This window comes from Triticum urartu, chromosome 2A (genome assembly GCF_056163025.1).
Source record: "Triticum urartu cultivar PI428250 chromosome 2A, HENAU_Tu73, whole genome shotgun sequence".
Taxonomy (NCBI): domain Eukaryota; kingdom Viridiplantae; phylum Streptophyta; class Magnoliopsida; order Poales; family Poaceae; genus Triticum; species Triticum urartu.
Genome location: NC_141874.1, coordinates 753,609,175 through 753,681,263, shown reverse-complemented (window position 1 = coordinate 753,681,263; position 72,089 = coordinate 753,609,175).

Below are 72,089 nucleotides of genomic sequence, written 5' to 3'. Positions count from 1 at the left end.
ACCTTTGACTTCAATGTCTTCATACATTTTTAGGGGTCATCTCTGGTAGTAAAACCGAATCAATGAGGGACTTCTACCTGTGTTATCCTGCAATTCTCACAAACACATTAGTCCCTCAACTAGGTTTGTCGTCAATACTCCAAAACCAACTAGGGGTGGCACTAGATGCACTTACAATCTCCCCCTTTTTGGTGATTGATGAAAAACTAGTTGAAGTTTTCAATGGGGAATATAATCTGTGAAATTGTAAAGGATAAGGAATTGTCTTCATAAGTTGCAAGCGCTCCCCTGAAGATGTGCATATAAGTTAATTTGCTTTTGGAATGCAAATGCACATGGCAAGTTGTACTTGTGGAGATCCACTTCAACTTATGATGACAATCCACTATGCATGTGAAAGTATATGAAGATAATGACATGCATAATGGAAAATGGACGTCTGCAGAATGAGCTAAGTGTGGAATTTATCGTCGCACATGCGGAATTTATCTTCGCAAAACAAGGTGGCAAATAAGTAGCAGACGACCATCTAGTTTAAGTGTTACAACTCATAAGAACCAAATGTAGCAAAAACGAGAGTTGTAAGAACGAAGCAAAATATAAAGCACCCGCCCATATGGACCCGCTTGAAGACTATCAATCTCATATGCTTCTCCCCCTTTTGTCAGTAATGACCAAAAAGGTTTGAAGACATAGAGCCTCTACTTGTTCCCACGAGGAGTAGGTGAAGTAGCAGGGTTGTTGGTGTTGTTTGGCGGTGCAGAAGAGCTTGGAGGTGCTGAAGGAGGTGGCAGTGAAGTAGCATCGTCTTCTTCCTCAATAATTCTGGCAGTCACTTTGGCAGCAGAGGAAGAGAACTCAGAGTCTTCAAGGGATGGAGTTCCTAGCAGCACAGCCCTTCGAGGAGGTGTGGAGTCAAACTTGAATCTCTCAGTGAAGCCATCCTCTTGACGATCAGCTTCAGAACACATCATAGTGAGCCCTTTCCATGTGCGGCGACAGGTTTCATGGGCAACGAAAGCATTCTTGGTGGCAAGATTTCGAGTGCGATTAACATCCACCAAGAGGCTTTTCATCTGACGCTTCAGCCAGTCATGATGCCTATCCTGCTTCTGATGTAGAGCCATAAGAAGCTCTCGGTCGTTGAGAACACGAGTGCGCTTCTTGGGTCTTGGAGCAGTGGCACTATCAATGGCTTCAGTGGAAGCAGGGTGTGGTGCACGTGTAGTGCCAGCCAAAGGATACACCCGAGAAACTGCTTCAACTCCTTCAACGTTCTGAGTAAAACTCTGATGTTCTGCATTCTGAAGACTTAGAGGTTGCTTGGCAGACTCAGAATATATGGCTTCAGTAGACATGTCCATGTCAGGCAAGAAGATCCGATGGTTGCGGGCTGAGGGCTGATACGAGATGGCAGAGTGTAGCTTGATCAGCCACATGACCCAAGGAGCGTAGAACTTCAAACCAAAAAGATCAATGCCTGATGCAGCAAGTTGACGTATGAAGAAGTCATGTGCATTGAAGCATTTGCCATGAAGTATATAGAAGACCAAAGTCTTCATTGCACCCTAAAGCTTGGCATTTGGAGAGTGCCCTTTGATAGGCCAGAGAGTTCGCTTGATGATGTGATAGATGGTTCTTGGCAGATACTCAAGGTCTTCAACGAAGAACTCTGTGGGATAAGCAGCATCTTGGGGCAATAGCTTCATCATGCTGAGCATCTGACTCATATCAGGTTCTGGCCGCAGAAAGATGCTCTCAATAGCTTCAGTATGCAGCTGACAGCCTTGCTCGAAGAGATCGCCAGGAGTGGGCAAGCCAGTGAGCTCAATGATGTCAAATGCATTGGCTTCGTGATGAACGTTGCCAGTCATCCACTCCAGGACCCAAGTCTTCGGATCTCTGTTGTACCCTCTGATGTGAAGTGTGGCATAGAATTGAAGCAGCAGTTCTTCATTCCAATGCTCTTCGTCAGTAATGAACGGCAGCAGTCCAACTTCCTTGAAGCAATCTAAAGCTTCTTCCAGACAGGGCAGACCAGCTATAGCTTCAACGTCAAGGCGCTTGTGTGGGAAGATGCGACCTTGATTGTACAGAATGCAAGAGTAATAGCTTCGCTGAGGATAGCTCCAGAACCGATCAGATGATATCCTTTCCCTTGAGTAGGGGTTCCTGGAGCTATTGAAGAACGTGTTGTCTGCCCTCAAGCCATTGATGTTGAAGGAGCCAGGTGCTGATGCAGGACCTGGAAACCTTGGCAGTCTTGGGATTGGCTTCTGGACCTGAGGCCTGTGCTCAACATGATAGTTGAATTGGGGACCGGCAGCAGACTCAGGAACAGAAGTGGCGGGATCAGTGGCTTCACTGTCTTCTGAAGCTTTTGCTGGGGAGGGCTCCACATTAGCTTCATTGGTGGTTGTGGCAGCCTCACGATTTTCATCCTCCACTTGACTAGCTGGAGGGTTGGTCACAAGCACATTCTCCTGGAGAACTGCTTCTTGGTGGGACAGGGGAGTGGGATCTTGTGGGACTCCTTCTTCTGCGGCTGATGCAGCCGAAATGTCTTCAGCAGAGACTTGAGGCCTTGGACCTTTGCGAAGCCTGCGGAGCGTAGACGATGCCTGTGGAGTTGGAGTGGGCTGGGCCTCATAGTCTTCTTCCTCTTGTGGGCGATCCGCCCATGAAGCATCCTGTGCAATTGGCGTCAGTGGACGACCAATGCTGATGAGTTTGCTGTTTTCAAACTAAGGAAGGACTGCACCATCGACTACATTGTCATGATGACCAATGTCTTCAGCAGGGAAGGGATCAGCTGCTGGAATGTCTTCAGCTTCATGAGCCTCTGTGGAAGCAGGCTCATGAATTGTCAGTTGTCGTTCAGCTTCAGGATAGACCATAGAAATGGGTTCAACTACCAAGGGCTCTGTGGAAGCAGCCCGAGCTTTCTTGGTCTTCCTCTTCTTCTTAGAGGGGGCAGTAGGAGAGGCTTCAGAGTGTTTCCTCTTCCTGGCTTCAGCCTCAGCAGTCCTTATCTTCTTGAATAGGATGTCTCCCCACCTAGCTTTTTGGCTTCGAGCCAGTCAGTCTAGTTGGGAAGACAATCGGAACCGCTTCTTGCCTTGGTGCATCAGTTTCAGCCGTAGTAGGCTTCTTCTTCTTCTTTGCGGCTATCCTGGGGTTGATGCCAGGACGCCCAAGTGCCTTGCGCTTCTCAGCCTCATTATAGGCTTGCACACATCTGTCAGCCTGAGTCTTCATGCGCTCACGCGAACCCTGAGCTTCTGCACGCTTCATCACAAAGGCTTCCTTGAGCTCGTGCATCATTGTCTTGAAGTTGTTCACTTCTTGCATGCTGAGCTTGGCCATATGCTTCTTGAACTGAGCCTTTTCATAGTCAATCTTCTGCTTCAGTTCAACAATGCGCTGGGCAATAGCAAGTTCTAAAGCAATGGCGCCTTGGAAGGCGACACTGAGGCCAATGGGTAGCTGCAGATCTTCAAAGCTGATGTTTGGCGTGTCAAACCACTCGTCAATGAAATTGTGGATGATGGTGACATCAAAGAGAGGCAGATCATTGAAGATTTCTGCTTCTTCTTTGCTCTTGATGAGTTGCTCAAGAGCGTCATCTGCAAGATCTTCATCACTTGACAGATCAATGTCGTCGTTGCGCAGAATGGCAGCAGCTGTTAGCTCTTTGCCAGTGTGAGACAGAGGCATCTTGGCCTTCTGGGGCTTGGAGACGCATGATAAGTCTTCAGACTGCACACTGTCTTCAGGAGGTGCAGTTGCCAGTGGCTTCGCCCTTGAGACTTTTGGTGAAGGGGCAGGTTTTGAAGCTTTAGGCTTCTTTAGCTTCTTTGTCAGAGCTGCAGGAGCTTCTTCTGATTCAGTGTCAGCTGCAGGCTCATTCACTGTAGTCCCTTGAACTAAGATGTAGGTGATGAGGCCTTCAAGGTTGGCGAAAGGACCGATGACATTGGGTTCAGCATCTCGTGTGCCATCTGCCCTTGTTGCTGAGGGACCAGGGTTGAAGTCTAACCCAAAAGTCTTCTGGTTCTGCTTCGCTGAGTTCTGAGCAAACTAGAAGTTGCGCTTGAACAGATTGTCGTCACGACACCATAGCAGTGACGATGAGTGTGCATCAGCAGGTTGTGGTCCACGGACCATGCATGGATAGAAGCCTTGAGCAATGGCTTCATCTCTGGACCTGGGTAGAAGATTCTTGAATAGGATGTGTCCCCATGGTCTCTTGATGGTGTTTTTCTCAGCATACTCCTGGGTCACAAATCTGTATTTGAACCATTGTTCTGCCCAATATCTTCGAATCCATTGGATTTGGGTCTTGCGCTGACTGTAATCCTGTTCAGGATCTGTCTTGTACATTTCTGAGAGTTCATCTGGCAGATCTCTGGAGGTCTCACCACGACACTTTCTGCCACCCTTCCTTGCTGCTTTCTCTGAAGCCATAAACTTTAACCTGAAAGGCTTCAAGATGTTCAAAGCCTTCAAAGGTTTTCGTTTGCTGGACCAACAGGAACTGGCTTCGGGAGAATTTATGTGATGCTGTATGAATTCTGCAAATGAATGCAGACTATGAGAACCGAAGGATTCTCCCACGGACATGTACCTGTGACAGCATTAAGGTGCGAGGGAAGGGGAAGAGGTCATATGCATTCTCAGAAGATTTTGAAGATAAATCAGTTTAGAAGACATTGACCTCATCGTGCGAAGACATTCACTCACAGATAAGAAGTTGGTTCCAGATTTGTACGAATCCACAGATCAGTACAAGTGAGGAATCTAACTACTTTGTGAAGCACAAGTGAATATACTAGGCATGTTATGAGATGCAGTATGAGAGAGATCTAGCTTGTGTGAACAGAAACTGCTTGTGGTAGAAAGTGACAGATCCATAGGATCAATGGTGCTGTAAAAGAGGAAGTTTTATTTATCACACTAAGAACTGCTAGACGGAGTGTAAGATGAGGCCGAGCAGTTTGATCTTCCGTGCCCTAACTTGGCGACGGAGGACACCTACGGCGACGGCGGAGAGGACGATGTCCGCGGTCAGCGTGAAGACGGCGTCGGAGAGGTTGCGACAGCGAAGCGCTTCGTCGCCGCCGTCGTCGAGGGCTAGCGGTGGCGCTAGGGTTCGTGTGAGGGTGGAAGAAGAGATAATGACCGCTGTGAGTGTGTATTTATAGGCACAGGGGCGGCACTGTGCTATTACACAGGTGCGCCTGGCGATTCACATCTGAGGAACACATGGCTATTATGCAGAATTTTGGGGTTTGTTCCACGTCCCATGCACGCCTGGATTGTCGGGTGGTCGTTCCTACTTCTCCGGATTTCATGTGGAGGAATGAGCATTGAAAACGGACTTAATGGTTGTCTCTGTATCTTCTGCTGACAAGGACGCAGAAAAGACATTCGACAGTTTCAATAGAATGCATATGACTTGGGGAGATAGAGTTTGAGATAGAAAGCATAGAGAGGTTAGGGTCCGATCACATTCACTTAGTTCAAAAGATTCAACACGAAGACATAGCTATAAGTGAATGCTGTAGAGGACAGAACACTAGTATATATATATATATATAATCAACATAGTGAAGATAATCATGAATATATGTTGAGATTGAAGCCAAACCAAATGTGAAGACATTGCAAGGTAACGCCATGAGTGAAACACTTCAAAATAGAACGTTTGGTGGTGGCGTTACCCACTATAGGAAGTATTAGAACCAGACACGGCGCACAATTATCGTGGCGCTCCGAAGTAAAATTCCACATTAGTGTATTCACACTTAGAATGTATGTCTTCATTGATTGAATATATACTCTACTTCGTGTGTTGCACATCTAAGTCATCAATATGCATAAGGGTTAGGATGTGTGCCTGATCACAGGACATTTGAGGATTCCAGGATATTTAGCTCACACCGTAACTTGCAAAACCTCTTCTCATCCAAGGGCTTGGTGAAGATATCTGCCAATTGCTCTTCAGTGTTGACGTGTATGATATCAATGTCTTCCTTTACAACATGATCTCTGAGAAAGTGATGATGAATTTCAATGTGCTTTGTCTTCGAGTGCTGAACTGGGTTGTTGGCAATCTTGATGGCGCTTTCGTTGTCGCAGTAAAGTGGCACTTGCTTCAGATGAATGCCATAGTCCTTGAGTGTTTGCTTCATCCACAAAAGCTGAGCGCAGCAAGATCCAGCAGCAATGTATTTAGATTTAGCAGTGAAGAGAGATACACAGTTCTGCTTCTTTAAAGACCAACATACAAGTGATCGTCCCAGAAAGTGACATGTGCGTGATGTAGACTTGCGATCAACTTTGTCACCAGCATAATCAGCATCTAAGAATCCAACCAGATCAAACTCTGAGCCCTTTGGATACCATAATCCTAGAGTTGGGGTGTGAGCCAAATATCGAAGAATTCACTTCACAGCTAAGTGATGCGACTCCTTTGGTGCCGCTTGAAATCGAGCACACATGCAAACACTAAGCATAATATCTGGCTAGATGCACATAGATAAAGTAAAGAACCAATCATGGAGCGGTATACCTTTTGATCGAACTCTTTACCATTGTCGTCAGGACCCAGATGATGTTTGGCTGGCATTGGTGTTGTGAAGCCTTTGCAGTCTTGCATACCGAACTTCTTCAGGCAATCTTTGAGATACTTCTCTTGAGATAGGAAGATGCCATTGCATTGTTGTCATATTTGAAGACCGAGGAAGAACTTCAGCTCCCCCATCATGGACATCTAATATTGCTCTTGCATCATATATCCAAACTCTTCATTGTACTTCTGATTGGTGCATCCGAAGATAATGTCATCCACATATATTTGGCACACAAAAAGTTCACCATCATATGTCTTCGTGAAAAGAGTGGGATCTAGGGAACCAGGTATGAAGCCTTTGCTCTTCAGGAAGTATTTGAGTGTGTCATACCAGGCCCGAGGGGCTTGTTTGAGGCCATACAGTGCCTTGTTGAGCTTGTATACCATGTCAGGATGTTTTGGATCTTCAAAGCCAGGTGGTTGTGCAACATACACTTCTTCTTCAATCTTGCCATTGAGAAAGGCACTCTTCACATCCATTTGATATAGAAGTATGTTATGATGATTTTCATAGGCCAGCAGTATGCGTATGGCTTGAAGTCTAGCCACAGGAGCAAATGTTTCATCGAAGTCAATGCCTTCCACTTGAGTATATCCTTGAGCAACGAGACGAGCTTTGTTTCTGACAACTTGACCATGCTCATCTTGCTTGTTGCGGTATATCCATTTGGTGCCTATTATATTGTGCTTCCGTGGATCAGGACGCTTAACCAGTTCCCATACATTATTCAGCTCAAGTTGTTGAAGCTCTTCTTGCATAGCTTGAATCCATTCAGGTTCCATGAAGGCTTCTTCAACTTTCTTGGGTTCTTCTATTGAGATGAATGCGAAGTGCCCACAGAAATTTGCTAGCTGAGTTGCCCTTGAACGAGTGAGTGGACCAGGTGCATTGATGCTATCAATTATTCTTTCAATCTGCACTTCATTGGCAACGCGAGGATGTACAGGGCGAAGACTTAGATCTTGCTTTTCATTGTCGTTGTTGGAAGGAATGTCTTCAGGCTGAGCATTGTCTTCATGTTAATCAGGTGCTGAAATGATAAGTTCTTCTTCAGGATGAGCTTTAGAAGGTATAATTTCTCCAGTTCCCATTAGCTTGATTGATTCACTGGATGGAACTTTATCTAGCACATTTGGCAGCTGCTCTCTTTGTGAACCGTTGGTCTCATCGAACCGCACATCCACTGTTTCAACCACTTTGTAATGAAAGAGATTGAAGACTCTGTAGGAGTGCGAATCCTTTCCATATCCAAGCATAAAACCCTCATGTGCTTTTGGTGCAAATTTTGAGGTGTGATGTGGGTCCTTGATCCAGCACCTTGCGCCAAATGCTCTGAAGTAACTGACATTTGGCTTCTTGCCAGTAAGGATCTCATAAGATGTCTTGTTTAGTAGCTTGTGAAGATAAACACGATTGATTGTATGGCATGCAGTATCAATGGCTTCGGGCCAGAATTTTCTTGGAGTCTTGTATTCATCTAGCATCGTTCTGGCCATCTCAATTAGTGTTCTGTTCTTGCGTTCGACGACGCCATTCTGCTGTGGCGTGTACGGGGCTGAGAATTCATGTGTGATGCCCAAGGTATCAAGATATGTATCAAGGCCAGTGTTCTTGAATTCAGTGCCATTGTCACTTCTGATGTGCTTTATCTTAGCGCCAAAATTGTTCATAGCTCGATTGGCGAAGTGTCTGAAGACATCCTGCACTTCAGTCTTGTAAAGGATTATGTGCACCCAAGTATATCTAGAATAATCATCAACAATAACGAAGCCATAGAGGCAAGCAGTAGTAGTTAGAGTTGAGTAATGAGTGGGACCGAAAAGATCCATGTGAAGCAGTTCAAAGGGTCGAGTAGTGTTCATGATTGTCTTCGAGGGATGTTTGGCCCTCGTCATCTTCCCTGCTTCACAGGCACCGCATAAGTGGTCTTTCTTGAACTTGACGCCCTCGATGCCTATGACATGCTTCTTCTTCGCAAGGGTGTGGAGGTTCCTCATGCCAGCATGTCCAAGCCTCTGATGCCAGAGCCAGCATTCTGAAGCCTTTGCTAGAAGACATACTGCAAGCATTGGCCCTGCTAAGAAATCTACCACGTACAAATCATCTTTTCGATAACCTTCAAACACTAGAGACTTGTCAGATTCCATTAGTACAAGGCAGCGATATTTTCCAAACATTACGATCATGTTCAAATCACAAAGCATTGAGACAGACATTAAGTTGAAGCCAAGGGATTCAACAAGCATGACTTTATCCATGTGTTGATCCCTTGAGATTGCAACTCTACCTAGACCTAATACCTTACTTTTACCAGTGTCAGCAAATGTGATGTGGCTCTTGTCGGATGGACGTAAGGTTGAGTCCATAAGAAGACTTCTTTTGCCAGTCATGTGATTTGTACACCCACTGTCAATAATCCATTCTGAAGACGCTGGTGTCGTACCCTACAGTGCAGTTAGGGGGATAGGCTTCAGCAAGAGCATTGTGAAGCAAAAACATTTGACGAACCAGTGGGTTATGAAAGCTTAGATCCAGGTTAGGACTAATAGGGAGAGTAGCAAGCGATTCAGGTACGAAGTACATAGTAAGACCATTTGGGCATTTGATCTTGCGCCCTACAAGATGTTTAAGGTCCCCAACAATAGCGTCAGACGATTTTGGTTTTCTGCTGGAGACCTTTCCCTGCAAAAGAGAGTTAAGCTTTCTTAGCCACCCACATCAAGGGCGGCTTAGAAGCAATAATTCTAAGTGCAGCATCTGAGAATTTTGGCTTTGAAGCCTTAGCAAACAGTCTTGCAGGCGGACAATAGTACTCATAAGAATAAGCAGAATAGTTCTTGGTCTTATGAACATGGCGGTTTGATGAACCACTCTCATATTCATATGCCTGAGTATGGTTTCCCTGCAAAACATTTGCGTTAGTGCGACTCAGGTGAGTCCTTTGTCTGTATGAAGCCTTTGGACCATATGAAGTCTTTGGTCTGAGGTTTGTCTTCTTCACGTGAGGTGTCATGATGACATTCACAGGAAGACTCTCCAGACACCTTTTCGGAACCCAGATCTTCTTCATAGGCGGTCCATTCCTGCAGTTAGTACCAATGTACCTGGCAAATACTTCACCATTCTGATTCTTAAACAGTATATAGTTTGCGTCAAAGGATTCATCAATGATAATGGGGTTAGCACAAGTGAAGCCATATAGATTGGATGGATCTGCTGAAGGTTCCTTTGCAGCAACCCACATGGTTTTGGGGTACTGCTCAGGTTTCCAGTAAGAGCCATCTGCATTCATTTTCCTTACGAACCCTACACCCTCTTTCCTAGGGTTTCGGTTCAGAATCTGCTTTTTCAGGACATCACATAGCGTCTGATGCCCTTTAAGACTTTTGTACATCCCTGTTTCAAGCAATGTCTTCAATCTAGCATTCTCATCAGCAATAGCGGTGGTATCCTCAGCAGAGGGGTTAGTTACCACATCAACAGTTGAAGATATTGCAACAGCAGTAGCAGTAGAACATTCAGCAACAGAAATAGCATTATCATGCTCAATGCATTTAAGACATGGTGGCTCAAATCCTTCCTGAGCGGGACTGATCTGTTTGGTGCGAAGTGACTCGTTTTCCATTTGAAGATCTTCATGAACCGCTCTCAATTTCTCAAGATCTTGCTTCCTTTGAAGATAATCATAGGAAAGCTTTTCATGAGTTGTTGAGAGAGTTTCATGACGACTTTCAAGTTGCTGATACTTAACGTGAAGATTTTTTATGTCTTCAATTAAGGATTCAGATTGAGTCATTTTAGCACCTAACAGATCATCGCTTCTGTCTAACAGTTTTTGAATATGTTCCATAGCTTTCTGTTGTTCAGTTGCAATTTTAGCAAGTGTTTTGTAGCTAGGTTTTGAACCACAATCAGAGTCATCGTCACTAGATGCTTGATAGTGAGTAGTGCGTGTGTTTACCTTGGCACCGCGTGCCATGAAGCAGTAGGTAGAAGCGGAGTAGTCCTTGTCATTTGCATCAGTGTCGGTGATGAAGTCATTGTCTTCAGTGTTGAAGATGGACTTGGCAACGTATGCTGTAGCCAGACTTGCGACGCCTGAGTCAGATTCCTCCTCAGACTCCGCCTCCTCAGAAGTAGACTCCTCCTCTGAATCCATTTCCATGCCAACAAACGCACGTGCCTTGCCAGATGAGGTCTTCTTGTGTGATGAAGACTTTGAGGAAGACTTGGAAGAAGACTTTGAGTATTTCTTATTCTTCTTCTTGTCGTCAGAGTCATATTCCTTGCTCTTCTTCTTCTTTTTGTTCTCATTGTCCCACTGTGGACACTCAGAGATGAAGTGGCCAAGTTTCTTGCACTTGTGACATGTTTTCTTCTTGTAGTCATGAGCAGGAGCTTCATCATTCCTTGAACTTGATCGGGAAGACTTTGTGAAGCCTTTCTTCTTGGTGAATTTTTGGAACTTCTTGACAAGCATAGCAAGTTCCCTTCCAATGTCTTCAGGATCATCAGAACTGCTGTCAGATTCTTCTTCAGATGAGGAGACAGCTTTTGCCTTCAAGGCACGAGTTCGCCCATAGTTTGGACCGTAGATATCTCTTTTCTCCGAAAGCTGAAACTCATGTGTGTTGAGCCTCTCAAGTATGTCAGACGGATCGAGTGTCTTGAAATCAGGACGTTCTTGAATCATCAGGGCCAGGATGTCAAACGAACTATCAAGTGATCTCAGCAGCGTCTTGACAACTTCTTGTTTGGTAATCTCAATGGCGCCTAGGGCTTGAAGCTCATTTGTGATGTCAGTGAGTCGGTCAAATGTGTGCTCAACATTCTCATTGTCATTTCGCTTGAAGCGGTTGAAGAGGTTGCGAAGGACACTGATTCTCTGATCTCTCTGGGTTGAGATGCCCTCATTAACCTTGGAGACCAGCTTGGATGTCTTCAAAGCACTCACACGGCCATACTGTCCTTTGGTCAGATGACCACAGATGATATTCTTGGCAGTAGAGTCCAGTTGAACGAATTTCTTGACAGCAGCAGTGAGACCTTCTCCAGCCTTGGGAACGCCGTTCTCGACGACATACCATAGGTCTACGTCAATGGCTTCAAGATGCATGCGCATCTTATTCTTCCAGTAGGGATATTCAGTTCCATCGAAGACGGGGCACGCAGCGGAGACTTTAATTATCACTGCAGTCGACATAGCTAAAACTCCAGGTGGTTAAACCGAATCACACAGAACAAGGAAGCGCCTTGCTCTGATACCAATTGAAAGTGCGTTATATCGACTAGAGGGGGGGGGGGGTGAATAGGCGATTTTTATGAAAGTCTTCAGAACATAGAAGTTTTGAAGAGAAACGATAAAATTAAACCTATTACCATGCAGCGGAAGGTAGACTACACTAGGAAAACCATAGTCAAGTATTCAATGAAGTGAAAGCACAAAGACTAATAGCAGCTAGGTAGTAAGTATCAGGTAGGAAGTTATTGTGAAGCCAAACAGAACACGCAGTCACTCAGTGAAGACAAATGATAGTGCAAACATACAATGACTTCACAATGAGTAACAGTAAGTAAAGTGAAGTGAAGATGAAACCAGTGACTCGTTGAAGACAATGATTTGTTGGGCCAGTTCTAGTTGCTATGACAACTGTACATATGGTTGGAGCGTCTAGGTATTTAAACCTTATGACACACAGTCCCGGACACCCAGTGCTGAACAAGCAGCTCAGGACACCCAGTCCTCACCGTATTCTCCTTGAGCTATGGTCACATAGACCTCGCCCAATCACTCTGGTAAGTCTTCAAGGTAGACTCCCAACCTTCACAGACTTCGTTCACCGGCAATCCACAATGTCTCTTGGATGCTCAGAACGCGACGCCTAACCGGCTGGAGGATGCACAGTCCTCAAGTGTAATAAGTCTTCAGATCAAACAGACAAGAAGACTTAAGTGATGCCCAATTCTCTCTGGCTCTGGTGGTTAGGGCTTTATCCTCGCAAGGAATTCTCTCTCAAAGGCTTCGAGGTGGGTTGCTCTCAAACGACAAAAGCCGTACTATCAATCTGAGCAGCCAACCATTTATGGTTGTAGGGGGTGGGCTATTTATAGCCACTTGGCAACCCGACCTGATTTGTCTGAAATGACCCTGGGTCACTAAGGAACTGACACGTGTTCCAACGGTCAGATTTCAAACTCACACGGCAACTTTACTTGGGCTATAAGCAAAGCTGACTTGTCCGACTCTGGACAAGATTCGCTCTCATAGACTTCACTCGAAGACATAGGTTTTTGGTTTAGGCATCACTTCAGTCATTCTGACTGGTTCTCTTGGACCCCACTTAACAGTACGGTGGTTCCTATGACTCAACACAAAAAGAAAAAGAACTATGAAAGATCTAAGTCTTCGAGCTCCATAGGCTTCATATAGTGTCTTCTCTTGTCATAGTCTTCAATGTGAATATCTTCATATACCACCTTTGACTTCAATGTCTTCATACATTTTTAGGGGTCATCTCTGGTAGTAAAACCAAATCAATGAGGGACTTCTACCAGTGTTATCCTGCAATTCTCACAAACACATTAGTCCCTCAACTAGGTTTGTCGTCAATACTCCAAAACCAACTAGGGGTGGCACTAGATGCACTTACAATGAGTTTCTCGATGCGGCTAAGGCAAACAAGCAGAATGGTTTTATGTGTTGTCCATGCACTGAATGTGGGAATACGAGGTCTTACTCTAACAAGAAAATCCTTCACTCCCACCTGATTTACAAGGGCTTCATGCCACACTATAATGTTTGGACGAGGCACGGAGAAATAGGGGTTATGATGGAAGACGACGAAGAAGAAGAGTACGATGACAACTATGTGCCCCCTGAATACGGTGATGCTGCAACGGGGGGAGCTGGTGAAGATCAAGAGGAACCAGACGATGTGCCCAATGATGCTGCAACGGGTGAAGCTGCTGAAGATCAAGAAGAACCAGACGATGTGCCCGATGATGATGATCTCCGCCGGATCATTGTCGATGCAAGGACGCAATGCGAAAGTCAAAAGGAGAAGCTAAAGTTCGATCGCATGTTAGAGGATCACAAAAAAGGGTTATACCCCAATTGCGAAGATGGCAACACAAAGCTCAGTACCGTACTGGAATTGCTACACTGTAAGGCAGAGAATGCTGTGGCTGACAAAGGATTTGAGAAGCTACTGAAAATATTGAAGAAGAAGCTTCCAAAGGATAACGAATTGCCCGACAGTACATACGCAGCAAAGAAGGTCGTATGCCCTCTAGGATTGGAGGTGGAGAAGATACATGCATGCCCTAATGACTGCATCCTCTACCATGGTGCATACAAGGATCTGAACGCATGCCCGGTATGCGGTGCATTGCGGTATAAGATCAGACGAGATGACCCTGGTGATGTTGATGGCGAGCTCCTCAGGAAGAGGGTTCCTGCGAAGGTGATGTGGTATGCTCCTATAATACCACGGTTGAAGCGTCTATTCAGAAATGAAGAGCATGCTAAGTTGATGCGATGGCACAGTGAGAACTGAAAGAAAGATGGGAAGTTGAGAGCACCCGCTGACGGGTTGCAGTGGAGAAAAATCGAGAGAAAGTACTGGGATGAGTTTGCAAAGGACCCAAGGAATGTATGGTTTGCTTTAAGCGTGGATGGCATTAATCCTTTCGGGGAGCAGAGCAGCAATCACAGCACCTGGCCCGTGACTCTATGTATGTATAACCTTCCTCCTTGGATGTGCATGAAGCGGAAGTTCATTATGATGTCAGTTCTCATCCAAGGCCCTAAGCAACCCGGCAACGAAATTGATGTGTACCTAAGGCCATTAGTTGAAGACCTTTTACAGTTGTGGAATGGAAACGGTGTACGTACGTGGGATGAGCACAGACAGGAGGAATTTAACCTTAAGGCGTTGCTGTTTGTGACCATCAACGATTGGCCCGCTCTCAGTAACCTTTCAGGACAGACAAACAAAGGATACCACGCATGCACGCACTGTTTAGATGACACTGAAAGTATATACCTGGACAAATGCAGGAAGAATGTATACCTGGGCCATCATCGATTTCTTCCGACCAACCATCAATGTCGAAAGAAAGGCAAGCATTTCAAAGCCGAGGCAGATCACCGGAAGAAGCCCGCCATGCGCACCGGTGATCACGTGCTTGCTATGGTCAATGATTTACACTACGTAATCTTTGGAAAGGGTCCCGGTGGACTAGCTGTTCCGAATGACGCTGAGGGACACGCACCCATGTGGAAGAAGAAATCTATATTTTGGGACCTACCCTACTGGAAAGACCTGGAGGTCCGCTCCTCAATCGACGTGATGCACGTGAGAAAGAACCTTTGCGTGAACCTTCTGGGCTTCTTGGGCGTGTATGGGAAGACAAAAGATACACCTGAGGCATGGGAGGACCTGCAACGTTTGCACGAAAAAGACGGCATGCCTCCGAAGCAGTATAAAGGTCCTGCCAGCTACGCTCTTACTAAAGAAGAGAAAGAAATCTTCTATGAATGCCTGCTCAGTATGAAGGTCATGACTGGCTTCTCGTCGAATATAAAGGGAATAATAAATTTGCTAGAGAAAAAGTTTCAGAACCTAAAGTCTCATGACTGCCACGTGATTATGACGCAACTGCTTCCGGTTGCATTGAGGGGGCTTCTACCGGAAAATGTCCGATTAGCCATTGTGAAGCTATGTGCATTCCTCAATGCAATCTCTCAGAAGGTGATCGATCCAGAAATCGTACCAAGGCTAAGGAGTGATGTGGCGCAATGTCTTGTCAGTTTCGAGCTAGTGTTCCCACCATCCTTCTTCAATATCATGACGCACGTCCTAGTTCATCTAGTCGACGAGATTGTCATCCTGGGGCCCGTATTTCTACACAATATGTTCCCTTTGAGAGGTTCATGGGAGTCCTAAAGAAATATGTCTGTAACCGCGCTAGGCCAGAAGGAAGCATCTCCATGGGTGATCAAACAGAGGATGTTATCGGGTTTTGTGCTGACTTCATTCCTGGCCTTAAGAAGATAGGTCTCCCTAAATCGCGGTATGAGGGGAGACTGACTGGAAAAGGCACTCTAGGAAGAGACTCAATAATATGCAGGGACAGATATTCTTGGTCTCAAGCAAACTACATAGTTCTACAGAACTCTGCCTTGGTGACCCCGTATGTCGATGAACACAAGAACAGTCTGCGCTCCAAACACCCGGAGCAGTGCGACGACTGGATTACATGTGAACACATCAGGACTTTCAACAGTTGGTTGGAAACACGTCTCAGAGGTGACAACACTGTTTGTGATGAGTTGTACTTGTTGTCCAGGGGACCATCTTTGATTGTATTGACTTACAAAGGATACGAGATAAATGGGAATACATTTTACCCGATCGCCCAAGATCAAAAGAGCACCAACCAAAACAGCGGTGTCCGCTTTGATGCAGCAACCGAGAGCAGAAAGGACACATATTATGGTTACATAGTGGACATATGGGAACTTGACTACGGACCTGATTTTAAGGTCCCTTTGTTGAAGTGCAAATGGGTCAATCTGTTAGGCGAGGGGGTACAGGTAGACCCACAGTACAGAATGACAACAGTGCATCTGAAAAATCTTGGGTACACTGACGAACCGTTCGTCCTAGCCAATGATGTGGCACAGGTTATCTATGTGAAGGACATGTCTACCAAACCGAGAAAAAGAAAATATAAGGAAGCGAATACATCATACGATGAGCCAAAGCGCCACATAGTTCTTTCAGGAAAAAGGGACATCCTGGGAGTGGACGGCAAGACAGACAGGTCTGAATATTATGAAAAGTTTCATGAAATTCCTCCCTTCAATGTCAAGGCTAACCCAAGCATCCTAATAAACAATGAAGATTATCCATGGTTACGGCGCAATAAGCAAATGACACAAGCGAAGAAAAAGTGAAGACTTCCTCCCGCAACTATTATGATGATACCATGCCAACTGTGTAACACACGAACATGCTACCATTGTCCGTTTTGTACATGCACATGCTATGTGGGTGAAATTATGATACCATGCCAACTTTCAACTTTTTCAGAGTTCATTTGAAATGCTTTCATGTCTTATGGTTCGGCCCTCGTAATACCATGACCATTAATCCCTGGCCCATGCCAACTTTCAACTTTCAACTTTCTAAAACTAATGGCACTAACAGAAAGTTTATAATTTTGCTCCTCGCCCCTGGCCCATGACCATTAGTCCCGGTTTATGCCACAAACCGGGACTAAAGGGTTGGTCCTCGTTGCGGGCAGAGTTTAGTCCCACTTCGCCAACCGAAGGGGGCTCACACCGGTTTATAGGCCCTTTCCTCTCTGCCTTGTTGAGCTCCTCTCGAAGTGAAAGTAGATGCCCTAATAGAGAAAAGTTTAACCTAAATTCATAGTGAATTTCTATAAAATTCATAGAAAATTACTAGGAATTTAGGTTGAATTTTCTCTATAAGCGCATCTATTCTCATTTTTTAGTAAGTTAATCACAAACTTGTGATTCAAACAATTTTCAAAGAATTCAAATTTTAACTATTCAAATTTGAAAACTAATGGCACTAACAGAAAGTTTATAATTTTTCTAAAACTAATGGCACTAACAGAAAGTTTATAATTTTGCTAACCTAAAAGCAAACAGAATTAAAAATTAAAGAAAAAAAAGAAAATAAATAATGCAAAAAACAAATCAAAAAAAACAGGAAAAAAACTATTTTTATAGTAAAGTTAATCACAAAATAAAATAAATAAAGCAACAAAGAAAACAAAAAAACTAAAAAAGTGTTTTCAAATTTGAAAACTAATGGCACTAACAGAAAGTTTATAATTTTTCTAAAACTAATGGCACTAACAGAAAGTTTATAATTTTGCTAACCTAAAAGCAAACAGAATTAAAAATTAAAGCAAAAAACAAAAGAAACTAAATAATGCAAAAAACAAATCAAAAAAACAGGAAAAAAACTATTTTTATAGTAAAGTTAATCACAACATAAAATAAATAAAGCAACAAAGAAAACAAAACAACTAAAAAAGTGTTTTCAAATTTGAAAACTAATGGCATTAACAAAAAGTTTATAATTTTTTTAAAACTAAAAGCATAAAGAATTAAAAAATAAAGCAAAAAACAAAAGAAAATAAATAAAGCAACAAAAAAATGCCACCTACTGGGCCACCACGGCCTGAATACGACTAGAAACCCAACCATGGGCCAGGATTCAGTCCCGCAGCAGGCCCAGTAGGCCCACTGGCATCGCAGTGACAAATTAGGCCCGAAAGCCTGCAGTTGAGAGGAGCTCGAGAGGGTGGGCGCAGCAGCGCTTATAAACCACTCCCGAGCCCTCTCAACTAGCGAGGTGGGACTAAACTTTTGGGCGCGGGGCAGCACAAGGCCATTGGTCCCGGTTGGTAGCACCAACCGGGACTAAAGGGGGGCATTGGTCACGGTTCGTGGCACCAACCGTGACCAATGCCCCCTTTAGTCCCGGTTGGTGCCACCAACCGAGACCAAAGGCCGCCGCTTCCCGCCCTTTGGGCTGCTGAAAAGAGGCCTTTGGTCTCGGTTGGTGGCACCAACCGGGACTAAAGGGGGGCATTGGTCACGGTTTGTGCCACGAACAGTGATCAATGCCTTTGCTATATAAGCCAGCACTTAGAAAAATTTCACATTTCCCTCGCAGTTGCCCCCGACGACGCCGAGCACATCGACGCCGCCAGGCTGCCCCAACGCCGCCCGCTGCCCCGGCCGTCGCCGTCGCCCGCGCCCTCGCCCGACGCCGTCGCCCGTGCCCTCCCCCGACGCCGTCGCCCGCGCCCTCGGCCGACACCGTCGCCGCGCGCCGCCGTCCCCTGCCCCGACGTGCGCCGCCCCTGCCCCGTCGCCGTCGCCGTGCCGCCGTCCCCTGCCCCGACGCGTCGCCGCCTCTGTGAGCATGCACCGCACGTCTGCCGCCGCCGTGCATTTTTTATTATATATGCTATTTTTTACATGTTTTTAGATTTTCATATATATGTGTATGTATGTATTTTTTAGATATACGTATTTTTTGATGTATGTTCATATATGTATGTATGTATTTTTTACATGTTTTTTCTATGTATGTATGTATTTTTTCAATTGTAATGATGTTTAAAAAAAGATTAGGTTAGTTTCATTTTATCTATATATGTTCTCTGATTTAGTACATTTTAGGTTAGTTTCATTTTAAAAAAAGTTTTATATATTTAGGAAGAAGTAATAGAAGGAAGAAAATGTTTTATATATGAGGGTCGAGAGGGGGTCGAGAGGGGGTCGTCGAACATGAGAGGAAGAAAAGGATAAAAAAAAGAAGAGGAAGAAGAAAAAAAAGAGGAGAAGAAAGAATAGAGGAGATCTTCTCCTCTATTCTTTTTTCTCCTCTTTTTTTCTTCTTCTTCTTCTTCCTCTTTTTTTTATCGGGAACGAGGGTCGTCGAGGGTCGCCGAGGGGTCGAGGGTCGAGAGGGGGTCGACGGTCTCCGAGGGGTCGAGGGTCGAGAGGGGGTCTAGGGTCGCCGAGGGGTCGAGGGTTGTCGAACATGAGAGGAAGAAGAGGATAAAAAAAGACGAGGAATAAGAAAAAAAAAGAGGCAAAGAAAGAATAGAGGAGAAGATCTCCTCTATTCTTTCTTCTCCTCTTTTTTTTCTTATTCTTCCTCTTTTTTTATCGGGAACGAGGGTCGTCGAGGGTCGCCGAGCGTTAGAGGAAGAAGAGGATAAAAAAGAAGAGGAAGAAAAAAAAGAGGGGTCGACGGTCGCCTAGGGGTCGAGGGTCGACAGGGCGTCTAGGGTCGCCGAGAGGGGAGAGGAAGACGAGGAGAAATAAATAAGAAGAAGAAAAAAGATGAAAAAGAAGAGGAGAAGAAGAAAGGAATAGAGGAGAAGAAGAGAAAAATAGAATATATATTCTATTTTCTCTTTTCTCCACTACTCCTTTCTTCTTGTCCTATTTTTTTTCTTCGACACGTGTGGGGGGGGGTCGAGAACGTCGGACATTCATGAGAGAGGCGAGGAAGAAGGGGAAGAAGAGGGAGAAGAAGAGGAGAGGAAGAAGAGGAAGTCTTCTCCTCTATTCTTTCTTCTCTTCTTTTTTCTTCTTCTTCCTATATGTATTAGTTTTTTTACTTAGGTTGTTAATTAGTAGATATTAATTTTGTTCATATATGTATGGATGCATGTGATATGTATGTATGCATGTATTGGGTATGTCGTTGTCGATATACCCCCTACCCGATAACTTCGACATGAGGGGGTCGAGAGGGGGTCTAGGGTCGTCGAGGGTTCGAGGGGTCGAGGGGTCCAGGGTCGTCGAGGGTTTGAGGGGTCGAGGATCGCCGAGGGGTCGAGAGAGGTTTCCTAGTGTCAAAGTATTGAAGAAATCCATGGCTTCATCATTAGCCGGAAGTAACCAGGGCATGACGAAGTCCTCCAAAGTTATTTTGGAATGGTGTCCCGGATAGGATAATTTGCCTTTTTGTATGAATTTCAGCAAAGGCCTTCCAAATAACGATATTTGGAAGGTTCTTGCTGAACTTTGTACCAAAAAGCGAATTATCGTATTCGGGACTCCGTTCAAAAATAATTTGGAGAGCTTCGTACCATCATGCACCTGTTACTTTCGCCTAATGATGAAGACATGGTTTTGTTGAATCCTTTGACACTAGGCAACCTCCCGACCCCTCGGCGATCCTCTCAAACTTGAGAGTAAGAAGAGGATCGCCGAGGGGTCGAGGGTTCCAGGGTCGTCGAGGGTTCGAGAGAGGTTTCCTAGTGTCAAAGTATTAAAGAAATCCATGGCTTCATCATTAGCCGGAAGTAACCAGGGCATGACGAAGTCCTCCAAAGTTATTTTGGAATGGTGTCCCGGATAGGATAATTTTCCTTTTTGTATGAATTTCAGCAAAGGCCTTCCAAAGAACGATATTTGGAAGGTTCTTGCTGAACTTTGTATCAAAAAGCGAATTATCCTATCTAGGACTCCGTTCCAAAATAACTTTGGAGAGCTTCGTACCATCATGCACCTGTTACTTTCGCCTAATGATGAAGACATGGTTTTGTTGAATCCTTTGACACTAGGCAACCTCCCGACCCCTCGGCGATCCTCTCGAACATGAGAGGAAGAAGAGGATAAAAAAAGAAGAGGAAGAAGAAAAAAAAGAGGAGAAGAAATAATAGAGGAGTTCTTCTCCTCTATTCTTTCTTCTCCTCTTTTTTTTTCTTCTTCGTCCTCTTTTTTTTATCGGGAATGAGGGTCGTCGAGGGACATAGATGTAGTGTCGTCGTTGTCGATATACCCCCTCCCGATAGCTTCAACACGTGGGGGGGTCGATATTACCCCCTCCTTGAAGCGTTCTCGAGGCCACCCCAAACCCTTGAAGCGTTGTCGAGGCCACCCCAAACCCTACAGAAGTGGCGTCGCGCCACTAATTAATATATATGATTCCTTACTATGATTAGGTAGCTAGTTCTATGTTTGCCACTAATATATCCATCTGTCATGTTTGAATAATAATTGCCATGTTGTAAATATTTGTAGAAACTATGGACACCGCCCGAGACGAAGCAAAAGAAGCGTTGTTGAGGGACATAATCGCAGAAGGAAGTGATGCCGTCTCGTTGTTTCTCAACGACACCGATGGTCTAGAAGGAGAGGGTGAAGAAGCTGGCTACGGTGACCTAATGCCGGTGCAAGAAGAAGAACATGAGGACGGCTTCGGTGACCCATTGCCGATGCAAGAAGGAGACCGTGATGACGGCTCCGGTGACCGAACCGAGTCCGGCCAGGTATATATATTAGTTAAGCCTGTGCTGACTAGCTAATTGATGCATTCATTGTTTTGGTATGTACACATATTAATTAAGTCTTTGTTCTTTTTTCTAGCCCTCCGGATCGAGCACAACTTCGGTAAAGAGACGAGGCCCGAAGAAAAATTTGAGCTCGGATGAAAGGTTTGAGATCATAGCAATCGCGCCCGACGGCCAACCGATTGAACCCATCCGAACAAAGAACGCATTTGTTGCTCAGTGCGGGGTTCTGGTTAGGGACAAGATCCCGATCAGCATCCAGCAATGGTTTAAGCCGGCTACAGAAGACCCTGAGGTGTCTTATGTCAATGATATGAAGAAAAATGATCTTTGGACTGAGCTGAAGTCAAATTTCACCCTACCGCCAGAGGATAATCCAGAGAAGCCAGTTAAAGAGAAATTAATCAAGTCTTTTGCTCTTAAGAGGATGGCAGAACTATTCAGGAGGTGGAAGAAAGAGCTGAATAAGTTTGTCGAAAATAATGAGACACCAGAATTCAAGAGCAGATATGAGAAGATCAGAGATCACTGGCCCGCATTTGTGGCCCACAAGACATCGTAAAAGAGTAAGAAGATGTCGGCGACAAACAAGCAAAATGCTGCGAAGAAGAAGCATCACCATCGCACGGGGTCAGGTGGCTACCTCGTAGCCCGACCTAAGTGGGCCAAGACTGAGAATGATCTGGTTGATAAAGGGATCGAACCAGAGACAATTAACTGGCCAGACCATTGCCGGACTTGGTTCTTCGGGGCTGGCGGAACCTTGGACCCTGTAACAGGGAAGTGCATTTGGACGAACGATCAAATGGACATACCAGTCAGGAAGCTTAAGCAGTATATCGAAGCAGCGCAGCAAGGGACGTTCTTTCCAGACAGAGAGAACGACGAGCTCACAATGGCCCTCGGGAATCCTGAGCACCCTAGACGGACACGAGGCACGCCAGGCCCCATTCCGTGGAAGGTTGGGTTTCCGGACGCAGGCGGTTACAAATCCCATGAGAGGAGGAAAAATGTGCAGCAGACCCAAGTGCAGGCGCTGCAAGCAAGGGTACAAGCGATAGAGGAACGAGAAGCAAATCACAGCAAACGTACTGCCGAAGCTACCCCGCCATCTCAGCGGAGAAGCAGCATGGCTTCCACCGAGCTGCTTCAGCCGGAGCATGCCTTGACGGCTCCTGCCAGCTATCCCGTGGATGCTATCACGGAGTCTCAAAATTGCCACCTTATGACGCAATGGATGAATTTGAAGGTCAAGGCGGCTGTTGGCTCTGTTTATCCTACTGAACCCGGCGCAACTTTTCACTGCCGGCCGATTCCAGAAGGATATGCCAGGGTGATGGTGGATGAAATAACGAAGGGATTTGAGGACCTCCAGCTTGACCACCCTACCGGTGAAGGGGAGACTAGGCTGGGGTCTGCTCTGAAGACTCAATGCCTATGGCGCAAGGAGCTCATCAACCTTCTGAACTGGACGCCTCCGCCTCCTCCGGCAAGTCAGGGCACTCCGCCTCCTCCACCGCCTCCTCCTCCGGGGAGTCAGGGCACTCCACCTCCTCCACCGCCTCCTCCTCCGGCGAGTGACGATCAGGGCACTCGATCGGCTCCTTCTCCAGCGCATGGCGGCACTCCGTCTCCTTCTCCGCCTGCCCCGACGCGCCCGAGCAGCCAGCCTCCTCCTTCTCTGCCTCGTCAGCAAGGGCGGAAGAGACCTGCCGCCGCTCCGGCTGCTCCGACGCGTCGTAGTCCTTCTCCTCCGCCTCGTAAGCAAGTAAAGAAGACAACCGCTCCGTCTGCTCGGCCGGCGTCTAGCAGTACAGCCAGAGGCGGGAGGACATACAGATTTGGTCCTTCTCTGAAGACTCCAGAGAAGTTACCATACGAGAGGACCCCGGAGGAGAACGCCGAGATCGCACGAACCGAAGTGGATGACTGGTTTCAAGGGTTGAAAGCAAAGAGACAACCACTTCCGGAGGAGAAGGTAGATCTGGTGAAAGCGAAGCGCACTTTGGCTGCCCTGACAAAACAACCCAAGTTGCCGAAGGAGAAGGTAGATCCGGTGAAAGGAAACTATGAGCGCATTATTGGAAAGGAATTTGCCGAAGCGGAGCGGTCGGGAAGTACTGTCAGTGATCAAAGGCTGAAAGAACGACGATCTGGGAAACAAATTGCCCAGCTCGGCGAACAAGCGAAGCAATCGTGCCCCCCGCTCAAGGTGCCTAGCCACAACGTCGCTAATGATCCGAGGATGGTGCCCGGTTATAGCAATCTTGCAGATTACCTGCCCGACGATGTACATTATGAACCCATGGAGGTGCAGATACAAAGATACGAGTACGGGAAGCCTCTCGTCAAAGATCAAAGATCTCATTCAACGATGATGCGAAGATTGCATGATTGGTACTTGAAAATCTGCAGAGACTCTGGGGGGAGGAGTACTTTGTATGTGAAAGTTAAAAAGGAGCATGACCTTGTTGGAATTGAACTGTTGTCTGTTCCATTTGAGGAGTTCTATCAGTTTTTCAATCAATTGGCCCTCGATAAAACAAGGTCGCCTTCTACTGTCTGTAAGTAGTACTACTTCTGTCATTAAGTCTCTCTATATAGCTCAGCTCTTTCATTGCATGTATTTATAATCATCCTCACTATATTATGCAGATTGAAGATCGCCGAATTGAAGAAAAGACAAGTCGGTGATATTGGGTTCATTAACAAATATCTCATAGATGCAACTCAGGTTAAATTTCATGCCACAGCTACCGAGGCCAACTTGCTACGATCGTTGGTAATAAATGAAAACAAAGATATACTACTCTTTCCTTACAACTTCAAGTGAGTGTTACTGTCTTGTGCGTATTCGGTTTCCCTTATATATTAGTCAAGGTTATAGTAATGTAATTGATGAGTTATGCATGCGTGTGCAGTTACCACTATATTCTCCTAGAGATTAAGCTTGAGCAGGGACTAGTAGCCGTCTTAGACTCAAGACAAAAAGATCCCCAGGACTATGCAGACATGACTCAAATACTCGAGAAGTAAGTTAAATCGATCATTATCCACCATATCAACAACTTTGTTCATTTCCTGATATATCAAGTAATTGTTTTCTTTGTCCGGCAGGGTTTGGAGAAAATTCACCAGAAAAGCTCCGGGACTGCCGAAGGAGCTACAATTTAGACACCCGAATGTAAGTACTATAGTAGCATGTTCCGCGCATCTACTAGTCATTCAAGCGCTAGTTTCATCAATACCATTTGGCATTCTTGCCTATAAGTTTGATTGACCTCTATTTCTTGTAAAGTGGTTTTGGCAGGAACAAGGGAATGATTTCTGTGGATACTACGTTTGCGAGTCCATCCGCCACACGACCTGTGAGCGGGGCTACACTGATGAACAATATGAAGTAGGTAAATAACAACATTCACAATTTTATTTTATTACCATCATTTGTAGTGAGTTTCATTCATTCATATATATATATGTATTGACCTCCTTCTTTAAATTAGATGTTTCAGAAGCGGGATGAACTCCTAGCACCATCTCGCATGCGAGCAATTCAAGAGGAATTGGCGGCATTCTTTCTTGACCACGTGATCCTTGAAGACGGAGAATTCTATGTGGACCCTGAGTCCGTATGATTATATTTGTAAGAGATAATTATTGTATATATGTAGCCGGTAGTGTCGGATAGATATACGAGAACTTGTTGTTCGACCAATCTCTCGGAGAAGGAGAGGTGGTCGATATCACTTCTCTCTGTATGCATATATGTTCATGACGATCTTCTGTTTCCTTCGTTTGCTTACTAGCTAGCTAGCGTGTCTAGTCCTCTCTATACGTATGTATAGTATGTAGGGTTGACCAAGCACGGACATAAGAGAGGACACTTCTCTCTATTAATTATAGCTAGCTAACACAATATATGAAACACCTAAATTAACCCCCCAAAAACCCCAAACCCCCCCCTTTCAAAAAAAACAGAAACCCCAACCACAGAAATGCTGACGCGTGGATGCCTATTGGTCCCGGTTGGTGCCACCAACCGGGACCAAAGGGTCTCCTGCTTGGGCTCCGCGCACAGGCCACGTGGAGGCCCATCTGTCCCAGTTCTGGATTGAACCGGGACTAAAGGGACAGGGCATTTGTACCGACCCTTTGGTCCCGGTTCCAGAACCGGGACAAAAGGCCCTTACGAACCGGGATAACATGCCCTTTTTCTACCAGTGTGGACAACTTCGAGGGTGAAGAGCGCCGCCTGATGACGGAGCGAGTCCAGCGGCTCCTCGACGCGGCTGCCGCGCAGAACGAGGCTGACTGCCGCACAGAGGTGCCGCAGCGACAAAACGACGACCCGCCTCCACGCCGAGACCAAGGCGTGATGTCTTGGACGCCGACTGGCGGCGCCCGCAAAAGAAAAGACGAGGATCCGGCTATCAGCCGCAGTCGGACTCGCGTTACCATAGAGCGCGACCAAGACGGCCTCCCAAGAGCAGTGGAACGACAGGACGAATGTCCGCCTCCTCCTCCTCGCAAGGAAAGGTGAGTCTCCCCGCCGCCTGCTGACCATCCGACTCTCAGCGACCGCCTTGGCCGCCGAGAGGGAGTCGGAAAAAACGACGACCGCCACCGGATCAACCGACTTCACCGATCCCTGGCACTGGAAGAAGAAGGCGAGTTGGGTCCGCCTTGTTTCGGGCCCCGCATTCGAGACGAGCCCTTTCCCAAAGGGTTCACGCTCCCAAGAGACACGCCCAAGTACACCGGCTCCGTGAAGTCGGAGGACTGGCTGGTTGACTACTCCACGGCCGTCAACATAGCAAACGGCAACAAGCGTGTTGCCGAAAAATACGTTCAGCTCATGCTCCAGGGCACGGCCTGGACGTGGCTGAATAGCCTGAAGCCCCGCAGCATCAACAGCTGGGTCGACTTCACCGATGCATTCGTCCGCAACTTCACAAGCACGTACAAGCGTCCTCCCAAGCCTCGCCAGCTTTCCTTGTGCGTGCAAGTCCCCAACGAGTCGACTTGCGACTACCTCACGCGTTGGGCCGAGCTTTGGAACTCCTGCGAGGGCGTGCACGAGGTGCAGGCTATCGAGTACTTCACCGCCGGGTGCAGAGAAGGCACCCTCCTCAAGCACAAGCTCCACTGCGACGAGCCAGAAACCCTCGATGAACTGCTGATCATAGCAGACAAGTATGCCATGGCCGACTCCTCCATGAAGGCGGAGATTCAAGTTAGTGCGACTGGCAAAGTGGCCCCTCAGGCTCCTAGAACTCCGGCTGGAGACGCAGTCGGCAACAACAGCAGAGCGACCACAAGCGCAAGGCCCGACAGCCGACTTCCAGCAGCCGGCAGGTGGCGACAGTCGAAGACCAGCAGCCGGAAGGCCAGCCTCCACCCAAGCGACAGAAAGGCGCCAAGCCCAACTGGTTGCCGGCTTTCTCATACGAGCAGACTCTGGATGGTCCTTGCAAGTTCCACAGCGACGCGAAGCCGTCGAACCACACCACCCGGAAGTGCCACTGGCTCACCAGGATCGCCAAAGGAGACGGCCTCCTGCCTCCCCCGCCTGCTGGGTAGCCGCCTCCGCCTCCGCCCCAGCAGCCTGCTCTCAGGCCAGTCGGCACAGTACAAGATGAGTACCCCGAAGGGCACGGAGCCTACGTGGTATTTACCAGCGTGGCTGATGATCGATGCAACAGGCGCCTACAGCCGCAAGAGGTGAATGCAGTAGCATCAGAGACACCAGAATTCATGCACTGGTCCGAGAAGCCTATCAGCTGGAGCAGAGCTGATCACCCAGAGGTGATGCCGAGTCCGGGCTCCTATGCCTTGGTCTTGGATGCCACCTTTGCCACGGATAGACGAGCTGCTCGTTTCTCGCGAGTTCTGATAGACGGAGGCAGCAGCATCAACAACCTATACAAGGACACCATGGAGAAGTTAGGAATCAAGCAAAGACAGCTTCAGAACAATCAGACCGTATTCCACGGCATTGTTCCTGGCCTTTCCTGCTCACCAATCGGCAAGATCCTGATGGAAGTCCTCTTTGGAGACAAACATCACTTCCGCCGAGAGTCAGTTTGGTTTGAGGTGGTGGATCTCAAGAGCCCATACCATGCATTACTTGGCCGACCTGCCCTGGCCATGTTCATGGCGGTCCCCCTCTACGCCTACCTCAAGATGAAGATGCCTAGTTCCAAGGGGATTCTGACCGTAGCCGGCGACTATCGGAAGTCGTCTGCCTGTGTGGATGAAAGTAGTCAGTTGGCCGAGTCCCTGGTGATCGCGGCCGAGAAGCGACTCCTTGACCGGGTTGTCGCGATGGCCGGCAGGCAGCCAGAGGTGTCGCCTAACCCCAAGGAGTCTGAGGCTGAGGGTTCGTTCAAGCCGGCCAAAGAGACGAAGAAGATACCCTTGGACCCAGAGCACCCAGAGAGGTACGTTGTCGTAGGCGCAAACCTCGACAGCAAATAGGAAGGCGAGCTCGTCGATTTCCTCCATGAGAATCGGGACATCTTCGCATGGTCCCCCAAAGACATGCCAGGTGTACCGACGGAATTCGTCGAGCACAAGTTACATGTCCGATCTGATGCGAAGCTAGTCAGGCAGCCCTTGCGCCGCCTATCATAAGAAAAGAGAAGAGTTGTCGAAGAAGAGATAGCCCAACTCCTAGCATCCGGCTTCATCATGGAAGTATTCTTCCCAGAGTGGCTAGCCAACCCGGTCCTGGTACTGAAGAAGAACAAGCAGTGGCGAATGTGTATTGACTACACAAGCCTCAACAAGGCTTGCCCCAAGGACCCATTTGCTTTGCCAAGAATTGATCAGGTGATAGACTCCACGGCCGGATGCGAGCTGTTGAGCTTCTTAGATGCATATTCAAGATATCACCAGATCAAGCTGAACCCGGCTGACAGACTGAAGACCGCCTTCATCACACCGTTTGGAGCCTTCTGCTACCTGACCATGACGTTTGGCTTGAGGAATGCCGGCGCCACCTTTCAGCGTTGCATGCAGAAGTGCCTCCTCAAGCAACTCGGTAGGAACGCCCATGTTTACGTGGCCGATGTGGTGGTGAAGACGGAGAAACGTGGAACATTGCTGGAAGACCTCAAGGAGACCTTTGAGAACCCGCGCCGATTCCAGATCAAGCTCAACCCTGAGAAGTGCGTCTTCGGAGTACCAGCCGGCTAGCTCCTTGGGTTCCTAGTTTGTGAACGCGGCATAGAGTGCAACCCTGTAAAGATCAAGGCCATTGAGAAGATGGAGGTACCCAGACGACTGCTGGACGTGCAAAAGTTCACTGGCTGCTTGGCGTCCATCAGCCGATTCATCAGTCGGCTGGGCAAGAAAGCTCTCCCCTTATACCAGCTCATGAAGAAGACCACTTTTTTCAAGTGGAACCACAAGGCGGACGAAGCCTTTCTCCAGTTGAAGAAGATGTTGACTACTCCACCCGTTCTGGCGGTTCCGACTTCTAAGGAGCCCATGCTCCTGTACATCGCCGCCAGCAGCCGGGTAGTCAGCACAGTCATTGTAGTGGAACGCAAGGAGGAAGGCAAGGCACTATATGTCCAGAGACCGGTATATTACCTGAGCGAAGTGCTGTCGACCTCCAAGCAGAACTACCCCCACTACCAGAAGTTGTGCTATGGTGTGCACTTTGCCGCCAAGAAGTTGAAGCCTTACTTTCAAGAGCATCCAATCACTATGGTCTGCACGGCCCCACTTGCCGAGATCACCGGAAGCCGAGATGCTTCTGGCTAAGTGGCCAAATGGGCCATAGAGCTGGCTCCCTACACCATCTACTACCATCCCCACACCACCATCAAGTCACAAGCACTGTCCGACTTCCTCGTCGACTGGGCCGAGACCCAGTACCTACCACCAGCGCCCGACTCCACCCATTGGCGGATGCATTTCCACGGCTCCAAGATGCGCACCGGCTTGGGAGTCGGTGTTGTCCTCACTTCTCCTAAAGGCGACAAGCTCAAATACGCACTGCAAATCCACTTTTCCGCCTCCAACAACGTCGCCGAATACAAGGCGCTCATTCACGGGCTCCGGCTTGCCAAAGAACTTGGCATTCGCCGGATCCTGTGTTATGGCGACTCTGACTTAGTGGTCCAGCAGTCGTCTGGCGACTGGGATGCCAAGGATGCAAACATGGTGAGCTACCGTTTCCTCGTGCAGCAACTCAGTGGATATTTTGAGGGGTGCGAGTTACTCCATGTGCCAAGAAACGACAAGGACCAAGCAGACACCCTGGCACGAATCGGCTCCACCCGCGAAGCAATACCATCCGGCGTCGCCCTTCAGCGCCTCCTCAAGCCGTCAGTCAAGCCTTCACCAGAATCAGACTCCATCTTTGTGTCGGCTCCTCCAGAAGAAGTCGGATCCGACTCCAGAGCTCCAATTGACGGTACGAGGATTTTGGCAGATGGCTCCAGAACCGCCATAGTCGAAGCCGGCCCAGGGACTGCAGAACCCGGCCCGGGGACTACGACGGCCATCCCGAAGACTCCAGAGCTCGGCCCGAGGGCTGCACCAGTCGGCCTGGGGACTTCATTAATCCAGCAAGCGGTTGCTGATTCCAGCCCGCCGCCTCCTAGCCTAGCCGCCCTCGTCCAAGTCGCAGTTCTGGCAGTCGAAGAAATAGTAGCACCCTCATGGGCCCAGCCCATCCTCAAATTCCTGGTGAGCAAAGAGCTGCCGACTGACGCGATCTTAGCTCGGCAAGTACAACGCCGAGCGGCAGCCGACACCATAGTCAACAGAGAGCTGGTCAGGCGCAGCGTCACTGGTGTCTACCAGCGCTGCGTAGAGCCAGAGCAAGGCCAAGAAATTCTCAAAGACATCCATCAAGGCAAGTGCGGCCACCATGCGCCTTCAAGAGCACTCGTCGCCAAAGCCTTCCGACATGGTTTCTTCTGGCCAACGGCCGAAGAGGCCAAGGAATTGGTCCAAAAATGCAAAGGGTGCCAGAAGTTCCGCTCCAAGCCGCATTAGCCGGCTTCTGCAGTCAAGACCATCCCCATTGCCTGGCCCTTCGCAATTTGGGGCCTAGACATGGTGGGACCATTCAAGACGGCATGAGGTGGCCTAACTCACTTACTTGTCGCGGTGGACAAGTTCACCAAGTGGATAGAAGCGAAGCCAATCAAGAAGCTGAATGGTCCGACTGCCGTCACTTTCATCTCCGACATCACAATTCGGTACGGCGTACCACACAGCATCATCACCAACAACGACATGGATTTTGCCAAAGGCGCCTTGGCCCGTTTTTGCGCGACACAAGGCATCCGACTGGACCTAGCGTCCGTCACCCATCCACAGTCAAACGGCCATGTGGAACGAGCAAACGGCCTCATCCTGTCCGGCATCAAGCCCCGACTGGTAGAGCCTCTGGAGCGCTCGGCTGGCTGCTGGCTCGATGAGTTTCCAGCCGTCCTCTGGAGTCTGTGCACGACTCCAAACAAGTCAACCGGCTTCACGCCTTTCTTCCTCGTCTACGGTGCTAAAGCCGTCATCCCAACGGACATAGAGTTTGACTCCCCGCGAGTCACCATGTACACCGAGGAAGAAGCAGAAGAAGCACCTCAAGATGGCGTCGATCTGCTGGAAGAGGGCCGGCTGTTGGCACTCAGCCGGTCTAGCATCTACCAGCAGAGCCTGCGCAGATACTACAACAGGAAGGTCAGGCCAAGATCTTTCCAAGAGGGCGACCTTGTGCTCCGACTGATCCAGCGAACAGCCGGCCAGCACAAGCTGTCGGCGCCTTGGGAAGGCCCTTTCATCATCAGCAAAGTGCTGGGCAACGACTCCTACTACCTGATCGACACTCAGAAGCCCCGAGCACGCAAGAGGGACGACTCCGGCAAAGAGACAGAGCGGCCATGGAATGCAAATCTCCTCCGAAAATTTTACAGTTAAACGCAGTATGTACCATGCTACCTTTTGTATTAAAAGTACCAAGACTTCGGGCCCCCCAAGAAGAGCTCGGGGACTGCCCTCTTTTATCTACATGATAAGAATTATGCCTTCGAGTAGGTTACTCTTTGTTATGCCGCTTGGCACCGGGTTCGACTAGTCGGCCCGGGGACTTGCCGCCTTGCGCTATGAAATGCTTCCTGCAGCCGGACAAGTAGTGTGTGGCACCTAAGCCGTCTCCTGTCAGAAGCCGCAGCTCGCAAAGCGACTGTCTGGTGGGCAGGAGTAAGGAAGAATGGGTGTCCACATGAAAAATGGCTAAGGACTCAAAGCATAAACATAGCTTAAAGTCGGCTTCCAGCCTTTTTTCGCAAACCGACTCTTGAACAGTCGGGTTGCCGCCTTCTATCCGACTTGCTAAACAACTCTAAAACGGCTAAGTACTTGCCTTCCCAAAGTGACCAAGAATTTGATCCAGTAGCAGTCCGCAGAGCGGCTGTCCGACTGACAAAGACGACAACTGAGGGAAGGCGGCAAAGGAAAAAGCCAAAGGAGCAATGAGCAAGAAAAGATAGAAGTCGCATGAATATTTACATAATAAAGGCTCTTGGCCGAATCTTCGAGCAGAAGTTCAAAATACACCCCGCGGGTGGAATTGTGCGAATTAACAAGTTCTTCAAAGACTATTAAAGCATATAAAACAAAGATAAGGTGGTAGCCTAGGAGGCGGCAGACGGGTTCGGAGGATCAGAGGAGACGGCGGTATCAGATGTTGGGGCGGCCGGCTGGGCGGTCTCGGCTTGATCACCTCCGGCGGCAGTCGGCTCGGGCGGGCACGGCTCGTTGCTGGAGGCGCGGTCGAACTGAGGTTGGCCGTCCGCTCCGTCTTCCGATGCCTCCGTCTTGCCTCCGTCATCCGCCTCGTCTTCCTCCTCGACGCTGGAGCCGATCACCTCCGCCGAGTCCTCATTGTAGTCTGGGTTCATCCCAAACCACTCCGGCGGTACCTCCCCACCGTCTTCAGCCCGCTCGAGGACAAATATGCTGGTGTCGGTGTACTCGGCGATCGCCGCCGCGCACTTGACAAGGGCATCTTCCGTGGCTGCCAGTTCCGGCTGGGCCTCTGACCGGAGTGTGGCCCGCCGGTCTAGGTCCAGCCCCGGATACCACGCCTTGACAAATTCCAAGGCTCGGCGCGCTCCAGCTCGGGCCGAGGAACCCTTTCAGGCCTCAAGACGTCCAGCCGCGACCTCTAGCCAGTCGGCAGTCCGACTGGGGGTGCGTGGAGCCTGCATGTCTGGCCACAGGGCATCGATCGTTTGGGCGCATACATGTTGAAGCCGGCGCAGCATCTGGTGGGTCGGCCACAGACAAGCCCCAATGCTCAGAATATGCTCGTCAAGGGTCCCGGGGGCGTCAGCGGTGATCTCCGTGCCATCTACCCTCCGCCCCTCGCGATCAGCCTTGATAGCTTGATTGGCGGCCTGCGAGTGGCCGGGGAAGAAGTGTACCAAGACGAAAAGAATGAAGAACAAGTCAAAAAACCAGGAGTCGGCTCGACCTATAGTCAGCAGCTCGAAGAAGAAAAGCAAAAAAGCTCACCATTGACGAGGTCCTCGATCTCGTGGAAGCCAGAGGTCGGCATTGCCTCCTTGTCAGTCCAGGAGGAGCGCCGCTCGTGAACTCGGCCAGGAGGGCGGTCTCCTCTTCTTCCACCTCCTTATGCGTCTTCTTAAGCAGCTCCTTCTGCTCTGCCAATTGTGCGGCCAGTAGATCGCGCTCTACGGCGAGCTTGCTGCACTCCTCCCCCTTGCCGTGCAACGCGGTGTTGGCTTCACTCAGCTGCTACTGAAGAGTGGCGTTGTCCTCTGAACAGAAAGAAGAAAGAAGGCGTTAAGTCATCAACAAAGAAATTCGCCGGGGAGATCCGGCCCGACTGCTCAGCAGTCGTCCCGAATCTCGGGGACTACAGCCCGCGGGTGCGCCAGCGCGCCCCCACAAAGAAGAAAAAGGACTCACTCCGGCTCTCCGACAAGTCGGCGGTCCGCTTGCCCAGCTCTTCAACGTTGCGGTTGAAGGCGGTGACACGGAGGTTGTGATAGTCCTGTCACAAGTATTTCAAACAAAAGTTAGTACCTGGAACTCGCCAATTGGAGTTCCGAGCCGCCTGCTCAGCAGCCGACCCGAAACTCGGGGACTACAACCAGTGGGTGCGCTGGCGCGCTCCCACAGAGGGGAACAAGAAAAAAAAGACAAAGGAGAAAGCATACCCGGATGGCTGCCCGCGACGCCAGGTGCGCCTTGGTGCAGTTATGGATAGCGTCGCCCTCAGCTGGCAGCTTTGTCTGGACATCCAGAAGCGCCTAGTTCAGCGGGCCCGTGCCGCCTCCTCGCACCCACCCAATGGGCGCGGCACTCGTCGCTTCGGCGTCTGGGATCATCGAGCTAGCGGTGCCGGTCTCTAAGGGGCGTGGCGCCGAAGTCGCCTTCTCAAGACGGCAGCGCGTTGGCGAGCCGACTTGAAGGAGTAGCTTCGCCACGCCCTCGTCTTCAGTCGGCGGAAAGGGCGGGTCCGCCGGCTGTTTGCCTTGCGCGCTCCTAGACGGCAGTGGGGGCGGCGGTGGCGGCACGACCGCGTCTGGCATGAAGGCGTCGCCGCCGCCCCTCTCCATGATCGGGAACCCGCCGCCGGCTTCCCCTGACTGCCCCGTGAACTTCGGGGGCGGCGGCGTAGAGTTCAGAGGGGTGACGAACACAGCCGATCGACGGTGCGTGACTTCCTCAGCCTGCCGCCTTGCCGCGACGGCGGCCTAGGCCTCCTCCAGCTTTTTCAGGGCGGAGGCCTCAGCCTTCTCGGCCAGGCGGGCGGCCTCTTCCTCCTCGCGCTTCTCCTGCGCGTTCCGCTCCGTCGCCTCCCGAAGGTCGGCGGCGGGGTCAATCCGCCGAGTGGTGGCAGACGTCTCCCCCGACCCCATAACGGAGGCGGCGGCAAACCTCTCAAGTGTGAGGGGAGCCCTGAAGCGAGGGAATCATGTCAAAGACTCAAACAAGATCAACAAAGAGAAAATAAAGATGAGGGACAGAGGCGCTTACGGAGAGACCAGCGGCGGCTTCTTCACTTCCTTGTGGAAGCGGTTGGCTTTCGCGGCCGCCTCTTCCCCATTGGTCGCGGCGGCCGCTCCCTTAAATTTCTTCGACCGGCCACCAAGTGTACTCGGCCCGGCCCGCGCTTCTTCGCGCCGCCTTGAGCATCCAAGACGGCGGAGGAACTCGCGCTTGGCTGGCCAACCTTTGGCTGGTGACGCGGGGCGACTTCTCCCTCGACATCGTCATCAGGCCAGTCGGCGAAAGTGGCCATGGGCCTGGAGCCACCTGCTTCTCCTCCTCCTCCCTCAGCGTCGGCCTCCATGGCCTCCGCCCCCAAGTCAGGATCGTCGACGTCGCTCTCCGCCCGATCGGGGACAAACTGACGAGCCGACCCCGTGGTTCCGGCCGAAGGCTGGACGAGAGGGTTCTGATTCAAAAACAAAAACGGTCAGACTGGACAAGTCGGACTCGATAATAAAAGAAACAAAAGAAGTAGGAAGACGACTTACCATAGGCGGGGGGGGGGGGGGGGGGGGGGGTTGGTGCGTGAGTACGGCTCCTTGCCGAACCGCCAATCCACCGTGAGACTGCAGTTCGTGATGTAGTTCACCGTGTCCGCCACCTCCGCGTGAGGCATGCCCTTGGAGCACATCCGACTCGGGTCCCGATGACCGCTCATCTGGCAGATCAGGTGAGGTCGGCCTTGGAGTGGGAGGACTCGGCGCGCCACAAAGGCGGGCAGCAAGTCGTCCCCGGTCAAGCCCTCTGACTGCGGCAGCACTCGGAGTCGCGTGATGGCGGCGGCGCCAGGAGGAGACAACGTCCTGGCTCGGTGTGACTAGCTAGGGAGCCTTCCAGCCGGTGCGCCGGCATCGTAAGCCGGCAGGTTGACCCAGTCGCCTTCTGGGGCGACGTTCTTCACATAAAAGTAGGACCGCTGACACATCTTCACCGACTTAATCAGCACGATGGTGGGAAACGGATTGTCGCCCCTGGTCTCCGCATCGCGATAAACGCACCGCACTGGGCCGGCACGCCGGCGACGTGTGTGCCAAGCTTGGACTGGAAGAACTCACCCTAGAGCTCGATGGTGGGGAGAACGCCATGGAAGCCTTCGCATAGGGTGGCGAAGGCAGCCAGCAGCACCACTGTGTTCGGAGTAAGGTGGTGCAGCTGGAGCCCGTGGAACTCCAAGAAGGAGCAGAAGAAGCCGCTCGCTGGCAGCCCCAGACCGCGCATAAGGTGCGAGCGCAATATGACCCGCTCGCCCTCCTCCGGCGCCGGCGATATTTCCCCCTCCGGCGCGAGGCGGACCCGCACTAAGGATCGAAAGGGAGTAGGGAAGATGGGCGCGCGTGCTTCGCCGCCCCCCTCCCCCTGCCTACTTATAGGCTCGTGGGCTGAGAAGCCGATGGGGTAGTCGAGGGATTAACTGCGCCCAGGACCCCACAACCCCCATGATTTACCACACGAAGTTACTGCATGCAGTAACTACGCGGGAGCCCCAACCGCCCGCATGGCCACAACGGATCCGTTCACACGCCGATGTGCGGTAGTGGCGGGCCCCGCCTGTAGGCCTGTCCCGTCGCGCGCGTGGGTGGGTAGACTAGCCCAGCCATGTGGCGCCTCACGACGAGTCCACAACGAACGGCCACCTGGAGGCTTATCAGGCACGCCGCCTGGACTCCGCCGCGACGTTAAAACTTTTTTGGGGGCAAGTCGGCCTAAAAACAAGTCCGGCTCCGACTAGCCAGCTTGACAGAAGACGGCAAGCGAGGCCCAGATCCAACCGCCGGAAAGAAGAAACTGTTGAGGCTCCTCGACATATCACCCTCGGTGCCTCACCAGCTTCGGGGACTACTGTCGGAGTAATGGGCCACGGGTAGGCTAACCCAGGCCCATAACCTTTCAAGACACCGGGGCAGGCTGCGCCCCTCAAGACCCCAGGACGAAGAGCCGCGTTCTGAGAGTCGGCAGCGAGGCAGCCGACTGCCCACTCGCGGCCGAGTCCCGGGGACGACTTCAGGATGAGTCGCCTCCTAACTGGCGACTTCTAGAGAAACCGGCCATGGGGAGTCGGCCTGCGACGCCAACAACCCCCATGCCCTCACAAAGAGGGACGGGACGGAGAGTGGCCACAGTAAGGTCCACTCCCACCCTTTTCCAAGGGCACGCGTGGCCACAGTATGTCGTACCCGCAGAGATCTCCGCGCGGTGCAGCACTGTTCCCATGCCGGCCCTGACGTCAGCCCCAGTGGGCGGAGTCCTGTGCCCACGACGGCCTGCCGGTACGACCCAGGGACGACGGGTCCCACCAGTCGGCGGGAGTACAGAAGACGGCGAGAGCGCCACCAGTCGGCCTAGTTGGGAGTCGGCCAGCCCCTCCCACGGGCCCCACGTGCCGTTAACAAGACGCGACATGGAGTGGCAACAGTGATCGCCCGCCAGACGGCGGAGCTGTTGCCACGACCCCATGACCGAGCCCGTGTCATTAGAAGCACGGCTACATTAATCTGCGGCCGGCAAGACCCGCCCGCGGCGTACGCAGCCTGTCGGCTCCGTACCGAGCCCGTCGGCGGGCCCTAGGAGTCGGCGGATAAGACGGCGGCCAGAGAGACTGACGACTGGGCCGGCGTCCAGCCGGATTACCATTGTACCCCTGGGGGTAGGCCTATATAAACCCCCAGGGCACCCATGCAAAGGGTTCGGATCTATTAGCACTAGACTAGATCATATAGGAAGGAGAGAGCTAGCCTTGCCTTCTCCTACCTCCAGGAAACAGCTCAAGGAGCAACCGTGTACACACTTTGCCATAGTGATCTTGCAGAGACCTCGCAGAGCAGCAGTAGGGGTGTTATCTCCACGGAGAGCCCCGAAGCTGGGTAAGATTCGCCGGTGTGCATGCCTTCGCCTTATCCTGTTTCCTGGCACCGACGATGTTCTACTTGCTCCCACCATGATAAGGCATCCTTTGGCATATGTCGCACCCAACCCCCGACAGGGGTTCCAATCTGCAGGAATTGGCCGTCTTTGCAGTTGGGATAGGTCTTCGGCCGGTGGACTTGCTGTACTTTTTGCTGGAGTGGGATTTTTCTGTGGTACAGCTGGTGCTATGGCAAATGAAATCGGTATACCTTTTGCTGGAGTGCAGGTCCTGTGTGGTGGGGCTAGTGGTGTGGCTAGTGAAGTATGGGTACAGTCTGCTGGAGTCGGTCCTACGTTTTGTGTCACTGGTTGTACAGCCAATATAAGTGGGGTGCTCCTTCAGGTTCGGCAATCACCCTCTTCCTTTTTGATGTCTGATGCACCAGAACAGCATTTGAGTGGAAAAACATGGTACAATGACAGATGGAATATGTATTGATAATGGATGGGCATGGCATCTCGACATATATGATGAGTAAACTAAGCAGATGGCGGTGCAACAAAGTAGATGAAATGCAAGACAACATATGCAAGATACGCGCAATCAATAAAACCTTGCAAAATTAGAACAGGCACCTTGATGGGTGAACAGGACAGGCCATCTGCCTTTGACTCATCGAGGTTAGAATAGTCATTAGGATGATATTCTGAACAAGAATCAACAGGTGGGGAGCGTATGAGTTTCATTGCTTCCAGAATGGCACTCAATGCCTTGGTGCCAATTTTGTAAGTCATTGCAGTGTTCCACAATATTCTTTTGATGCGCGGATTCTGATATTCACTGTTATTGCGTATGATATCTGAGAACCATGAAAACATAAATAGTTGTGAGATTATCTTTGTAATGCAGATGATATTCTAATATAGGGGTGCCCCTGTAAACTCTTGTGTGCTATCACTGGATTCTGATGAGAGAGCTCATGTGTGCTGTAATATGGTGCGTGCATTTATATAATCTGGCACAATTACACACGAAAATAGGCTCCAGAAGTAAGGATAGCTGGCAGATGATAGGTTCATAATATACTGTATAGAGAGTTTATTGCCAGACCATGATAACAAGAGCACACAGCAACTAGGCAGATCATAGTGTACATAACAGGGGTACACCATAACCAGGATATATAAATTTGGAAAGTGGAACTGGCTGGAAATTATGGTGTTGTATTGCCGCTAGTAATTGAAAACCTATCGATCACGTACAGGGCAGCTCTATCAACTGTTAGACTGCAGATGTCCCTACTCCCCTTCCTGACAAGGAACATACTGTGCTTCCCATACAGAACACCGCACGGGCCGCCGGCCGAACCACCGGCCCCACCGCCTGTGTTCCTCCGCCACCCCACCCCCACCCCCGCCCCCACCCGCATAGAGTTTCTTCGTTCGATGAGGCCCCACCACCGCCCCCCCAAAACCACCGTCCCCACCTGAGCCCCTTCGATCACACCGGCGAACTCTGGCGAGCTCTGAAAAATCGACTGACACAATTTTGAAATTTAGTCTACTGTGATTTAACTAGTGTGGAATATAAAAGGGGAAAACCATGAGCATTGCGAGTATGGTGTTAAGCGTGCAATGGCGGATCTGAAGGTACAAACCGGACAAAGGCAACTTCGCAACCAAGACAAGAAATCAGAGTAAAGCAGTGGCGACCTATTTTCTTGTTGCGATAAATAAGTTGAGAAGATACGAAAGAGTACCGCCTCTGGTGCAGCGTCGTGTACGCATCTGCTGAGAATTTGACGGTGCTGTGGTAGCGATGGCGTGGAAGCAGATCTAGGGGGTAGACGGTGGCGGCGGGGCGCGGTTGACGAGATGGTCGTAGGAGCGACGCCGGCAAGGTGGACAACGGCGGGGATGAAGCGAGAGGACGGGATGCAAGGATCCCGGTCCGAAGTCGTGGATGAGAGAGGTCGATCTCTCATAATGGACGGAGGCGTCGCGGTATCAGCTCCGGCATGGTGGAGGAGGACGGCGGTGGATGGGGTGGCGGACGGCGGCGGACGGAGGAGGGTGGGGTGGAGAGGGTGTTTTGGCGCCCACGGAGTACGAATGGGGAAAAGGGAGGTAGAGAGGAAGGGGGAACCATGTATTCAGGGCGCGCTTTTCTCAAATGCGAGGAAATTTACAAACTTAGCCCCCGTTTCAAATTTCTACTACATCACAGCAACACTAGTCGATTGGGGATAGGACGATAATCTCGCATACACCGAATATTTGCCGACGAGAGTTTGTTTTTGGCGCCCACCGTGTATGAATATGAACCGGGGAGGGAGTCGATTTTGGCCGAGGACACACTGTGTTTTGGCGCCCACCGTGTATGAATCCGGGTGAGAGGCGGTTACGTCATGTTTGGGTGAAATTACAAACCTACCCCTATCAAAACCTATAGAAATCCAGCATATAGGCTTTGCATGGCAGGGATAGGCAGTAGTGATTTCCATCTCGCAGATTTTGGTTTCGGGCAGTTACTGCGACTTTCCTCGCTTCGTTCAAATTTTGCAAAGTGCACGTTTACCGTGCCAACTCAATTCGAATCCCGTTTGTATTCTATTTTTTCGGGCGGGATCCATTTTCAAGTGGAATTACATTCTATATACATCATTTTTTATATATACTTTCAAAATCACAACACCAATTATATATAAATATGGTTTACAAATGGCATGATCTCACATTCATAAGGTTGTATCCATCAATTTGGATTTTCAAATATTTGAAACCACTTTATGTTGAAATCGAATGTATGCATTCCTCGCTAACTGTCTCCAATTAATGTGTGTTTCATGCGGGTTTTTTTACTTCTGAAACATGTATAATGTGTTTCACACACGCACCATATAGTGTAATCCCGTTTAGACATTAATTGCATATAAACCATGCATTGTTTGTAATTCAAGAATCTATGGATAAGCAATATTTATAAACTATATAACATTACACGTGTGCCCAAATTCAAATGAATATGCATGTTTGATACACCAATTTGTGTTATGATATTATCGATGTCGTGATCTCCAGTTTAAATATTTGAATCCCCTTTAATCCAGATATTCGTCTCATATAGCTATCACTCATGCTTATATAGGACTATCTCTCTCGACCTATACGCGTTCATCGTCTCTCAGGGATCTCTCGTGCTACCTGTATGTCGACAATGATCTTTTATCTTCGTAACACACTAACGGCACTCTCTCCCTCGACCTTCATCACTCTATCTCTCTCTAAGTATATCTCGCTCCCTGCTATGTGTCTCTAACTATGATTCTCCATGTGGAATCTCTTTCTCTCACACAAACACAAAACTTTGTCTCCCGGGGTCTCATTTCTCTCTACTATTCCCATGTGTGCCACTCGCACACCCCTCATACAGAGATGTCTTTCGCTCCTTAGATATGAAAACCTACGACTCTTCCTCTTCAATATCTCTTTCTCACACACAAACACAAACTCTGTCTCCCAGGGTCTCATATTTCTCCATTGTTCCCTTGTATGTTGCTCACACACACCCTCTCTCCCTAGAGATATCTTGCGTTCCCTCATATGTCTCTCTAGCTATCACTCTCGTTGTGAAATATCTTTCTCTCTCGCAGACACAAAACTCCATCTCTCTGGATCTCATTTCTCTCTGATATCTGTTTGTATGTGACTCACACGCACCCTCTCTCTATCTCTCTCACACCCACACACATAACCCAGCCTTCTGGTCCACTATACTCCTATCTCTAACGCACACTAGCTAGCATCTTTATCTTTCTATTTATCCGTTTCTCCATCAACCTTCTTTCTCGCCCTCACTCTTGATTCCTATCAGGCACACTACATATGTTTCTCTCTACATGCAGTCAAGTGCCCTCTCACACACATATATAACTTCACCCTTTGAACCACCCGACGGTCATCTCCAACACTCAAACTAGCGGATGTCCCTCTAGCTAGCATCTACATCTCTGTATCTATCGGTAGTTTCTCCATCAACATTTATTTCTCGCACGGAGTCTTGCTTCATATCACCCACACTATATATGTCTCTCCATACATATGCATTTATATCTTGGTCTCTTTTGCACAATCGTTTGGCCTCACTCCCTCTGCTCGCCATAGATGCATGCTACAGCCCATGCCACTATCTCTTAAAGACAAAAACACATGCTCAATTGTCGGGACTTCTTCCATGCATTCTCACATGCATGCATATTGTCATACCGATCCGTCTCTCCCATGTCGTTGATCTTATGACTTATGTCTTCTTTCTTTTATCTCGATCATGCGCGCGCGCACAGACACACATCCCACGTATACATGTATACCTCTCACACATGCATGTTCAAGGTCTCTATGTCTCCATATGTAGTTAATTACCCTCAATCCTAACGCCACATCGAATAGTTCTCCTCTTTTGTGCACATAACTTCCGCCTGGCTACCCCCCGCCTCTCACTCTTCCCCTATATCCCTCAAACCAATAAGACCATCCATTAGTTTAATTCCCTCCTACATGCACCATTGATATATAGTAGTCTTCCTCAGTGTCTCTCGAACAAACACGTTCTCTCGAAGTCGACTCCTCTCACGCGCACACACCTTCTCTTCCCTCTCTACGGGCATTTTCTCTATCGCACCCCATCGTTGGTGGCCTCTGCCATACACATCACCTCTCTATGATGAAAGCCATGGACACTTAAATTACATCCGCCACAGAGGACCCTGCGACACACACACACACGCATGCACCCCCCTAACACACACACTAAGACTCCATCTCTCTCTCTCTCTCACACACACAAACACACACACACAAGCACGCACGCCCGGCCCTCCCCCCCCACACACACTAAGACTCCATCTCTCTCCCTCTCACACACACACACACACAAACTAAGACTCCATCTCTCTCTCTCTCTCTCTCTCACACACACACACCCCACACACACTAAGACTCCATCTCACACACACATGCTCTAGGCGAAGCATTTGTTCCTACCACCCTTCATCCAACCTTACCCGTATGATGAACAATCAGCTCTATTTACTTGCATAACATGGACAAATTCCACTTTACTTTAGTAGTCAGCAAACTTATCATCTGTACCCTTATAAAAAAATGAGTTGGTGGTGATGGTGTGCCTGCCATCTTGTAATACAGACCGTATGATCTATATCTGAGGATAGAAAGCAAACTATGATAATTTTACAAAAGATACCCGCACCTCTCTCCACATCATTATCTCCCGCAACCTCATTGCTCAGCAATTAAAAAAGGAATAAGTCTCTGGAACAATCTAGCATGCATGGTGGCCGCTGCCGCCTGCCGGCGCCGTCCATCCCCATGCCTCCGCCCATTCCGACTACCAGTCACCACCATGCTCCACTCCTCCTCGCCTTATCTCTCTTCTTTCATTTTTTCGATGACATTCTCGAGATACCAGTTTTCCGATAAAATTCTCGAGATATCATTAGTTTTTACACAGGGGATTACTCCTGCATGGGTCAATCACAACAGGTGTTCTGTAAAAAAATGCATATTGATGTTCCGTGCAATGCACGAGAATCTTGCTTGTAATTATATAACGCAAATCACAAGCAGGAAGTGACTTTTTTTTGACACAACCACGTTAACATGGCCACGTAAATCACTAGCTAAAGTAAATACCATTATACATATATCCCGATGCAAAAGGTTGAGTACATGTCCGAAGAGTAGAGTCGCACACACGCACTCTGTCTCTCAGAATCTCTCGCACACACACAAGTTACATGACGCCCACTTAAGCAGACACGTATGTTACAATTTGTGCACCCGTGGGTACACGTGATTCTAGGCATTTATTTAAGCCGGAAGGCGAACCCAAACAGTAGCTGCATTCATTCCCGTCCCGCCGCCTCTTCTCTGGTCGCCGTCGCCCGGTAGCCATGGGCCGGCCGAAGGTAACAACATACGACATACTCCTGCCTGAGCGGCGCTTTAATATGGAAATTTTAGTGGCCATGCATGCATCTTTTTTTGCTAGCACTCCTATATAAGGGTTGACCGGTCGCTTCCCGCGGACGTGCGCGGGCGGTGGAAGAGGAAGGAGAAGGGAAGCGGGCTGTGGAGTAACGTTTTTTACCACAATTTCCTAGGAAACCAAGTGCAATAATTGAGTAGTTTTGCAAACTACCAGTACTACACCTGAAACGCTTCAAAACCTACACTCCCTTGCCAGCGCGCACTTCCCGCGTGAAACGGTCAACGTCGCCCTAGAGCGTCAGTGCCGCATTAATGCCCGGTCAGAGCGGAGGCAACCTCTCACTGGCGCCGGCTTTGAAGTGGCGCGATGGCCGAGAGAGCCCGCTTCCTGGTGCACGCGACTGCTCCGCGTTGAGACTGGCCATAGGCCCTGTTTGGATCCATGGGTTAAAGTTAGTTTGAGCTAGTTGGGGCTCAAATAGCCCTAAACTATCCAAGCATGAGGGTTTAAATTGGAGCAAGTTGCACCGAACCCACCAAAAAAAACTATCCCACCCATGAGGGTTTAAACTGGAGATAATTCTCGTTGGGACCACTAAAAAATCACTTTCCTCTCTCCATGAAGTGCATTTATTGTCAATCTAACCCTGTCACCCAAACACCTTTTTGGCTACAGTTAGTTCATGGTTAGTCATGAGTTAGTCTAACCTCTAGCTAAGTTAGAGTATCAAACAGGAGCAGTATAGGACATGCAAGTTGCTCAAAGCATACAGGCAAATTCGTACGCGAAAGGATTTTTTTCTTTTTGAAAACGGAACGTGAAAGGAAATTTTTTAGAATGCTCTTGGCACGTCGCTAACATGTGATAGTTAACCGACCTCAATAGACGGCACAAACGCCAGCCCGCCGCACTTTGATAGAGACGAGGAGGGAGAAGCGATACAGGCTGCTGGATTACTAGAGATAGGTGTCGCACGGAAGCCAAGAAATATGGTGATAGCGTGGGTTAGCCATGTACTAGTATGATGTAACTACACTTGGCTGCCGTCTTTTGTACTCTTCCAGTCCACTGTGGAGATGATTGGTCAATTTTATATCGCTGAATAATATTAAATATTATGAGTGCAGACGCTCCACCACGAGGTTCCTTGCTCCTTCTCGGTCATCCGGAATCTATGTTCTTCCACTCTATTTTTTTTACGTGAGCTTTGTTCATCCTTTTTCTAACACGCGAGACATCTAGCATCAAGGTGCACGTGTTATGCAAGGATCGTTCCATCTATATGAAGAACACGTGTGACTGGAACTACGAGACGAACATGTTCCCAGGAGTGGACGTACGAACCTGAGTAATGTAGCGCAGTAAGTGAAGTAGAAAGGCACAAATCGTATGAACATGGGTGGCATATAGGGTGTGTTTGGTTGCATTCGCGTCTCAGCATAGTTGTTCCCTCTTCAGGCATGCTCAACTCAACAGCCCTCTTCATGCATGCTCTCTTCATGCATGCTTCTAGTGTATTTGTGCTAAACTTGTGTGGACTCATGCACCCTCCATACACTCTACCAAACACCCAAAAGTAGGTCGAGAAGGGAACTCTTGGGCGGCATTTGTATCTTACTACGTACTACCACTAAATGTTGTACGTGCAATGCACGGTGATGTTATGGAGTACGTGCCTAAGTACTCTACTGCTACTATATTAGTTGGAGGCACATATTAAATTTTATATTTGTTTACGTGTATGCCCCGAGACCTTCCAACTAGACATGTCTTTGTCTCCATTTTTTTGCGGAAAACGTGTCTTTTTCTCCAGGTCGCACTTTGTATCATTCATACCACTAAGTACTACTACATGTGGTCTCCGACCCAAAAGTGGAAGCTACCACGCTGTTTTTTTTACGCTGGGCTCTACCATGTTGTTCATGTCCCACTCCTTTCGCTGACGTGTGGGACATCCAGCACGTGCCGTCTTTGGCACCCTTCGTCGTAAGAGTTGAAACGCTAGCATTCATCAGAAAAAAAGAGTTAATTATAAATTGGCAGTGATACTATTTTTTGCGAACCAATCAGCAGTGATACTATACCTCGATATTGGAAAGAATACTACTCCGTTCGCCAACATGTGGGACGTCGACCATCCTGGTCCACTTGCCATGCACGCAGAACTCCAAGGGAGTCACCCAGGTCGTCGCACCACAGTAACAATGACTAATGAGCCATCAAATCACAGGCCCACTTCCCACTTTGAAGTTGCTTGGACGAAGGAACCATCATGACTTCGTTGAATTCCGCTTCTTGAAGAAAACTATTGTACCAGCAGTACTGCTAGCTACAATGGTTACTACAACAGAGGCCTCCTTTCGTTCATAGGATAGGAATATGAAAATCATAGGAAGTGAGATGACATGCATCTCAATTCCTATAGAGAAAGAGACGCCATTTGATGCTTAGGATAGGAATTTTTCCATTTAGTCTAGGCTAATGTACTGGTAATTTGCTCTAAAAACTACAGTAGTAACTAGTAGTACTGGTAGATGCTCGTACTCAGACACACACACACACTAACTACTACTACTAGTACTTCTCACATGCTGGCCAGACGCCGTCGTTCTCCTTCCCGGTTTTGTCGGCGACACCCCACCATGCTTGGATCTCCGCCGACCTCTCTGCAGGAGCGCGTGCGTCCTTTTCTTTCTTGCAGCGGCGGGCCTCTCTTTTCTTGAGTGCTTTCTAACTTTTCCGCTGCATCTGTGCGGCTTTGGCCGCCTCTTGCTCTACCGCCCATTCGGCCTTGGCATCTTCAAATTCCTCCCACATAGGTGTGAGGTCATGAGCGGCGATGAACTCGGCACGACGGGATGGCATCGCTTCCCTACCATTTTGTGTGCGGTCGTGGGCGGCGAGGAACTCGGCGTGGCGGGATGCCATCGCCGCCTTACTGGTTAGTGTGCGGCGCGATGGCATGAACGACGCTTGGTGATAGCTCTGGGGTGGAGTGGTCGGACAACCGTATAGTGCATTGGTTTGTCAAGAGTTCAAGGACAGAAGAAGAAGCAAATTTGGATTCCCCTTCAATCGTGGTCATTAATTACTGAGTAAAATGTATTGGCGGTCATCGAACTTGTCTTGGTAGCTCAATTTGATCATTGTATACGAGATATGGTGATTATACTGTCACTGGCTCAGCGTATAGCTCCGTATTTGTCTCGTCGACCAGTCAAATAGTCCGCATGCGCCTCATCAGCTTGTGTTCTTTATCTATCTACGCGGGCCTACCTGTCAATGGAGAAAGAAATACTATAAAAACCAAAATTATGCTAGAGTCCGGACCGCTTCCGGAGCCCGCTTTCACCGCCCTGGCCCCTCAAGACGCCAGCTGCCCGCCATATGCATGCATAGCAAGTAGTACTCCTTATGTGGAGGAGAGAGAGGCATTGACAAAGACAAGGAGTGGGCTCTGCAAGAGCCCGTCTCTACACGTGCTCCTAGGTATAAAAAAATAATTCTCTAAAAAGGCATAAAAAACAATTGTGTCTTAAAAAAAGAAAGATAAAAAACATTTGAGAGGAAATAGATAGAGAGAAAGTGGGAAAAGCTGTAACCTGGGCATTACATGAGGAAGGAGGGAGTGGTGCACATGCCAAGTTCACTGGGCTGCCGTGTTTCACACTCCTCTGTCGTAATAGTGGAGACAATAGCTTTCATCAAAAATAAACAATGAATACTCGTTGCTCGTCCTCTATATCGGAAAGAATACTTTCGTTCGCCGACATGTGGGACGTCGACCATCTTGGTCCACCTGCCATGCACAAAATTATCCTGGTCTACCCCGGTCGTATCACAGGCCCAACCTTTCCCACTGTAAGTTGTTCGGGCGAAGGAACCATTATGACTTTGTTGAATTCCGCTTCTTCAAGAAAACTTACTGTACCCGCAATACTGCTACCACACTCGAAGACTGGACGACACTGTACCACGTCATATCACTGAAACCCACTAGGCCAAACTAGCCCGCCTAGGTCATCTATTTTGGAACGGAGGGAGTACGTCTCTGCATTGCTATGATTTTGTGTTGCACGTCATATCACTGAAACCCAGTAGGCCATACTAGCCCGCCTAGGTCATCGATCACTAAGCCTACAATTTTAGGAGCTAGGCCTATTGGTCGATCGACGAGGGATAAGTATAAGCGTACCACGAGCTCATCAGCCCCAACGTTTCTCTTCGGTGAGTGTTTTGCAAGTACTATAGCTCGCACAGTAGCTAGTCTACTAACACCAAGAATCATCAAACAAGCCCTACTGATATGATAAATAGTTCAAACTTACATCTAATCATGCCATATATTACATCAAAAGCTGGTGAGGATACATCTGTTTCCATAACTCAGAGAGGGTTCGCATGATTCACTATCAAACAAAAGTAGCAACATCCGCCCACACAAGACAGTGCACTAGCCCTAAGATGGTTTGATAACACGCACCGTTTTGGTAATTAAACACAGGGCAATGCAAACTACCCTGAAGGATTAGCACGACCAACTATTTCTTGTCATCGATCTCTCGGGCAATGACCACAGCACGGACAGTGGCATGGGAATCAATTTCTGGGGCGATGTCCGCAGGACTGACCGCGACATCGGAATCGATCTCTGGGGCGATGTCCACAGGATGGACAGCACCATCAGAATCGATCTCCGGGGCGATGCCAACAGGACGGGCCACGACATCGGAATCATCAAGGACGTCCACCGGCACCTGCACAACCCTAACATATTAGGAAGCACATTGCAAATAATCAAAAACCACAACTATGGTAATAAGCCATTATTTTTTACCTTGTGTAGCTCTCCGGGGGATCTCATCCCTTCGGGGGCCATCTCCTCGTCCTCGATGGGGGCCATGACCTTGCCAGGGGAATACTGCTTCTCAACGGAGACTATCTCCTCAAACTCGGTCTTGAGCCTCACATAGGTGGCAATCAGAGTTCCTGGGGTAGGCATGGTGGGGCCATTGTTGTTCTTCCAACTTTCTTTGAGGAGTTCGTCCGCCAACGTCCTTAACTCTTGGGCCAGTGCTTGTTTCTTGGAGTTTTTCATCTCCATGGGTTGGCCCGCCAACATGGTCATCTCGTTGGTCGGTGCTCGCTTCCTGGAGATCACTGTCTCCAGTGGGTTGTCTGCCGGCAACTCTTTGCCTTGTGCTCCAGGATCCATCAATGAACTGACAAACAAAAATCAATCGAAAGGAAACCACAATCGAAATGAAAACGGGAAAAGAATAGGATGTGAGAATCGGTCGGTGCTTCGCAAAAAGAAGATTCTTGGAATGAAAATATAGCAGCATAACTGATTCGCCCACCTTTCCTTCGTTGGTACAGAAGAAAAATGGCAGAAGTGAGTAGCCTGGAGTGAGGTTTTCTTCAAGAAAGGGAAGAAAGGGCTTGAGAGAGCGTTCTAGTGAAATGATGGTTTCTTCGTCCAGTCCAACTTGGAGGCCACCTTACCACTGCTGGTAAAGGTGTGCGTTTTGTGGTATGACGGGTAGCACCTCACTGTGATTTGGTGGATGGCACGCGGGCCCGGATGCTTTGAAATGTCCCGCATGTAGATAGAGCAGCTAGTCATATACTCCCTCCTTTCCGGTTTATAGGGCTCAATTCAAAAATTTCACCAACCAAGGTAGATGGTGAATGGTGGAATCCTTCTTGTAATTTGCAAAAGCACCCAATTAATGCTCTTGTTTTCTTCAAAAATGTATGTTTACCAATGTATTAATTGCAATGCATGCATGCATAAAGTACATGCATTGGTCAATTTTCTCTTAATACCTGCATGCAATTATTTAATGCACCTTGGAATCTGAACTTGTGATGGGGAACAACCAAATTGAGCCTTATAAAATGAAAAAACTAAGATTTTGAGATTAGCCCTATAAACGGGAAAGGAGGGAGTAGGAGTGCTCAATATTGTGCACCGCGACCAAGGCGGAGAGGAAAATGAGAGAACTACGTATTTAATGCATGAGTTTAATTAGGGTAGTTTTGTAAAGTACGAGATACATTTCTCCAATCGCAAATGCCTTGGTTCATGAGATTTGATATTTGAGCCCTATAAACCGGAAGGGAGGGAGTACTGCACATGGTGTAGTCTAGTCACTTGTTGAAATCTCTAGAAAGGCAAATACTCCTTTCCGGTTTATAGGGCTATACCACTCCCTCCATCTAGGTGTGTAAGTCATCTTATGAAAACCAAATATGTAGTCCCAAAACACTTAGGCGCGGTGCATTAACTTCTACCTTGTTTCTTATTTCTTGACATATCAAGCAATAAGAGATGAGAGGTGTGCATGCTTTTAATGACTTGCAATGGCTAGTTCATTGCATGCAATGCTATTAATTAGCAAATAAACATTGGTGACCCCAGGAGGAAACGGTGCTAAGCATGTGGACCTATGTAGAATGAGTATCAACCAATGGATAATGGAGTTTAATTGTTAAAAAATAGCAATTTTGTCTCATGCAAGAGCCTGGCTAGTACTCCAAGGAACCGCACCACGCGAACGTTCGCAACTGCCACGTTCGGGTTGCGCTTGGCTCTTTGCCTCTTCGAGAAGACGAACAATGATGTTACTCCTACTTCTACAGTATCGAATCCACTGCTGCATGTCCGTCCACCTCGTGCAGGAGGGATAGCGTGTAGCGAAAGCTTCTACTTACTGCTCCTGCCTTTGCATCTATGACAGGTGGGCCCAACAGGTGGTTGGCCCTCCGGTCATGCAGCCAAAGGCAGGTGCTGTTAAGCACCGGAGCTCAGTCCGCGAGGGAGAGGGCGTTGTAGTAATCAAATTTCTCGGTCTTGTACGAGTTGATGAAGATAGGGGTTGCTTGCTTGCTAGGGTTGCTTGCTAGGGTTGCTCACTACGTATATATAGGCCGGAGCCTCCGCGCTTGCTTGCTAGGGTTGCTCTATTCACACACTCTCACCCTCTCCAGATCTAAACAAGATAGGGGTAGTAACATTGTCTTTCTCCCTTTAAAAACACTGGCATCCTATCCTCACCGCTGGTTACAGATCCGGGTGTATCCCCCTCCACCGCCCACCTATCCACATCCCGACGACCTTCAGGTATATCTTCGTTCGAAACCGCCTTAGCTCTACTTCCCCAGCTCGCTACGTCGCTGCATGTGCATCATTTTCTACCTCTCAGCCCCTCTCGATCGGATGGTCCAATGTCACATATTTTTTTCTTCTATTGTTAGAGGTAAAGCTACTTCATGGAGTCGAATCTTGTACTACTTGGTTCAAACAATAAATAAAGTGGGGGTGGGGGAATTTAGTATGTACATCGGACTTGGTACAAACAGGAAGGAAAGGGGGTGAAAGTAGTACAGACTGGTCATCCAACCGGTCTCTTGGTCGAAAAGGGAAATACAGGGGTAACGTTGTACACAGTGGTATGACTAGGACTAGATTTGCTATCCACACATAGGAGTAGGTGGCTAGAGTGAACAAAAATGGGACCAACTCAGATATGTTTCTTGGATGTTTGTTTCTCGGGGCAACAAACTATGAATCACCACATTATGCCCCTGTTTACGTACATGGTGCTGGACTGCTGGTGCACCCACTGTCCCATGCCCTTATACCAAATATTTAGGCTCCGTTCGGAATAAAGGGGCAGAAAACATAGGTCTTGATGAAAATAGAGGAATAGGAAAGGAATGTAGGTATAAAACTATGGAACAGCGAACCGGAGGAAACTCTCAAGAGAATGTGTTCGGATGGACTACGAAATGTACAGATTTGTTTTTTTTAGAGTAGCATGCTTGGCAGTATGAGATGCTATTTGTTTATTCAGCTGCACAGTGACTACTCTTGTCCTCACCTCACGTACCACACATAGGTTGACTTTTTTATTCCGGCAACACAGCACAGCAACGTGTCTAACGCATGGCAGCGAGCGCCTGCCTCGGGCTTCCGCCCAAAAAATGAGTAGCGCGTGGATGTTTCTAATCCTATGGAATCAGTACTACCAGACCAGCTTTCCTATGAAACACTATTCACCTTTCCCGTGTTCCGAACGGTTGGAAGGGAAATAATACCATAGGAATATGTTCCTACGAAAATCCTGCACCAAACCTGTGAACCGAAAGCAGCCTTAGCTGTTCTTAATCTAATGCCCCTGGTAAAAATGAAGCCATGCCACTGTTATAAGCCATGACAAGTTTAGCCAAATGTTTTTGCCTGTAATTGTTTGAGACTCTGACTGTTTCCTCTGTGCCTTTTTGTGCAAACAGGGATATCCAATTCACCTGGTTGCTATTGTGACCTTTTGGTGCACTGCACAAAACTCTTCTTAAAAGAAGTGACTTTTGTACTGCTTAACTGGAATGTCAGAATGAAACAGTTGGTTCATTTTGGTGGAACTGCACAAAGCGAGATCTATGTTCCAATCCTCATCATCCAGATTGGCGCCATAACCTTCCTTTAGGTAAGAATGATATTTAATGCATGTGTTCATCTCTATTTTCCGACTGCCATGAGAAAATAATGATGTTTTTTACTAGTACACTTGTACTCCCTCACTGATAAAACCAATTTTGAATTACAAGGCCAATCATGTACTTGGTTTCACCAACTGGTGAGCACAAAGAAAACAGAGCATGAAGACTAAGCAGAAGAAAAATAAACAGTGCCAAGGCGATCTTGCTGAAGCCAGAGGCCTCAAGTTGAGGCCATTCAAGGGCTCCGACAACGACTACCTTACTTGTGAGACGATCCTCTAGGGAGCCCTTCCACTTCTGCTATCTCACTTAATTAATTAGGAGTACTTAAGTACCACTAATTTATTACTGCCTAATTTTCCTGTTGGAGTTAAACAAATCTTTAGTAGGACCCTATGTTGAATCATGTACGTGTGTATGTTTGTCTATGGAGGTGAATCATGTCGTGGAGCAGGGAGGGAATATTATTAGTGTCATGACATAATAGTGCTATTGTTTTGCATGTCAATTTATTGCCATTGGTTCAATGACGCAATGTTTTGCGTCTTGTCCATCATGAATTGATGCTACTGTTTGAGTAATATGCTAATGCCTTCCTATCCTTTCTCACTAAGCTAATGAAGGTTTCACCTTGTTCCTACTTGTGCAAACAGGGATCATGTTGTGCCAATCATACATTTTAGTGGAACTACACAAGACAATACAATGAACAGTATCCTAGCCAGTGCTTTAACTCTGCTGGAAGTTCTTGATAATCTTTCGATATAATCTCAGCACTAGTAAACAAGAGTGATTTCAACCATACATTTGAAGTGCACAAAAATATATACTATTGTGTGATTCCAGTGAGTGCTTTATCATCTCTTATGGGACTACATGAATAAGCTTTTTTTCTCCGGTTGGTACGGGCCTAAGGCCTTCATCATATTAGTTTCCTGTCATGTCTATTTGTATCATGCTAATGTCATGAGAAACTCCTTTATCTTTGCACGTTAAAGTTTTGCAACCTATGATAAATGGCAATGCTTTGAGTGTTGAGTTGAGCTAATTGGCACTGATTAAATAAACTAATACCTCTCTTTAAGCAAGACTACTATGTTGCTAACTTTACCCATTAAGATAATGAGGGTTCTTCTATTTGTTAGTGTATGTTTCATAAACTAGTCCCACTATTACAGTAATCTCACTCTCTCAATATATGTGCCAACAGGGATGCTCGATTTTGGTGGAACTGCACAAAAACTTTGGGTTCTTCATTGCCTCGACAGCTTCCGTCCTTTCCTGTCAGTCGCTAAACTCCGCATGCTTTCTTCCTTTGCTATCACTCGCTTGGATTATCTCGGCTTCCAGTCAAAGGAAATAGTAATTGATATGCTACCTCACACAGGTTGGTACTGGTCTTTATCCTGATTATTGTGCCTGTCATATGTATTGGTAATTTGGTATTGTGCTACTATTTGCCGATTTCATAACGGAGTAATTTGGAGCCAGAACTCGCAGGCAAATCATTACATGGGGTGATTTTAGTAGAACTGCACAAAATGATTAGATGTTGACAAGAAGTGCCTATATTCATTCGAGTATCAACCGGCGTCAACCAATTGTCAAACTCCAAGTGTTAGGAGAGTGAACGCCAAAAATATTGCTTGGTGCATAGCCCAGAAAAACGCAGTCCAGTCTTTGGTCCCAACTTGTGCCTTTTGGTTATCGGCACATATGGTAGCGAACTATATGGCATGGAGTCTAAAGATTCCAAACAAGTTGGTTGACGCTTATATTCATCTGGAACTTAATCAGTCTGCACGCCAAGGATGCTCCATTTCAGTTGAACTGCCCAAAAAATTTGGGTGGTTCATTTTCTCAACCACCTCCTTTCTCGTCTACAATGTAGAATTTTGGCGAGATACAGTACCAAGATGAGCCAGTAAACTGGTTGGGTGAAAGTAGTGGCCAAGTTTCACAAACCTCCCTCGGCACGAGACCACTATTTGAGGATAAACCTACAAGCAAAGTTCAGATTGTCTGTGCTTCCTCTTATGTACTCGAAAGTTTACTCGTACAAGAACTAATTTTAGCAAGAAGTACCTCCGATTGAACACCATTTACCAGTCCGTACCCTAGGTAATTAAAGTTCGTCCATGGATCATATTGGCCGTGATCTCAATCATTTGGATGCATAAACATACTGAAAATGTGTATATCTGAATCTTTTTGTAAATTATCTATGAATATTGTCGTGTGATCTATCAATCATTTGGATGCATAGATATGCTGAGCTTGTGTATATATGAATCTTTTGAGTTGTTGATTGTGAATGTTGGCTATGAATATCAACGTCTCCTGTGAACTTGAGTTTGATATGAATGTTTACTTTTTCTGTTGTATTTGTGTGTAAACTTGTTAGTATGCCTACTTTGGGGTATAAAACGCAGGTCTCTTATAAAAGTAATGCCGTGTCCAATTTATGTTTTCCCTTCTAACCACATTATATATATTTATATTATTACTATTATCGTATATTTTATAGAGACTTATATATACATTATAAAAACATCCCAACTTATAGAAGTAAATGTTTAACGGAAGTTGGCAAGGAAAATCCTGGTTGTTTTTGACTCACAGGCAAGGAAATTCCTGGTTGTTTTTGACTCACATGCAAGGAAAATCCTGGTTGTTTTTGACTCACACGCAAGGAAAATCCTGGTGATTGCGAAGATTTTAAGGACCAATTTAATAATAACGCTCTCATTTTTATTTTGAGCAATAACTCGCTAATTTCTTAATTATATATATATAAATGTGCCTCTCTGGTTTATTCTTAGATATTAATTGCTTCTTCTAACATAACATTATACGTATATATAACGAGCCCACCTAATACGTGTATTTCAAGGAAGTGCAAATGGGCTGGGATTTCTTAGAAAATATAAATGGGCCTGATTGACGCGAAATTATTTGTTCACCCAGCCCAGCAAATGGACTGTACATTCTAGAAAACATGGGTTAAATATATGCCACAGTTTTGCAGGCTGACATGTGGGCCAATAGGTCGAAGCCTACACAGGGCGTTGTCAACTTGGTCAACAAATGATTGTGTCATCGACAGCCATTGTATTTATATCCAACGGCCGGCATGCACCTTCAATCTCTCGTCTTCTTCCTCCAGCGTCGCCGGGACCGCCTGGTCCGGCATTCGGCGCCTAGCAGCTCTGCTTAGCACGCATCGCTGCGAAGCGCTACCCCACCGTCGGCCAGGCTATCCCTCCACCCCTCGACACCTCCTATTATTCTCCACAGACTACAGCCCCACGCCGCAATAGAACCAGTTATAACCCTTCTCCTCCTCTCAATTTGCGACTCCACTGCGCATTTTCCCATCTCCGAGTCGTTCCCGTCCGGGGCCTCGCCGTCGTCCACCGCCTCGCTGCGTTCGGTGCGGCCTGGTCAACAAACGAGAGTCATCGGAAGAGGACTTTATGTGGAGAGCCTGACGGCTGGGACCCACGAGGTCCATGGTCGCACGTAAGGAAAGTTCCTCCTTATTAAGCTGAAAAAAATGTTTCCTCCACCTGACAGCTGGGACCCACAGCTGGGACCCACCACCGTCAGATTTGGTGACTGACTTGTGGGCCTACTAAGCGGACGTGTACAATTAGTAGTATATTTCGTCTGTTTGCTGCTGTTGTTGTTGTCAATGTACAATCAGTAGTATATTTCGTCTGTTGGTTGAATAAATGTGTTGGTAGAACGACAAACATAATGTTTTGGAAGTCGTTGCACGGTTCGATCCTTTAGTGCCCCGTACTGTACGTAGCGCATACTATTTATCGTACGGAACACATTTTTTTTGAAACTCGAAACACATTTTCCACTTGTTGATAACATGCAGCCCACTGATGAAGGCCGAATAGAGAAGCCCATAATTAAATGGAAGGGAGGCTCTCACATGTATCCGCCCAAGGTACATGCTCATGGTCCCCTAAACATAAATAAGTAAATAAATAAATAAAGCTAAATGCTCATGCACCAGTTCTTTGGGAAAATAGCTAGCCCAGTATTTCTTTTTGAAGAATACCCAAGCTAGGCCTATTTGTTTTCTCCGAATTACTGGGCTGCAAATCTTTCAAGACGAGGAGGGATGCATTCCGCCCTGGCTTAAGAGTATGGTCAATGTCTGTTAAAAGTAATATCAAAAGGGGTTGAAAATTCCAAAAAATTTATAGCAAATGGGATATAAGTTTCTTTTTTGTTTTTGTTCTTCACTGATATTTTATATGTATTTCATTGGATTTAACATGACATGGTACTAATTTATTTTTAAATTTGTTTTACTATGGCTATTAATTTTTGGATTAAGAATATTTCGTTCCCCATCAAAAATTTACGAATTTTTAAAATTTCCCACATATGTAGTTAATGTTTTCACCCTGGTACTGACCAGAAAATGGCCAGCAATTCTAAAAATGGAAAACGGGCTGCAATAAATTCCATATGAATTAGAAAATGAGTAAAAAATATATAAAAATAATAGCAAATGGGCTGTACATGCCACGGATTTGGAGGCTGACTTGTTTACGAAAGGCTTTGTCAGTGAACACACGATTCTAGTAGCAGTTAGTGTTGGATGTCCATCCAACGGCCGACGTGCTTCTTTAATCTCTGATCTTCCTGCTCCAACCGCCTAAACTAGCGCCGGCGCGACTGCCTGCTCCCTCCTCTTGTGGCCCGCTATGATGCCACGCAGGCTTCCCCGGCCCACCCTACTCCCTCCGCTGGCCTGGCCGCACGCAATCAACTGCCTCCTTATTACGCGAAAAAAACGATTCCTCCCAGTGACATCTGGGGCGCACCGGTTGGGAGGCTAACCTATGGGCCTACTAAGTTGATGCGTACGCAGTGCTTGTCAACTTAGTCAACAAACGATTCTAGCAGCAGTAACCATTGGATTTGAATCGAACGGTCCTGCTGCTTCTTCAATCGCTGCTCTTCTTGCACCAGCCGCCCGAACCAGTGCCGGGAAGACCGCCTGCTCCTCCCTCCAGTGGCTAGCTGTGCTGCCGATGAGGCCTCATCGCCCCCTACTACTCCCACCACTAGCCAGGCCCTGCGGCGACGGTAGCCTCACACCGCAGCCGAACCAGTGAACCCTCGTACTCCTCTCCGCGTGGGCATCCACTGCCGCGTCTTCCCCGGCTCCGCGTCGTCCCCTTCCTAGGCCTCGCCGTCGTCCACCGCCTTGGTGCTCTCAGCGCGGCGTGGTTAACGTGGTCAACGACATTCCATCCGAAGAGTACTGTAAGTGGAGAGGCTGACAGCTGGGTCCACGGCCATAACCCAGTAATTTTGTGATTTGCCAAGTAAGTCGCTTTGTCAGGCCTGTTGGGCTGCAAATCTTTCAAGACGAGGCGGAGAGCTTTCATTCGGCTGGCCGAGAAAATGGCCCATCAGTAATGAGAAATGGGCTGTACATTTTTAAAACACGCGAAACCGGCAATTAGTTTCAAATATCTTTTTTTCATTTTGAGATTTGAAATTACATTAATTTTTATGCGTGTAGAATTTGTTGGATTTTATATTCATATAAATTTATTTTTAAAATTAGTTTGAATGTGAGTCGAAATTTCGGGATTAAAAACAGTTCGGACCGCACCGAAATATGCAAAATTTCGTATAATTTTTTAACAGTGGCCACAATATGGGCTGTAATGCTAACAAAAAGAATATGGGCTCAAAAAAACCTTAATAATTAGAAAATGGGCTGTAAATTTTTAGAAATAATGGCAGATGGGTTGTATATTGTTTCCCACAGATTTGAGGCTTTCTTAAAAAAAGGTTGACGCACAAGCAGTGATTGTTGGATGGCCATCCAACAACCGTCGTGCTTCTTCAATCTCTGCTCTTCCTGCTCCAGCCGCTCAAACAGGCGCCGGCAAGACTGCCTGCTTCCTCCTCAAGGCGGCCGGCTCTGCTGCCGCGCAGGCCTCACCGCCCCACTGTACTTCCATCGCTGGCCTAGCCATCCCTCTACTCACCCACACTGCTGTTATTCTCCGGCGACGGCGAGGTCTCGTACAGTCGAAACGTTTCCCCCACTGTCAGCTCGGACCCACCGGAAGTGCCTCCTTATTACGCACAAAAAAATGAATACTCCCCCGGCTAGCTGGGACCCACCATGGTGGGAGGCTGACTTGTGGGCCTACTAAGTTGACGGGGATGAAGGGCTTTGTCAACTTAGTCAATATGAATGATTCTAGCTCCAGTGACCGTATGATGTCCATCCAACTGTCGTAGTGCTTCTTCAACCTCTAGTCTTCTTGCTCCAGCCGCCCAAAGCAGCGCCGGTCATGCCGCCTGCTCCTGCCTCCCGTGGCCGGCTGTGCTGCAGCGGAGGCCTCATCGCCCCTACTATTCCCACCGCTGGCCAGGCCCTGCGGCGACGGCGGCCTCACACCGCAGACGAACGAGTGAACCCTCATACTCCTCTCCGCGTTGGCATCCACTGCCGCGTCTTCACTGGCTCCGTGTCGTCCCCTTCCTAGGCCTCGCCGTCGTCCACCGCCCTGGTGCTCTCGGCGCGGCGTGGTCAACATGGTCAAGGAACGACTTCCATCGGACGTGGACTGTACGTGGAGAGGCTGACAGCTGGGTCCACGGCGGCAGCAAGGAAGTGCCTCCTTATTACGCGGAAAATAATGATTCCTCCACCTGACAGCAGGGACCTACCGGACGGGCCACCGTATTTCATGAAAAAAATGTTTCCCCCCTGAGTGCTGGGACCCACCAGCTACACCTTCGCACGCAAGGAAGTGCGTCCGGGCAAAAAAAAAGATTCACCCCCCTGACTGCTGGGACCCACCAGCTACATCTTCGCAGGCAAGGAAGTGCCTGACAGTCGGGACCCAGCTGGGCGAAGCGTACGTAGCGTTGTCATTCTGGTCACGAACGTGTACATACATATATACTGGTGGGTGTAGAGGCGCACAGGTGTCGTAGTAGAGGCGGCCAGGGTGCAAGAAAGAAAATATGGCCACGTATGTGTACATACGGGCGGGGTCTCGAACGCCTACTCGCGCATACGTACGACGAGGGCTCGTGTACATGGCTGGGTCGGAATGGAGAAACAACGTCGTTGTCGTGTTCATGGGTCGGAACGGAATGCGTGGTCGTGTTCATCGGGAGGGCTTGGACGGAAGAGGCGATGGAAACGAGGCCTGGCGTACGGCACAACGGAGGAAACGGACCTCCTACGGTCGAAACGGGGGTCCAGTTGATCGGGAGGGGTGTGGCGTACCGCAAAACGGAGGAAACGGACCTCCTATGGTCGAAACGGGGGTCCTGTTGATCGAGAGGGGTGTGGCGTACCGCAAAACGGAGGAAACGAACCTCCTACGGTCGAAACAGGGGTCCTGTTGATTGGGAGGGGTGTGGCGTACCGCAAAACGGGACTCCACGGGATACTGTTCATCTCCACCGTCGACCCCCTCCAGCCTCCACGAGCTACTGTTCATCCACCGTCGACCTCCTCCAGCCTCCATGTGCTCCTGTTCATCCAGCCTCCACCGCGCGCTACTCCACCGGCTACTGTTCAACCACCCCTCCACCGTCTACTATTCATCCAGCCCTCCACACCACGGGGTCCTATTCAACCATCCCTCGACGGGCGCCCCTCCACCGTCTACTGTTCATCCTTCCCTCCACACCACGGGGTCCTGTTCATCCACCCCTCCATGGGCACCCCTACACCGTCTACTGTTCATCCAGCCCTCCACTACACCACGGGGTCCTGTTCATCCAGAGGCAACGCCACCGCTCACTGTTCATCCAAACCCCCTCCGCAATGCTCGCTGTTCATCCCATCGATCGGCTTCAGTTAGCAGCAGTAGCCAAGGAATCGCTCGATCGGATTCAGTTAACAGTCATCGATCGATCGCTCGGGTTCAATAACGCGTAGCCTGCAGTGCAATCGCTCGGGTTCAGTTAGAGCCCAACACCTCGCTCGGGTTTAGTTAGAGCCAAGGCCTCGCACACACGCGCGTACGTGTACAAGAGAAACGCGCATCGCTCAGCCCCCGACCTCCCACTGTAATCGGGAACTCCCCGAAATTTTCCTCCCCCTCGCTTCTACCATGGTTTTTTCCGTCATGGACGGCCCAAAGAATGTCATGCAGTTGCGTCTCCGGCCCGCCCAGGGCGAAAAGCCCATTTACTGTCATGATTTTTTGTCATAGAAGTAGAAGCCCACCACATCTATGATGATACCGGGTTTTGTCACAATTATCGTCATAGAAGTGTCATATGTATGACAAAAAAAATTCGTTCGGCCCAAAATGTCATGGATGTGTCTTTTTTTTTAGTGTCTGCCAGCCCTCGCCTTAATGTTGTACTTGCGGGTCTGGCATTACATGATGGGGCGAAGAGGCCCAGAGGTAGGGCAGGGGAAGATCTTCACAGCCTTCTTCTGGCGAGCTGTATACAATAAAGAACAGAATGTAAGATGGCAGTGAGTTAAGCAAGCACCACAATAACAGAAATATGTTGTCAGTGGATTGTATGGTAACACAAGCATCTACTCTGCCATGTTGTAACAAACATGTACTTAACTCCTTACATACACCAGTGCAAGTGTTGTTCACATGTTACTACTTGATTTGACTTTATACATATAAATAGACATGACAATAAACTTTCATAAAGAGACGTCTAGTCTAGCATCAGACTAACTTACTGGTATAAAGAGACATGGATATTAATGGTAGTTGTACTAGAAAAAACTAACTGAACCAATGTCTCCACAGATATCATAGCATCAGAACATATGAAGCTGACAACATAATATAACCAAAAGTCTATTGTATCTACTCATATTTTGTGTGTCCAAGTAGGTACTGATGAAAGTCACAATATCCTGTAATTGTTGAATGACTCATGGTACTGCTTGCATTGTTAAAATGCAATGAACCATGATTTTAGTTACACATATGGTTAAAGAAACAAACTTACGGAATTAGTTAGAATCTCATATCACCCATGATCCACTAATTTAGACTGGTATTATATCTTAGAAATCAAACTGAAGAAGTTCATTTCCAGCCCAACTATAATGTTAGGCCAACTATTGTAAGATGCAGGGAGCAGAGAGCTCACCATGGCTGTCATGTAGCCAACATGGAAGAGGCAGCATGTCCGTCCAAGTAGGATCACCAGCACTAGCGGACGGGTCCAGGGTTGTCGCCGCTCCTCCTTGTGGATGCCGAGGTCAGAGACGCCGGATTCGTGCGGATATCCACCTCCCATCCTTGCATTTAAAACTTTATATGTGAGAATTCAATTTTATAAATCTTTGAACTCTAGTCTAGTCTGATTCCTGAAAGGGGATATGAATCAGCAAAAGAAAATCAAGGGGCCCTGCCCTCCCACTTTCTAGAACAAAATGAGTACATGAGAAATAGCTATATAGGACTGATGATGCATGTACTACCTGGGAAAGAGCCACCAACAGTATGATCTCTGGAAGACCGATCTCGATGCATTTCGCAACCTACATAACACATTCATACTATTATGTTATTGTTATCCCCACTGGTGTCAACTACAGCCAGACAGAATTCAGAAGTGCAGAGATTTGTCATTTGTGTATGCACAAGCAGAAGGCTTACACTTGGGAATCCAAGCTCATAGAGCCTGAATCCGAGGGCGAGGAGGCTGAGGGTGCGTTGGTGCTGATGCCGGAGCTTCCAATGGGAACTCCAGCAGCACCGCCATTGGTGGCTGGTCTCTGGCGCTTCCTTTCTTCCCGGGCAAGAAGACAGACGAGACGAGGAGGAGCAGTGGTAGTTCGATGTGTGTTGGGTGGCCTGGCTGTAGCGTGGTGGCCGTCGCAGCGGACCTAGACATGGACCAATGAAGAATGAACACTGGTAATGACATACAGGAAATGCAAACGGTTCAGAATAACACCAAGACATTTAGTACTACAAGAAATTTCTAAAACTTCAGTTGCAGTAGTTGTCAAACAAAATATCAGTCCAGTAACCTTCAAATTAAATTGTGATGGTTTACTGCGATGTGTTTTAGTGATATTGTCATACTACAGTATAACCGAAGCATCCAGGAGAAGGGGCAGCTGCCGGTGCTCAGCGAGCAGGCACAGGAAGACAAGGAAGGCCCTGCTGCAGAGCACCCACCAAGGATGCGGAAGAAGAAATCAAAAGAAACGGCAACCAATGCTCGCTCTGTTACTATCCTGTAAACTAGCTAGTGTGTGTTGACTATCTAATCTAAGACTTGTAACACCAAGTTGTTTCATTCATAGGTGTGTTCGTGCTGTCTGCGATGCTTTCAAAACAATAGCTGAGCAAAGTTAGGCTTAGGTATTAAAATGACAAAAACAACAGCCTAAAGAAGCAGATAATGCTTTCAAACAACCAGCAAGAAATGGAGCACTGAGCCCGGAGACGGCTTTGTCATGTACAGAAAATTAAAGTAGAATGCCCAACAAACAGTGTAAGCAAGACTAGCATATAGTAGTTTGTCTTGTACAGAATGCTTCTAATCTAAGTACGCATGAGAGTGTACGTGTTGGAGCTTTGTCATGCATGCAAATATTTTATGAGGAGAACTACATACATGTATGTGACCATTAGAATGCATACATGTGTAGGGGAGTTCCCTCGGCATCGCTGCTATTGTGTTTAACCAATGAAACAAAAAGTTACAGGGAGCTTTTAAGTAAAATCTGTTTGTGCACACAGCAAATCTGAGAATGTGAGCTCGGTATGCTCTCTACTAGTCTCTAGTGAGGTGATCCTGCTAATCTATCTATGCAACAGTGGTGAGAGATGGAGATGCCTGTAGAAGGAGCTAGCAAGCATACCACATGCAAGGCCAAGACGGATAGCACTGACAACAGGTATGCATCAATGGGCATGTAGCACAAGACGGATATCTGTAAGTCTTTCTTCAAAAGAGGCATTGTAACTAGACTACTGCTTACTACTTAACCCAAAACTGAATCATGAAACAAATCTTACCATCCATGCACTGTAGGCAGGATCTTTCTCAGGCAGGTACGGTGGTCGTCTCTCTTTCAGCTGGATTTTCTTAGCCCACAGTCTTGTCGCTGAAGAACCACTTCTTCAGCGTTTTCTTGTCACTGCAGGTGTGGAGGAAGTTCATCAACAGAAGGGTACCTAAGAATAAGAATCATGCATCGGGAATCAATCAAATCAACACCAAATCGAATCAGGAAGAAGGATCGAGTGCTCACATAGGTAGTGGCAGTGCTCCTGCACCTCCTCGATGTCGTACTGCGTCAGCATCACCCAGGTTCATCTTGTTGGCGTGGAACTGGTCTTCTCACGCCCAGGTGATGCTTGTACGCGGTTTGCACTGGAGGCAGGCCTGGATGCCCTCCTTCCACCGTGGTGAAGACCTCGCCTTCCACCATGGTGCCCAGGCCGTCGGCGCAGATCTGGCACACGCCCCCGGCCCCATGCCTCAGGGACTTCTGCACACAGCAGCGAGATGCGGTCAAAATTGAGGCTCTGCTATGGGGAGGAAGTGGACGGGATCGAGAGGAGCACGATGAGATCGGGAGGAAGGGGACATCCTTATGATCTGGCTCGCAAGCCCACTGCCGCTGTCGCGGGTCGTCGACGGTGGGGATGACAGCGGATCGAGGTGGGAGGGAGGGGGAGGGGGTGGATCTGGCCGCCACCATGCCCATGACCATGCCATGCGTCTAGGTCTAGGTCATGAGCGAGGAGGGAGCGCGGATCCGACCGCGGCCGTTGGAGAGAAGGGGAGGGGTGGGGTTGGTGGAGAGGATGGAGGACGGCGCCGGCGGCGGTTGGATGGTTGTGGATCGAGAGGTTTGGGGTGGCGGCTGTGGGACGAGAGGGGGAGAGTGGATCGGGGGAGAGGAGTGGATCGGGGAAGCTAGGGTTTGGGTGAGAGTGTGAGGCGGTGAGGGCTGCCGTTTGATCCAGAAGCATCCAATGGTGGTTAATGCATGATCCGCGTGATATGCCTATGGACCAGTCAGAACGCACCAAATAGTTTGACGATTTTTTGACCATATAAATTGGTCGTGATTGATTACATACAAATTTTTCATTCCATTTTTCAATGCTTAAAATGAGTTTTCTTGTGAAAGACCTATCTAATATTTATTCAAATGATGTCATATTTTGCACAAGATTCATCTTAGATTGGTAAACAACATTGTCAAAGGGAGTTTTCATTTTCTTTGGACGAAAAAACCAGTTTCCAATTTGAACTGCAGCTGCCTCATAGTTTACTCTTTATTTTTTCAAAAAATCATTTCTAGATACATAAGTATCTATTTAATCAGAGAAACATCAAAAGATTTCCAAGATTCAACCACTAGCTAGGAACAGTCAAACCCGTCGTTTTCATCGCATTTCGAAACGGGCATAAAAAATTAAAAATAAAATCAAAAAATTGGAAACCCTCGCATTGTGTCATTATATGTGACCAAGTTTCCAGGAAAAATAATAAACTTGTAATATGGCAATTATTTTAAAAAAGGGTTCTCAGAAATGAGCTATCATGCATGAAGATTCATGGCTTTCAAGCCAAATGATCAATCTTATGGCCACATTCATGGCATAGTTTGTTCAAATGATCTCATATTATGCACAAGGGTGCATCTTGGAATTCCAAACAATGTTGCCTAAGGGAGTTTTTATTTTCTTTGGACGGAAAATTCATTTTCCATTCTCCGAGTGCCCGAATTGAGTTCTTTTTATGAAGAACCTACCACATATTTGTTGCAAAATTGGACCAAATAAAATTTCTAAAATACTAGGCCATATTTGATTCACAATTGACCAAATGGTTGGGTGTCAAAAGCATTGATTCACCTCTGGTGAAAAAGACAAATTCCCGTCGATTCAGTAGGAAGCGGGTCAAATTTGAACTGCAGCTGCCTCATAGTTTGCTCTTTATTTTTTCAAAAAATCATTTCAAGATACATAAGTATCTATTTAATCAGAGAAATATCAAAAGTTTTCCAAGATTCAACCACTAGCTAGGAACAGTCAAACACGTCGTTTTCATCGCATTTCGAAACGGGCATAAAAAATTAAAAATAAAATCAAAAAATTATAAACCCTCGCATTGTGTCATTATATGTGACCAAGTTTCCAGGAAAAATAATAAACTTGTAATACAGCAATTATTTTAAAGAAGGGTTCTCAGAAATGAGCTATCATGCGTGAAGATTCATGGCTTTCAAGCCAAATGATCAATCTTATGGCCACATTCATGGCATAGTTTGTTCAAATGATCTCATATTATGCACAAGGGTGCATCTTGGAATTCCAAACAATGTTGCCTCAGGGTGTTTTTATTTTCTTTGCATGGAAAATTCATTTTCCATTCTCCGAGTGCCCGAATTGAGTTCTTTTTATGAAGAACCTACCATATATTTGTTGCAAAATTGGACCAAATAAAATTTCTAAAATACTAGGACATATTTGATTCTCAATTGACCAAATGGTTGGGTGTCAAAAGCCTTGATTCACCTGTGGTGAAAAAGACAAGTTCCCGCCGATTCAGCAGGAAGCGGGTCAAATTTGAACTAGAGCTGCCTCTTAGTTTAATCTTTATTTTTTTCAAAAAATCATTTCTAGATACATAAGTATCTATTTAATCGGAGAAACATCAAAAGTTTTCCAAGATTCAACCACTAGCTAGGAACGGTCAAACCCGCCGTTTCCATCGCATTTCGAAATGGGCATAAAGAATTCAAAAAAAATCAAAAATTGGGAAACCTTTGCATTGTGTCATTATATGCGACCAAGTTTCCAGGAAAAATAATAAACTTGTAATACGGCAATTATTTTAAAAAAGTGTTCTCAGAAATGAGCTATCATGCGTGAAGATTCATGGCTTTCAAGCCAAATGATCAATATTATGGCCACATTCATGGCATAGTTTGTTCAAATGATCTCATATTATGCACAAGGGTGCATCTTGGAATTCCAAACAATGTTGCCTAAGGGAGTGTTTATTTTCTTTGCACGGAAAATTCATTTTCCATTGTCCGAGTGCCTGAATTGAGTTCTTTTTGTGAAGGACCTACCATATATTTGTTGCAAAATTGGACCAAATAAAATTATTAAAATACTAGGCCATATTTGATTCACAATTGACCAAATGGTTGGGTGTCAAAAGCCTTGATTGACCTGTGGTGAAAAAGACAAGTTCCCGCCGATTCAGTAGGAAGCGGGTCAAATTTGAACTGCAGCTGCCTCATAGTTTGCTCTTTATTTTTTCAAAAAATCATTTCTAGATACATAAGTATCTATTTAATCAGAGAAACATCAAAAGTTTTCGAAGATTCAACCACTAGCTAGGAACGGTCAAACCCGCCGTTTTCATCGCATTTCGAAACGGGCATAAAAAATTAAAAATAAAATCAAAAAATTGGAAAATCTTCGCATTGTGTCATTATATGTGACCAAGTTTCTAGGAAAAATAATAAACTTGTAATACGGCAATTATTTAAAAAAGGGTTCTCAAAAATGAGCTATCATGCGTGAAGATTTATGGCTTTCAAGCCAAATGATCAATCTTATGGCCACATTCATGGCATAGTTTGTTCAAATGATCTCATATTATGCACAAGGGTGCATCTAGGAATTCCAAACAATGTTGCCTAAGGGAGTTTTTATTTTCTTTGCACAGAAAATTCATTTTCCATTTTCCGAGTGCCCGAGTTGAGTTCTTTTTGTGAAGGACCTACAATATATTTGTTGCAAAATTGGACCAAATCAATTTTCAAAAATATTAGGCCATATTTAATTCATAATTGACAAAATGGTTTGGTGTCAAAAGTTTTGATCCACCACTTGTGAAAAAGACAAATTTCTGCCCATTCAGTAGGAAGCGGGTCAATTTTGAACTGCATCTACCTTATTGTTTGCTCTTTATTTTTGCCCAAAATATTGTAGTTACATAAGTATCTATTTACATAAGAAATACATGGTTTGGTGGTGATACGTCGAGATTTGGATGTGGCCCAAGGCCCCAACTCCAAAGCGCGTAAAGTCGCATGCCCGCCGCGTGGTCACCGCGTGACCTTGGCATTGACATGCGTTCTGGGAGGCCTAGGAATGTCTAGTGGGTTGGGCACTCCCCAGGTAGGTTCTAGGAAGAAAATTATAACAGAAGAATCTCACGAGGAGACTGACCTATGCTCAAAGATGAATTAGCAGCCAAGTGTTTGATTAGCGGTACGGGAAATGCACATGGCAATGAGCGTGAGTTTTGGCTGAGGATGATCATCTACTAAGGAGAATGTCTTCACCAATTTTTAGCTCAGAAGGAGGATCCTAGGTGGTACTTGCTTTGCAAAGTACCACGCTGGCCAAAAATATGAATGTTGAAGCTGGTCTCAAAATAATGAATGGATTGAGCTAAAATTTGGTGGAGGATGGTTATTTGGGCATAGGAAAGCATTGTAGAAAATTGATACCATTTGGACATGCCAAAGTAGTACTTCCTTCACAATGCTCTTCTATGGACAAAAACTTGGGAAAACTAGTGAGAGAGATTGGATGAATGAAATGAGCTCAAAATTGGTGTAGGTAAGTTACATAGGTATGGTCATGCGCTGGTAAATTTTCAGATCATTTGGGTAAGCCTAGCTAGTACTTACTTCACAAAGCTTCTCTCGAGGTAGAAACTTTGGAAATTTCCTGAGAAAGATTTACTAGGATAATTGAGCTGAATATTATTATGTGGCAATGATTTGGGTATGGAAGAGTGCCCAAAAAGTTTGAGGGTAATAGGAGGGGTCTAGATAACACTTGCTTTGCAACGTGCCAATCTGACCATAAAATATAAATTGAACCTGGGCTCACATAGATGATTTGACTGAGCTGCAATTTGGAGGAGGGTGATAATTTGGGCATATGAAGGAACTATATAAATTTCATGTCATTTCGATATATAAAAAGGTACTTCCTTCACAATGCTTCTAGGTGGACAAAAACCTTGGAAATTTGCCGAGGAAGATTTGCTAGGAAAATGGACCTGAATTTTGTCATGCGGTAATGATTTGGATAGGAAAGAGTGCCCGAAAATTCCGAGGGCAAGCAAGAATATATAAATAGCACTTCGTTCATAAAGTGCTGTTGTGAACAGAATAGGAAAATGAATATTGTTGAATTAGTTTTGAACTAGGCAAGGAAGGATTTTTACATATTTGATGAAGATATGACCCAAAGAATTTATGAGATTTTTCTGGGAATTTTGGTAAGGACAGAAATATAGGTTGCTTCAAAACCTAGGGTAAAAATTGACACATGGACATGACACATAGGCAAAACTGATGAGGTGGCGCCAAGTCATACCAATCCACCACAATTTACAAGGTTATGACCATCTATATTAGTCATGATCAGCTAGAAATAAGGCAGCGGACTAGTGCTGTCTACTTTATGACCATTTCGTGTAAGGAAATTACGACCTTTCTGACAAAATGGTCGCAATGGTTTAGGGTATGGAGCCCCCCGAACATCTTTTGACCAATTGGTCTCAAATGGTCATAGATCCATGACCAATTCTTCCAGAGTCACTGACAGAAGGTCACTAGTTGACATATTTCTTGTAGTGGCATCTCAATGTTTTGCTGGCAATCAACGGTGCCCTGGTGTTCGATATTCATTCCCATTTCTTGCATGGGACCTAATCATGCACCCACGGACACATATTTGATTTTCAACCAATTTATATGCACTGGAGCATGTGCATGTAGTTCAAGTTTGAATTATGCACATAAATGCATTGAAAACTTAGTTAATGCATAAAAATGTCCAAACGAACCCCGAAAAATCACAAAAAGTAAGACAACACTCCTGTTGTTCTATATTGACACGAGAATTTTTTTGAAAGCAATAAGATGCAATGGATATCGTTTCATCCCCAAATGTGGGGCGTTCCCTACCGATCATGCTTGTTGTGAGAAGCATATACACAAACCTGCCCCAAATGGGACAAAAAATTTACCACAACATGTTGATGCCGCTCCATGATAGCATGCCAAGTTTCGTGAATTTCACACAAGTTTTGGATTTACTAGAATTTAAAAACCAGGCATCTTAATATTTTGCCGGCAATGAACGGTGCCCTGGTGTTTGAAACTCATTCCCATTTCTTGCATGGGACCTAAGCATGCACCCAAGGACAAAGATTTGATTTTCAACCAATTTATATGCACTGGAGCATGTGCATGTAGTTCAAATTTGCATTATGCACATAAATGCATTGAAAACTCAGTTAATGCATAAAAGTGTCCAAAGAAAACCCAAAAAATCACAAAAAATAACACAATATTCCTGTTGTTCTATGTTGACACGAGAAAATTTTTGAAAGCAATAAGAGGCAATGGATATCGTTTCGTCCCCAAAGGTGGGGCGTTCCCTATCGAAACCATCATGCTTGTTGTGAGAAGCATATACCCAAACCTACCTCAAATGGGACAAAAAAATTTACCACGGCATGTTGATGCCGCTCCATGATAGCATGCCAAGTTTCATGAATTTCAGACGAGTTTTGGATTTACTAGAATTTTGAAACCAGGCATCTCAATGTTTTGCCGGCTATCAACGGTGCCCTGGTGTCCGAAATTTATTCCCATTTCTTACATGCGACCTAAGCATGCACCCAAGGACACAGATTTGATTTTTCAACCAATTTATATGCACGGGAGCATGTGCATGTAGTTCAAATTTGAATTATGCACATAAATGCATTGAAAACTCAGTTAATGCATAAAAATGTCCAAACGAACCCCGAAAAATCACAAAACACTCCTGTTGTTCTATGTTGACACGAGAAAATTTTTGAAAGCAATAAGATGCAATGGATATCATTTCGTCCCCAAAGGTGGGGCGTTCCCTACCGAAACCATCATGCTTGTTGTGAGAAGCTCTGGTTTGTGAGAAGCAGATACGCAAACCTGCCCCAAATGGGCCAAAAAATTTACCACGACATGTTGATGCCGCTCCATGATAGCATGCTAAGTTTCATGAATTTCACATGAGTTTTGGAGTTACTAGAATTTAAAAACCAGGCATCTCAATGTTTTTCCGGCAATCAACGGTGCCCTGGTGTTTGAAATTCATTCCCATTCTTGCATGGGACCTAAGTGTCGGTGTCAAAACCGGCGGATCTCGGGTAGGGGGTCCTGAACTGTGCATCTAAGGCGGATGGTAACAGGAGGCAGGGGACACAATGTTTACCCAGGTTCGGGCCCTCCTAATGGAGGTAATACCCTATGTCCTTCTTGATTGTTCTTGATGATATGAGTATTACAAGAGTTGATCTACCACGAGATCGTAGAGGCTAAACCCTAGAAGCTAGCCTATGGTATGATTGTATCTTGCCCTAGGGACTAAACCCTCCGGTGTATATAGACACCGGAGGGGGGCTAGGGTTACACAGAGTCGGTTACAATGGAGGAGATCTACATATCCATATTGCCTAGCTTGCCTTCCACGCTAAGGAGAGTCCCATCCAGACATGAGACAAAGTCTTCAATCTTGTATCTTCATAGTCCAACAGTCCGACCAAAGGATATAGTCCGGCTGTCCGGAGACCCCCTAATGCAGGACTCCCTCAGTAGCCCCTGCACCAGGCTTCAATGACGATGAGTCCGGCGCGTAGTATTGTCTTCGGCATTGCAAGGCGGGTTCTTCTCCAAATCCTGAATATCTGCTAAGTAGTGTCCGGATCCCATAAATGTTGGACATCTTTGCTTGTGCGCCCAATAAGGGCTATCTTCCATGTGTCGGGCGAATGCGACGAGCCAGGGCGTTTTTACATTCGCCCCCCTGGCCAGGTAAATAAATTGTCTATTAAAGGGATGGGTATTCTTGGATCCAATCCACACCATCCTCCCACGGCGAGAATCCATCGGAGCGCGCCCGAAAAAATCCATTCCATCATGGCCTGCCATCGCAGCTCCTCCTCTCGCTCCCGTAGCCCTAAGCCCGGTGATTGGGAGATGTGTTCCATCCCACACAGCCAATTAGTAGAGTTGCAGACCCAGGGATTTTTCCCTCCAGCGTATATGGTCGCCGTCCGAGCCGGGCTCGCCACCTATAATGACGGGGAGCAAGCGGAGAGCTTCCCCAATCCCTCCAAAGGGGAGCTGGTGTTCCTTGTCCCTTACTTACTAAGGGGACTCAGATTTCCAATTCATCCGTTCCTCCGCGGGCTCCTGGAGTTTTACGGCCTCTAGTTGCATAATTTCACCCCTGCTTCCATATTACACATCGCCGGTTATGTTGCCCTTTGTGAGCTGTTTCTGGGCTGCGAGGCTCATTTCGAGCTGTGTGAAAGGCTATTCTGCCTTGTGCCCCGCACATAGAAGGGGTCACTTTATCAAGGGAGCGGAGCCGAAATATGGCGCATTGCCGAGACCGGATACCTGTCCGGTACTCCGAAGAAGACGTCCGAAGACTGGCCTTCGGAGTGGTTTTACATGGAGGACGTCCCCCTTCCAAACCCTGTTCGGCTGGGTCTTCCTGAGTTCAACAATGCTCCTCTGAAGAAACGCCGAAGCTGGTGCCCACGGAGCCCCCAGGAGGAAGACAATGGAGAAGTCCTTTACCCGATGAACCGGATTAAAGCGCTGGCTCAATCAGGATTGACAATAATTGAGGTTATGTCAATATGCATAATGCAGGGGGTGCAGCCACTTCAATATCGAGGGCACACCCTGTGGTGTTTTAACGGGGAAGATGATGCACCCGTTGTGGGCGCAAGGGACCGGACTTTGCTGCTGCTTTAGCAAAAATTCTATCCGAGTTGTTCAAGGGAGAGGAAGAGGAGTTCATCTGTATTAAGCCACGGGATGGATTCTCCATGTACAACCCTCCAAGCTGGGTGAGTTGTACCTCTTTACTCCCAACCTTCCCGCATTCTTCGTCGTAGGTACTCACCTTGCCATTTCACGGCAGGAACTACGAAAAGCTGTAAGGGAGGTCAACAGCCCACCTCCACAACTACAGGACCCTGGCCGGGCCCTCGATCCCGGACTCGAAGAGGATCCGGACATATTCGTGGAGCTGATAGACAGGCAATCCTATCAATTGAGCTGCAATGACGCCATGGTGGCCATAACGTCTGACTATGCTGGACTACTCCCTGCATCGCAC